The sequence below is a fragment of the Crocodylus siamensis genome, chromosome 3 (genome assembly GCF_052110815.1).
Source record: "Crocodylus siamensis isolate JL-2025a chromosome 3, ASM5211081v1, whole genome shotgun sequence".
NCBI lineage: Eukaryota > Metazoa > Chordata > Crocodylia > Crocodylidae > Crocodylus > Crocodylus siamensis.
Window position 1 is genome coordinate 242,728,781 of NC_143397.1, and position 72,089 is coordinate 242,800,869.

The 72,089-nt window shown below is 45.4% G+C and overlaps 1 protein-coding gene and 2 long non-coding RNA genes across 3 annotated transcripts; 2 read left to right on the forward strand and 1 right to left on the reverse strand.

Moving 5' to 3' along the window:
* Positions 1-21,643: 21,643 nt before the first annotated feature.
* LRATD2 (LRAT domain containing 2) lies at positions 21,644-22,859 on the reverse strand. Its single transcript, XM_090040637.1, has one exon. It carries the CDS (start codon positions 22,799-22,801, stop codon positions 21,788-21,790), a length of 1,014 nt encoding a protein of 337 aa, XP_089896763.1. The 5' UTR covers positions 22,802-22,859; the 3' UTR covers positions 21,644-21,787.
* A 3,386-nt stretch (positions 22,860-26,245) lies between these two features.
* Positions 26,246-29,994, forward strand: LOC149869625 (uncharacterized). The gene is made up of 3 exons (XR_016441498.1): positions 26,246-26,707; positions 28,341-28,378; positions 29,980-29,994. It is a non-coding gene; the product is annotated as an uncharacterized LOC149869625 (long non-coding RNA).
* A 10,352-nt stretch (positions 29,995-40,346) lies between these two features.
* On the forward strand, positions 40,347-54,220 carry LOC149869626 (uncharacterized). Its single transcript, XR_016441497.1, has 3 exons — positions 40,347-42,883; positions 49,697-49,796; positions 49,903-54,220. It is a non-coding gene; the product is annotated as an uncharacterized LOC149869626 (long non-coding RNA).
* The last annotated feature ends 17,869 nt before the right edge of the window (positions 54,221-72,089 follow it).

Sequence of the window (72,089 nt, forward strand, 5' to 3'; positions counted from 1 at the left end):
AAATTTGTACAATCCATAACCCCCCAAATCCTGCTCAAACGCCCCTATTTACCTTCCTGTTTTTAAGTTCTCTGCTGTCACTGTTTGATTTTAAAGCCTCCTGCCTGTTCAGAAGCAGGCAACAGGCCCTTAGCCGCGAGGGGCAAAGCCTCTGTTTCATCCACAAAACAACCCTCCCGCCCAGAGCTCACAAACTACCAATGGCTACGTAAAAGCGGTGAAATAACAAATGAACCAATTCACTGGAGGTCGGAGTCTGTTAAGACTGCAAGGATGGAATGAGTCAGCAGGGTAGTAAATGGATCTGAAAAGAGAGAAGGACTTTTGAAAAACCGAGGTGGGGAAGGCAAGTTCATAAAGTTTGAAACCAAGTATTAGATCAATGGAAACCAATGAAGCACTTCTTTCTGGAGTGAGAGAGTTAAGAGCAAAGTAGCTCAGAGTGACACAGAGATAAGCCACTTAGGCTGTCAGCTCATGATTTATTCGTCAAGTCACCTCAGCTTAGATATGCTCAGTAAACCTCTGCCGCTTGGAGGTTTTACCTTCAATAATTGTCTGATTGGGATGGCTTTTAAAGCCCCCTTTTTAAAGGCTGCAGGAAGAAGGATCTGCTCCAGCCTGTGTATTGTAGGCTTACTTAATAACTAGAGGTCACCTTTTTACCTGAACAGATTTCTTATCAAGTTAGACACTCATCTTTTCGGAGGCTTAAAAGCTCATGCTGGTTAGCGGCTTGAGAAGGCAAGGCAAGTTGAAAGTTCACATACGCTGAAAAGGGAATAACAGCATCTGGGGGGTACAGTTAATAAAACAGGTTAAAAATATTGTCTCCTGAACTGGAACCACATTGTGTTTGTGGACACTGGAAGCAACCAGCACCACTCAGTGGTAATACTAATCATGGCTCTTCAAAGATCTAGATACAGCTCCTGCCGTATAAATGGCTGCATACAGCTTGTGCTTTTCACAGTCATCCATAACAGATACAGGCCGGACTGTAAATAATACAGAGTAAATCTATACTTATTTAATACCTTACAAGTGATACAGCTGCTGCCTTCTATCAGAGGGTATTATGAGCCAAAAACAAAAAGAAGAAATCTTAAGTAGGATTGAGTCTCCTTGAATTTGGCATTTGTTAGAAATGTGTAGATGTATAATCTCATCTCTGGATCTTGCTCCGAGTGGAAGGTGAAGCATAGTTTGAATGATCTCTGAGGCTCAGAACTTGCATTTATATGATAGGACAAGTAATGTTTATATCTCACCAGTGCTTCTGCATGTCTTATTCTCTCTCTCGCTGCTGGCATTTTGTCCAATGCCGGCAATTGTAATCAGAGCTTGTCTAAAAATCTGCACAGTTGTGTGAGAAATACAGTATACAGGGGATGTTCTGGAACTGGAGCTGGCATTTCAGATATGTGCGCCTGTCTGTGAAACTGAAAAGTTCGTGCCTTCTGTTGGTCATTCTCCCTGGAAATTAAAAGCCCCCAAAATAAGAGGGGGTAATGTTTATCAACTTGATATAAACTCATTGTTGAATTATTGAAATAAAACTTGTGTGTCCTGAGTGCCTTCTACTCAAGGCTCTCAAACACTGCGGTGGATATCCTTAAAGTCTGTGGATTGAATTAGGTAACTAGATAAATATTTGCAGTTAGATAACCTTGGCATTCGCAATATGCAAGCTATTTCTTATGCGGGGAAGTGCTGTAAACACTGAAACAACCTATTATCTTGGGTAAAATCAGTAAGCTTTCAGAGCCTGCCAATGTAGAAATCTCCTGAGTGCAATGGGGTAGCCACAACATAACTGCAAGTTTTAAAACTACTTGTTTTGCTGATTGAGAGGCATTAAAATTGAAGTCCACCCTTTCAAAAGTGGCCTCCAGTTTGAGGTGCCTCCCCTCGTGTGAATACAGCTTCAGAGATGCACACCTCCCAGCTCTGGCTTTGCTGATGCTGAATCACTCCGAAATCAGATTTCTGTTATGGGCAGTTAGGGATACAGATTTAAAAGGCATGTCAGAAAAGGTGGCTCCAAATGATTTGCCTAAAATTACACTATGAATCTGTGAGATGGGGGCAGAAAACAGGAACCATAACTCCACGGGGTTTTTTTTCTTGATCCCACCAGTTTAGAAAGGCACACAATATACTTTATTAGCAGGGTATTATTAAATGCTTGCTGGGATACTCCAGGGGACTGAGAATCAGTGACCTCTCACTAAAATCCATGTTTACTTGTTTCCACATTAGTAGCCAGTCTGAGCTGCAAGTGCATCCATCATAAAATAATAATGTCTCTCTTTTTTTTGCAAAGAGCCCTGTATTGTACACTTTAGCATTGTACACTTATAAACAATAGTTTCATATACAAAATGTATGCAGAGCCCCACTGAAATACAACCACTTCTGGTGAGGAGAGTGCCAGCAGGTCGGCATACTGCATCAAGAAGGAAGGCCTTCGACACTCTCTCTCACCCCGTTCTCATTAAAAAACTAGGGAACTATGGCGTCGACACCTACACAGTCAGATGGGTCACTAGTTGGCTGGAGGGCTGCACCCAGAAAGTGGCGATGGATGAGTCATTTTTGACCTGGAGGGATGTGGGCAGTGGGGTCCCCCAGGGCTCAGTCCTCAGGCCTGCACTGTTCAACATCTTCATCAGCGACTTGGATGAGGGGGTGAAAAGCACCCTGTTCAAATTCGCAGACGACACTAAGATGTGGGGGGATGTGGGCACACTAGAAGGGAGGAATAGGCTGCAATCGGACCTAGACAAGTTACAGGGGTGGGCAGATGAGAATAGGATGGGATTTAACACTGACAAGTGCAAGGTGCTGCACCTGGGGACGAAGAACCAGCACCATACCTACAGGTTGGGGAACTCCCTTCTCATCAGTGCAGAGGCAGAAAAGGATCTTGGAGTCATTATTGATACCAGAATGAACATGGGCTGGCAGTGTGGGTACACAGTCAGGAAGGCCAACCATACCTTGTCATTCATCCACAGATGCATCTCGAGCAGGTCCAGGGAGGTGATCCTCCCCATCTATGCGACACTGGTCAGGCCGCAGCTGGAGTACTACGTCCAGTTCTGGGCGCCGCACTTCAGGAGGGATGTGGACAACATGGAGAGGGTCCAGAGGAGGCCACCTGCATGATCCGGTGGCAGCAGGGCGGGTCCTACGAGGAGAGGCTACAGGACCTGAACCTGTTCAGCCTCCACAAGAGAAGGCTGAGGGGGGATCTAGTGGCTATTTACAAACTAGTCAGAGGGGACCAGCAGGCACTGTGGGAGTCCCTGTTCCCCCGAGCATTACCAGGAGTGACCAGGAATAACAGTCACAAGCTGGCAGAGGGTAGATTCAGACTGGACATCAGGAGGCGCTACTTCACTGTCAGGGCGGCTAGGGTCTGGAACCAATTTCCAAGTGAAGTGGTGCTGGCTCCTACCCTGGGGGTCTTTAAGAGGAGGCTGGATGTACACCTGGCCAGAGTCATTTGACCCCAGTACTCTTTCCTGCCATGGCAGAGGGTCAGATTAGATGATCTGCTCATCGCCCTTCTGACCCTACCAACTATGAAACTATGAAGGAAAGAACCACATTAGAGATGAAAAATTGTCTCAGCAAAATTCAAATTATCCACCCTTGCACAGGGATGCACAATTCAAACGCTTATCAATCTAAACTACGGTACTTTGAGAAAACCACCTAACTTAGATTGATTCCTCCTTGGGCTTTTTGAATATCTGTACCCACCCTTAAGGGCCATGTGCATGGTCTTTTTCCAAAGCAGGGCTACTAGTGGGATGGGAAGTTCTCAGTGTGTTTGCAAGCAGGAAACCAGACCCTGCCATGAAAGCCAGTGTGCAGTTTAATGAACCACCATGCAGCAGGGAAGCAGGACTCTCAGTTTGACTTTTTCAATCCTTTTACATTTAGCGAAGTGGTTTAATAAGGACTGATGGGCTAGGGATAGAAGTTGCACATAAACTGGTTTAAGTAATCAGGCTTAAACCTGTAACAAAACAGAAGCTCATTGCACAGAAACCAGTTTCAAAATGGCTGAAACTGGTTTAAAATAAACTTAGTTGAATGCAGTATCAGACTTAACTGATTTGTGTCAAACCGGTTTATGAAGCTTCCACCCCAGACCCTTTCCTGGTTCAAGTTAAATCACAACCCCCCAGCATCCCACCATGCTTTGCAGCCCTGGACTGGATTATTTGCTCCAGCAGAGAAGTTGTGTGTGTGTGTGTGTGGGGGGGGGGGGGGGAGACAGGGACTGCCCCCCTCCTCCCCTGCCCCCTGCAAACCCCAGCTGGAGTCTGGGGCCAGGGAGGGGGTTTAAACACCCCTTCCCTCACTCATACTTTCTGCTGGACTACAAATCCCAGAGACACCTTGAAGCAGGAAGAGGAAGTGATGAACAACCCTGCAAAGTCCTGTTGTTATTCCAGACTGCAAATCCCAGAGACCTCAGGGGCAGCAGGGAGACAGAGTAAACACATGGCCCGTGCTAGCTAGCCACCGTACAGCCATGCTCTAGCTCCCACCAGCTTCTGGCCTGAGCCACTGTGGCTGCATTTCCTGAATTAAAAGTAAATGTGTGTCCAGTTGCTTCTCAGTTGAATCTCTGTATTTTAGACTAACCTGCAAACCCCGAATTGATTCAGCCTTGGGCTTTTCACTGCCTATAACTTAGTTGTGGTGGGCTGCTGGGATTGTTCTGGTAAGTTGTATGTGGCCCTTCAGGCTGTGCCTCCCTGTCTTAGCAGTGTGATGATGCAGGCCAGATCCACAGATGGCATTAATCTGGTTGGCTCCCTTGAAGGTGGAGCTGTGCTGATTTGCGGTAGCAGGACATCTGGCTCTAGATCTTCCAAACATGACACTTAAGACTATCAGACCATGACACAGATTGTTCATTCTTTAATGACAATCTTCCCTTTAAAACCTTTGGGTCAGATTCTGGTGCCAGTAATACCAGTGTGGGTTAGAAGCAATTCTTTGGATAATGTGTTTGCTCTAGGGTGATGTTGCGAGACCTGAGGAAAGGTATGTGGTACCTGCAAGCTGGCTATGTCTCTCCCACTATACATTTGGCCCCAAAAAAGATATCATCCCCAAAAATCCTTGCGTCTGCATTAAACAATGCAGTGTAAAAACAATGTAAGAGCAGAATCAACACACACAGATTCAAGTTCCTAATTGCAGCTTGGTTACCAGATCTTTCAGCCCATTCGTTCATTAATTACAGCTGCTTGTTTTCCTTAATTTTTAAATAGATTTAAGGGGAAGCTGCCAAATCAAAAATACTATTTTTAGAAGTGAGTTTCATTACCCATGCTATTAATAACATTGTGGGTTATTACACTGAAAGGTTACTTTAAATCTAATTAATTTCGCCACTAATGTTGATTGTTTGGTTTTTTTTCCTTTCAGCCACTATGGGTAATACAAATAAGCAGTATACCTTCACCTATATTGCCAGTCAGCATCTAGTCATTTTTACTCTCTCAGATACACGTACAATAAAACTGCAGTCTTTGGATTTCACATTCCTCCTGCAATGTAATCAAAATGCTTAGAACTTAAAAAAATGATCCTGGGGACCTTTACTGTTCTGTAATACAGTGTTTTTATAAAGCTAAGTTGATCTGGCTCTACGAATTTGATATTGTCTCTACTTCGGTGTCATCTTAAAAGCTGTTAGAACTGTTTGCTTTTCCTACCTGTGGATTTGAATTGAACAGCGATTCCAATTTGTGCTCCAAATGGAGCCCAACATAACTTTTATACTTCTAATAGGTATATTCTGTTCTTTCCTACAGCTCCCTGTGTAGCTGATGACTGAAATAAAAATGTCCAGGTCATCCTTTGTCATCTACAACCAGCCCAGGCCTGTTTTGCTTATACTAGTCAGCTCTAAAGGATGATGTTAGCTAAACCACTGCTAGCAGTAATGACTCCAACCCCGTAAACGACACTGTAAAATCTCATCACCATTGCCATCACCAACAGATCCCAGGGACCTGGTCCTAATTGAAAATGTGCCCCTAGAAAGAATGCTGGTTTGCGAATGAAAGGATGTTTTTATTTCACAGAGGAGAATGATGTGGTTTCAAGCTCTTAAAAAGAGCTTTTGTTTAAAACAGACATTCTTCTTATCTTTGAAAAACAAGCGTTTGATAAAACTTTGCCCAGGTTAATGGCAGGTGCCTGTGTCTAACTGTAGATAAAACCATTCCAGCAGCAAATTTTCTTTAATAAAAAATAGAGCAGAGGCACCCCATTAAGTGCATAATTAACTTACAAAAGGGAATTCCTTCTCTGGCCTGAATGTCTTCCTTTGGATGGGATCTGAAGCATAGCACAATACTTGTGCGCTATGTGCCAACAAAATGAGTTCAAGTTATGAGGCCGATGGTTCTCAGGTCTTTACGAAAAAGGCCAAATGTTGTTTTAAAAAGTACACCAATGTAAATTTAAATTCTGTGAATTCTCAACCAAGTAAGTGAGAGTGAATTTTGTAAGACCCTGTCCTTAGTCAAAGCTTCTGCTTCCATGAAGCTTCCATGACTTTTTGGTGAGAATTTGGGTCACAGAATAGAAAAGATCCACAGGATGTCAGGTTCAACTCAATGGCAGGAACAGAGGTAGTCAAGAGCTAGGGCTTGGCACGGGGTGCTATGTGTGGAAGACTATGCAGTCTGCTTTGCTGGGGGGGCTTCAGAACAGGTTAACTTAGTGGTGGTCAACCCCCAGTTCACACCTAGCCCACACAGTCATGTTGTCTGACCTGTCATCCTCAAAGGTCCAGAAATTTGGTGGCAGGGGAGCAGTGGCAGTGTCAATTGCCACCCCTCTGCTGCCAAATTTCTTGACCTGTGGGGAGTACCTTGGGTCAGACACCATGGCCGTGCACATGGAACTGGGCTGGCATACCACCAGATACAAACGCACGGGATTGGAGTGGCATGCGGCCAGACCATGCCAACACGGGATTGGAGTGGTGCATGGCTGGATCAGGCTGGAGCAGTACACAGCCCGATCAGGTTGGCACAAGATTTTGCCCCTGGACTGCCCCCACGTGCCAAGCCTCCGTGGCATCCAACCTGTGAACCAAGCCTGTGCCACTCATCTAGCCCACAGGGCAAGAAGCTTGGGTGCCACTGAGTTAAATGAATGCCTGACTGAAATGGTCTAGTTATATAGATCCTACCTCAGCTCAGGGGGCTGTGCTGGATGATCTCTTGGGTCCCTTTCGGCCTTACATTCATGCGATTCTGTGATATAGATGAGCAAAACCCAAACTTCATAGGATGCAGTTGGCTTTTGATTTAAATTGATCATTGTTAATTAGAAATATAAAAATAAAAAAAAATACTTCCTGGGTCACCTAACATAACACATGCCTGCACCACATGGACTGCTACGGAGTAACTGAAACATCCTGCTCCCTGTCCTGGAGCTCTATGTCACTGAGAGCTATGCCACAGTCACATACCCTCCCACTTCCATTTTGCCGATGCTTATTGCATAAGAAACTGGAATGTCTTAAAATTGGATTGCAGTCAGTTTACTTCACTGCACTCCTTCATGTAATGTAATAAATATAATAGCCAGCTCTATAATACACACACACATTCCCAAGTGCCCCATTTTAGATAGTATGTACTTCTAGTGAAACACACATGGCATGTTAGGTCATGTCATAGTAGTATTTTTTCCCTATAAAAAGTGTAGATGTGCTATAAACCACAAGCATGAGTCCTAGGCAATGTCATTTGAGGAGACCTTTATTTGTGAATGTAATGGCTGCATTAGTTACCTAGGATTTTGAAAGAATATAGGACTTAAGTTAATTATTTGGTGCAGCAACTTCTGCTTTAAACCAGTCTACAGTTTGTAAACTTATTCATTTGCCCTGAATGATAGGCGTCATTCTATGTACGTCCTTGCATGCACCATCCCTGTCCCTGTACTGTCTACAGTAAGACTAGACTTAATAGTAATTAGTAAAAACGTGGGCTCTCAGAGTTAAATGTCCCTTCTCAAACTGTTATACAGCATTTCTGTCAATACTATTCCCCAAAGTTTTCAATACATATATGTCTGCCCTAATGTAGGTGGGTTCCTGAGGGATTCCAGAGTGATGGTTCTGACTATGATGGGAACATTATTGTAAACCATGTGCCTTAAAAAAGGCCCAACAACTTACCATTCCTTGTAAATTACTTTGACTTTAATGAATCCTATTTTTCCATTCAAAAGAGCTATCCCAACATACTATAATACTAATATCATAGAATGACAGGCATCATTGCAAAACAGATGATATTTTTAGTAGCTACATGATCATAATATAGTTAACACAGTTATAAATTCAAACCTCCACATTCTGCATACGTGTACATAATCCTACAAGATTTAGTAGTCGTCATATCTCATCGTTCAAACTGCTCAACTACACTGTCTTCTACTTTACTAGCGTGTTCCCCCCGCCGAGAGAACCCGAGAGAACACTGACCTATACACATCGCCTGTGCCTAGGAGTCCTCAGAAAGCTTCGCTACACCTTTCAGGCTACACGGTCTCTCTTCTTACTGCTGTTGTACTGGAATGCAGAGATTCCCCAGCACGGAGGTGGTGTAGAGATGCCACAAATGATTACCCCATAAATTGCTTCTGAGATTTTGAGGTGGTGCAGTTTATGCTCTGCTCTTTGCCCTGGGTTGTGCCTAAGGGCATAGTCGACCCCTGGGTTGTGTCTAAGGGTACAGTCAATCCATATAATACCAAACATATACAGCAACATTTTCCCATTAGCAAATCAAAAAAGAAGGGCGAAGATAGGTAGGGTGGGCAGATAGTGCAGGACAAAAGGGGTATTCAAAAAATATATAGCAGTAGAGAACAGTCTATTTCCAGGCTTTTTTTATTATTATTTTTTAATATTTGGGTTGTTTCAGGCTTTTTGTTAAAGAAAATGTAACTTTTGAAAGGTGTCAAGTGGAATCCTTTGAGATGCCCTCCCAAACTTTGGCTCTTTGACGAGGTTATTTATGAATTTCGAATGGCTTTTTAGTACTCATCTAATATTTTTTTTCTAGATCAGCAATTTGAATTTCTAAATCAGACACCCATTACTTAGGCACCTAAATAAGACCCATATCCTGCAAAAGCAGAACTTAGTTCACACAACTTCTCACGTGCATAACTTTACTCCTGGCAGACAAGGTTCTTTGGGTAAACGCAATATCTTTTATTAGACAGACTAAATAGTTGGAAAAACTATTTTTTACAAGCTTTAGGGCACAAACATCAACATTCAGGTATAGGGAGAGCCTGCTGGTGTTCGTGTGCTCTCCCGGGTGGAACAGAAGCTTAAGCTTTCCCCAGTTCGGTAGACACTGTATATTCTGTCTACTACGAACTTTTGGAGATGGGTATTGAGTCAAAATTTTGATGTTATGCATTTAAAATAGCACACACCTTAGAATTGGTTGTTATATATTCAGAGAAATAGAGTGCTACAGTGTTGCTAGAGATCACCCAGACTATGTGCAATGTGCTTGGAACAAGAGGCCCAGCAAGGTGACCTACAGGGCTGGAGTTCACTGCTCCCTCTGTTGGGAAGAAGTGGTAAACCCAACTTCAGTGAAGTTAATTTATGTTAATTGTAACAGCAGTTAGCCCTCATTGGCTTTTTGCTTTGGCTGGAATTTGTTTTTGCGTTGTGACAGAGATGTAATAATTACCACAGTCCTGAGAGGCCAGTGGAGCCTTTCAGGATGTGCCCTGGAAGAGGAGTAACCCAGATTAGATTAGCAGTGGACTTTGGCTGGGTTGTAAAAGCATAGGCTTAGCAGTCCAGAGGGAGAAGCACTTTCTTTTTGTTCTAGGTTTAGGGCAGAGACTCTGTTTAAAAGAGAGAAATGCTGGTGATGGAAAAAAGTGTCTGCTACAAGGTGGGTCTGTCTACACATGCATTAATGAGCATTTATAGATGTACTCTGGAAGGCAGGGGGTGCTTTAATTAGCGTGACTGCAAGACCCACACTAATTAAAGTGCCCCAAGCATCACATGCATCAGTGTCCCCGCACTGAAAAATGTCAGTGGAGGAACTTTAACTAAAGCTCATTGAACAAGCTGTAGTTAAGGCACCCTGCCACCATTTTTCAGCGTGGGGATGCTGATACATGGGATGCTGGAATCTGCTGGAGCACAGTAATTACCACGCTCCAGCAAACTCAATTAACGGAGTCTGCTCCAACATGCTGGAATTACAGCGTGTTGGAGCAGCCTCCCTGCACATGTGTAGGAGCCCCATGTGCCTCATCTAATGCACATTAAATTTAGCCCCTCCAATGTGAGGTAATAAATTAATGTGTATTAGGCTGTGCTAATGTACCATAGTGCATTTGCACACTTTTTAAAGTGATGCTTAATGCGCAGTAGACTATTTTACTGTGCATTAATGTAGCGGCACTTTTTTACGTGATGCTTTAATATGCAGTAAAATGGGCTATTGTGCATTAAAGTGCAGGTGTAGGTATGCATGCTGAGTCCTAAGTGTGGGTGCTCTCAAGAAGACTATGAAGAGGTCAGAGGTACACTTACCACAGAAATTGCAACAACCTCTACCTGCGAAGGTGACCCACGAGTTGTACTTAATTTCCAGGAGCCAGAAGCAAAAATATAGATTTGCGTAACAGCTTAAGCAGTAGCTTTATTTATTTTGTAAGAGGACTCCTAGAGAGATCAAACCTGGGTTCCTGCTGGCCTTGGCACTTGTCAGGAGGGTTAGCGCAATATTTACCTCCCTCTGCAGCATGTTGTCATACCATTTCCAGCCCTGTTCATTGTGCACCCTGCTTCTGTATCTCTATGTATTAACCCATATAGTTAATAGTAATTTTTGACAATTATATGTTGAATTGTCCCAAAAGGAATAAAAACATATGCAGAGATATCTAGATGTGAATTATATTTTAAGATAATATCTGGGGAACATTTCAGGACGAGAACTGCTAGACATCCCAAGGTTCCTGCCTAGACTCCATATGTGATGCGACTTTTAAAGTAAGTCATCTTAAGCACTGTAAACAGTGTCACATATGTAATGGAAGATCTTTTCATAGGCAGGGGCCACAGTTAAGGCTATTGCTGCAACTATTAACCCTAAATATGTTACATTAATTGGACAGACTCACAGTCTAGCAGTCTGAATACCTGATAAGAACCTCTGCAGTTTAATGCCTACATGAAGCAGGGGTCTTGTACACTTGTATGACTACCACCTTCTGAGAGATCCCAGGCCCTTCAGTTTCTGAAAGTTAATGAGAAAGCTATCTTGCCTCAGATTCCCTTTCTACTAAATGGGGATACCACTGTTAGATCAGGTGGAAGGATCTGCATATTATATGGCTTTGGACAAGTCACTTTGTCTCTCTGTCTCAGTTTCCACATATGTAAAATGAGGCTAATACTTACCCATGCTAACAGGTGACAACCTTGCTATTTCAGCACCCACTGGTGTCAATGGAACAACTTCCACCAATTTCCCTGGGCTTTGGATCAGGCTCTATGAAACCCAAGCATTAGAACAATGTATTTTTAATCATGAAACACGATTATTAGTGATATCTTTTTTTCTTTTTTTTTTAAAAACAGTGAATTGCGTGACAAAGCCTGTTCTCTTCCATCCCTTTAAGAGAAGCAGGAAAGTGCTCCAGCAGTCTGAGAGCCTGTCTGTAAATCAGAGCTTATGTATTCATAAAAAGGCAAATGCCAGTAAGGAAGTTTCAGAGAAAAATGATCATCTCTCAGTGCAAGGAGGCTGAAGCAAACCCATGACAAAAGCCCTATGCTTTGTTTGCTGTGTACTACATCACACTTGCCTGTTGTGCTATACACAGGGTGCATCTAAACAAGATATTTACTGTGTAGTTGACCAGTTAGATGTGCAATAAATGTCATGTGTCTACACGTACACCCTTATTAGGCTGGAGTAGATTAATCAATTCTTCAGCAGCTTAATTAACTCTGTACTCATATTAATTAAGTCCTGCTGTTTCAGTTTTTCACCCTGCAGCAGGACAGATGTAGATGCTACCCCAGCTGGCTGGCACATAAGGATGCTTCAGTGTGGGGGCTGCCTGCTGTCTAGCTCTGTGCTGAAGGACCCTCGTGCCCCAGCCAGCTCCTCCGCTGAATGTGCTGCACTCCCAGGAGCTATTATTCACGTGCCTGATAGCACACGTAAATGTACCCACAGAGGTGTACTAAGAACTGCATCAGGATCTGCTCAGCAACAAGGGGAGGAGGAGGTCCCATCAAAGGGCCAAATAATTTCCAAGGTCCCACATCAGCAACATATCTAAACTCATGCTCAAGTGCCTCTTCAGCAGGAACTAAGTGTACGTGTAAATATTCTGTTGAATCTGGGCCCAGGTAGCTGTTGACTGTTTCTCTCCATTATGGGTCTCCCTGGGCAGATCTAGAAATAGCTTGTGCAGATCCCCACTTCAAAACACACGTGGTCAGTGCTCAGTCAATATCTAGCCTCATATCTAAAGTTAGGAATGTGCTGTAATTCAAGTCCTCTTGCTCTGGCTTTAAACAACATCCAACAGGCTCCTTTGTTATGTTCCTATCTGCAAGTAAATGAATTGCTTTTCCAAGAGGCATTGTCTCCCCTCCACCCCCCAGGAATTGCATAGACTCAGATAAGGTTGCCCTGTCAGCATTATCTGCCTCAGGTGGCAGGTTTCCAACATGTGACCATGTACTGACTCTCTATTTACCTGGTGCTGGAGTCTCACACAGTACAACCGATTCAAGAAAAAAATATAATGGAATAACTGCTTTTGCTTTAATGCAAATGAAGTATAATGACATCTTGTCTGCAGGGAGCAGCACCCCGACAAGGTACACAGTGAGTGAGGCACACTGAGGTTACCCAGTCCTCAGACACAGTTATGTATTTCTTCCTGCAGTCATTTCCCAGAGTCTGGAGTAATATTTTAAATTGAATAATTTCATGGTTGTTTTTTCCCCCCCTATATTATAATTACTTCATGCAATGTGAACAGATCAGACTGGTGAGCTCAGGCTGCCTGTAAGCACCTGACCAATGTAAACATCTAAGCCTGGATAAATGCTCACATGAAGGCACAAAGGGGAAGCTGGGCACTGTCACTTCAGACACCCACATGCGAGAACAGCATATCTTTAGCTTGGTTTCCAACAGGGATATTCAGCAACTTGTTTCTCTAATATTGAATGCATCATCTAATTTGTCCCATATCTTTAAAAAGAAAAAAAATTGTCTGGTTATATTGGCAGGTCCAAATCCTCACACGTGCTTCAGTACTGCTATAGGTTTTTAGGCACCACGGTCCATCTAGGTTTCACCAACATCCTCAAGCTGCTATTCAGCTACTCTCTAACCTGAAGGTACCTAAATTCCCCCAGCACCTAAGTGTCTGCCCAAAGCATTCACGGTTCCCCCACGGGACAGGCACTGAGCTGAACACCAGTGTTGACCCAGGGCTCAGAGACCCTGCTCAAGCCAAGCTCCCAAGGCCTTGAACCGGGAATCTTAAAATAGACATTCCCCAAAAGCAGGGGTCAAAACCCTCAAAAAGCTCCAGGGCAGAACAACCCAACTCCAGCTTGAGTAGCTAGGAGCTGCCAGCCCAGAAGAGGAAGAACTTGGGGGAGTGGCACTGGCTTGTAGCTGCTTGGCACAGGCACAGGCAAAGCCCTGCTGCTCTATATGCTGGATCCAGCCCACATAGTGTAGGCCAACGCCTCCCCAAAAGGACCCCAATTCCTTAAGCACCCTAAACTGTCTTGCTGTCAGTCTTATTTCTAGTAGTAGGACGCATGCCTGGGAAGCAAGTCTTTGTTCACAGTTATTAGCAGCTGGGATTTGAACTTGAGCCACAGGGCAATGCCCTGTATCTCAGACAGTTGGCACTTCCAAGTTAACTTTGTTTCTGGACTTTGTTTTTAAAGGTGCAAATCTATCCTGCTTCTGCCTAATAGCCTTTGAGCCACAGAGAGAAGGCTGGAGGACTTCAAGTGAGGCGGTAGGTGTTTTTAGCGTATGCCTAACTGATGGAGCGATGTGTAAAATCTTTTAAGACTAGAGCCATGGAGGCAACAAGCTCCCTCTTTCCATACAGTACTATAGGGTGCCCATAGACATGCTGCTCCAACATGCTGCAATTATAGCACAAGGACAGACTCAATTAATTGAGCATAGTAATTACCATACTGTAGCAGCCTCCTGCATCTTATGCATCAGCATCCCCACACTTCTAAATGGAGGAAGGGGCACTTCAACTAAAGCTCGTCAAACAAGCTTTAGTTCAAGCACCCCCACTGCCATTTTGAACCATGGGGAGACCAATACATGAAACACTGCGCGCTTTAATTAGAGTGGCCCTTGGAGCCACTCTAATTAAAGCCCCCCCGCCCCCCACTCCTGCACCAAAGCACATGTACGAGTGCTCATAGTATTTAGAGCATGGACCCAGGATGGAAGAATTGGGTTTGGTTCTCTCATCTGCACAAGAAACATTGTTGACTAGTGATTTGGGTCCATACAGTGTTACCTGGTGGCCTTCAAGTTCTTCACGCTGGTGATGACATTGCTTCAGCCATCTTCAAGACAATATCCTAAAACTGCATATGCTAAATAAAAATAAGTCTGCCTGAGGGCATCCAAGCCCATACTCCAAGGATGGTTTATGCACTGTACATGAAACAGGTACTAAATGAAATACATTTTAAAAGAACACAGTAGCTGTTGCCATTGCATTTATGTCTATATTTAAGTGCGCAACACCTTTTCCTCTTTCAGTTTGGCTCTGTGCCCTCTTTGCAGATCTCGCCCAATCACCCTGAAGACACTGCAAAGCTTGCTACTGCAACACCCAAGTCCCTCAGGTGACTTGCTTAAAAGCATGCAAGAAGCCTGCAACAGTCACAGACCGAAGGCCAGTCAGAATCACAGTCAAGGGCCTTGACCCCAAGACCAGCAACCCACTTTAATCATATTTATGATACTTTATCTAGACTGGGAAGGACAGCTTCAACCCTTGAAAGAATTAAATGTTCTGTTAGTAAGTTGAGCAAAACCAAAGGGATTTTGCAACAGATAAAGTACCTCTGGCTGGTCTTGTGTATGCAGAGGGAATCCATTCGCATGAAGTACAAGCAGCTTTCAAGTCATGCTCGGGAACAAGTATGCCGTGCTCGTTACATATTGTCAGTAGTGTATACGTACAGTACAAGGCATGACAAATTAAGAACACTCACCCTAGGGATAGAGTCTTATTACTATGAATAACCCTCATAACCTTCAATATTAAAACTTAAGTGGCTGATCTGAGCTCTCACCAGAGGGCAGAACGGAGATCTAGTAACAGCCCTAGCTTTTCTGTGACATGAAGCATCACACAAACTGAACAGTTATACAGATTTTATATAGACTCTTAGTGAGTTCTAATGCGCTCCCATTTCTCACTCACAGAAAGTACATCTGTTCCTTTAATAATTGTTGGCAGCCAGGACATGCATGATTGCCAACTAATGCGGTATGATCTTCTGCTGAATGCATTTCCCACCTTCAAAATTAAATTATGGGCCCGATCCTTGGATTCAATGGAGCTAGTGTCAGTGAGACCAAATGATGATCTCAGACAGCAGAGAGATTAGTTTTCCTCTCCCTTGACAGCTAGGATACAACCAAAGATTTTCATGTGAAATGTAGTCACCTGGAAAAAAAAGCACATGTTGTAACTGCTGCATGCAATTTGAGACACAAAACACTACAATTTCTCAAACAAGCCAGAGGAAAAATACATGGTTAATAAAATAAGACATGTTTAAAAGATATTATAAATCTTTTATTTCTTTTTAATTGCTATGCAATGCCCTTCATTTTGAAGGAAATGGTACAATCAATAGTCTGTACTTCTCTCTCAGGAAAAGAAATTTGCGCTAACAATTCAACATTTACTGACAAGAGACAACTTACAGAAAAGGCTCATGAAAAAAAATCATTGGTGTGATTACACTTGTTATCGTGGATGATTTCATGAAGTGTTACAACATTAAAAAACTTCAAGTATGTGTAAAGAAAACTCCCAATTTTATACTAATGGAGAAGAACTGTCTAAGCCACTGGTGTTTGTAGTTACCCTGATTTTTTTTATTCACAAGTAAAAATGTGTTTAAAAGCATATGCCTGTTCAATGATATGTGACCTTATCACTGCACTTAAACTCTTAAGACTGGTTGATTGAATGCACGTACTTGAATGATAGACTCCTTAAGAATAAGAAATTGCATTTAGAAACTACTGATTTCCTACATCTACTTTGTTATTCATATCTGATCTGTCATATAAAATTAAAATTTTGCTCTCAAAAATATTTGTTCCCACATGGCTGTTGTAATTATGGTTGGTGCAGTTAATTGTCAAAAAGCACAGGTGGCAAATCACCTGACAAACAAACCTCACGCACACCAGGGACGAGCCTTCTGGAAGGACTGAAGAAAACACGTCACGTTTAAAGTTTGGAATATATTTCTCCCAGGTTGGGGGAGGAGGAAGGTGGGGGATCTCTTTAAATTTAAATCTGAAAACTATTTAAAAGGGAGGAATGAGTTGTCTCACTGATGTTAAAAAAAAAAAAAAAAAAAGCTGTGCAGAGCTGAAAGGTTAGATCCACAATCTGAAGAAAATATTCTTTTCAATTAAGAAAATATAATTTTGTAATGCATTAGCACTGTTTTTCAAGAACACCCCCATTCTGCCACACTGGACATCCTTAAGAGTAGCTCTAAAATCAACACTTTATCAATGCCCGATTCTCTATGAAGGTAAACTGAAGTTGTTCTAAATTTAATTTCCCCCTTCTTGCCATCAAAAATAAATGCTTCAATCATACTTTCAAAGATCTTTAACCCAAGGGCAGTTGTAGGTTCTCTCATAAGGCCTTTTCCAAGAACAATCATTTTCCTTGAACACAGGGGCAGTCTGGGGAAATAGACTGCTTGTCTGTACCTCCTAACTGGAGCTACATCAATACAGCTGGGGCCAAGTCTTGCCAAGCCTAAGCACATGTATAACGTTACCCACCAGAGTAGTACCCTCAGTGCCCATGGGAATTCCCACCTGAGTGAATTCATATATAATTATGCATTTGCAAAAAAAAAAAAAAAAAAAAAAGATACAGCTCTTCTTTAAGCCTATTAATTTGAAAATGTTTAGAAAAAGGTGGTTACAGGACTAGACAAAAAAAGTGGTGTTGAAATGCTGGCTTTAAAGCCCTGAAGGGAAAATTTCCCTTTACCCTCCCTCAAGTAGATTATTGCAAAAATCATGTCCTCCCTTCTCAGTGCAGGTCTTAGTGCAGACCTCCAGGTCCTTATACAGCAAGGAGTGTAAACATGCACCTAACTTCAAAGGCCTGCACAGCCCTATTGATTTCAAGACGCTGTGCACAGGCTGAAAGGGAAGTGCACACTTAAGACCCTGGCTGAATGGCACTTAGTCATGGAAGAATCAGGCCTGAGTTTCCTGTATTTAAATGTGACCTGCAGGGGAAAACTTAAGAAGTTGGACCCACTCATTGCCACACTCCTTTTGAGGTACAACAAGAGCCTGGAAGGACTGAACAAAAAACCTGTTCTCTCAAGAGATTTTAAACATAAAAATATTACAAATACAAGTATAGCCTGCCCAGGTGGATTCTGCAGGAAGTGACACACAGGGCGGAGGACATTACATCTCACACAAGAGCAAGGTGAGCAACTACAATGCTCTTTATGTATTCCTGCGGACCCACAAAACTCAAAGCTCAGCCGGAGTACAAGAATGATTTTTAATCAGATTGCATAAAGCTGGTTTTATTGGTGCTTGTTAACACCCATTAAACAGCACTGCTTGAATCAATTGGGGGGGGGGGGGAGGGGGGGAATATTCCTGTTAAACATTCAACCACCACATCCCTTTAATTAAAGGTGTGAGATCATAATATGACCCAGCCCACTTCCAAAGCTATTTTATAATACCAGGCAGAGCAGACATGATACTGCAGGTATTTGCTATTTTTGTTGCTTATTTACCTTACTCATACCTTTCAGGCCTTTAAAGAAAAAAAAAAAAAAGACAAAAAACCCAAACAAAGAAAGCAGAGCAATAGGAGACAATAGAAACCCCCACTTCCTAAAACTCCTCTGTAAGTCACATTTATGCAAGCTCTACATTTTAACTGCAAGCACATCTTTATTCCAGGTGCAGAAAAAGAAGAGACAGGATGTTCTAGGTTTTACAGCATAAACAGTTCTGCACTCCAGCAAGAAAGAGCTGGTAAGGGTCTCTCTTGTGGGCTTGGCTATTGGAAGAGCTTCCCCACTGCACTTTAGGAAAGCATCTTGAGCTTTGCTATTCCACTCTGGCCTCATGATCAGATGCAATTTACACTAGACTGCGATGAGCCCAGCGGTACACAAAGCTCTGCATGAAACAAAGCTGCTTCACTTAGACTGGAACAGGCTTTGCTCTCCGTCCTCCAGAAAGGAGCAGGGGTTGTCTTTATTTAAAAATCAGAACAGAATTTGAGATGCATCAAGAGGAGGAGGAAATGCTTAAAAATGTTACGCTCTTCTGATGTTTCAGACACAAAGGCGGGAGGGGCGGGGGAGGGGAGGAGGAATATATTTTCACAACTAACTTACTGTTCAGTACCCTGTAGATACATAATACTTGACATCTATACCTGTTCCTACATTGTATGACCTAGCATATACTTTAGATCACCGATGACAAAAATAAATCCATCCAAAATAATGTGCATAACAGCTTACTTTCAAAAAATGTAAGATTCTTATGATGGAATTATTTTTAAGCTTCCAAAAATAGGTGTAAGAAAATATTATTTTACATCCATATATTACATAGCGAAATAATATTTGTTATGTAAAAGATTTCAGGACTAAAAGGAACAGCAGCTAAACATGTGTTTGTGGTCTCGATTTAATCCTAGATCTGTCTTATTCCTCCTGAAATAAACTTGATAGATCAAAATGCTTCCCTTCAGTCTTGTTTAGGAAAGCATCAGTGACAGGTTCAGCCTTAAACACTTTAACGGTGGCAGAGTTAGTAAAACTGTGCTGACAGCCACATGTTGACCTTATCACAGTTAAGATGTGGCTAATTCTCATACTTTTTGAGCAGTGTAGCATGTGTGCTTAATGATCACAGTAACTGGAGTATGACTCAACTGCATATTCAGGGGGGGAAAAAAAAAAAAACAACCCATCAGTACAGAAGCCTGAGCTACCGCATTATAAAGGGAGCTTTATGTTAAACAAATTCTCCTTAGAAGCATTCCAAAACCAAAAATAAAACATGGAAATTTAAGGGGAAAAAGGTACAGTGTGTTTTGTGTAACCCTAAAGAGCTACCCCCCCCCCATAAATAAGTTTCTTCCTAACACAAAAGTACTTTCTTTTGGAAGGCAGGGCTTAAGAGTCTCAATAATGGAAATCTATCTGGATCCCATTTTCTTTTCATACACATGAAAGCTACTTTATATAGTCTTAATTATTCAAAGTGGGTATTTGCTTATTTGTGATTGACAGACTTCTCTCCCTAATCTTGAGAAACAGAGATTGCTGTGTACAGCTATGCTGCAAGCAGCAGAGTAAACAACTGCAGGGAAAACAATTACTTTTAATACACTGCTTAATTACACTGTAAGTTTCCTTCAAACTATTAATTTCCACTCTATAAATGAACTCCAGCTCATCCTCAAACTGGCTTCTAAAGCCATGGGTTTAAAGGGTGGGGGGGTGGAAGAACATATTAACAGTCCACAGAAGCAGCATATACCAAAAAATATTTAGACTCTTGCAATAAAGATCTGGTATTCCTGTGAACCCAAATGGGAGGGAGGAGTGGAGATAAGAGTTCAAAAGAAACTGCTCTATGTAGAAGTAGGTAGGAAGTGAGAGAGGCAGGTGAAACCTTGCCCTCCACATACATTTATTTAGTTGACAAGGCTACTCAAGCCACTTTAAAGACGGGTCACACAAAAGATGACTACTTCCTCTTTCCTCTGCTCATCTCTGTACCATGAAAACCTAAGGGGAAAGCAGAACTTCGAACTGTTTCCTCATTAGGGATTTACTTGTAGTGAGAGAAAACAGAATTTCCCCAGGTTTGAATGCACTTCCCAGTCTGAGAACTTCCTTCCTTCTCTTGCCCTAAACATGGGGCTTTTCCCCTCCCAAATATTTCCTGATTTAGCTCTGCTTTGAAACCTTTGCAGAAGGCCCCCTTGATCTCACCATTTGAGATTTACCAGTTAACCACTAGCCCATACATCCAAGCCAGTGGGATCTCACACAGGTTGTATTCCTGATGATTAAAAGCTTCTGCAAACTCCCATGCACACTACAGCATCAAAACAGACCAAATGCAACATTCAGACCAGCTGGAGCCTCTGGAGTTTGGCCAGAATGTAAAACCACCCCTCGAACTTCTCTGAATACATTAAGGTAGCCAAAGACCTGCTTCAAGGCCCCAAACCCTGCTCCCACAGAAACCAACTAACTTCACTGGAGCAAGATCAAGGGCTTCATGAGCACTAGCATTTAAAAAACACATCACACTGAACAAGTTAGAGTCCCGATTACATCCAGGCTTGCTGGATTTTCCTCCTCACCCCTTCAGGGCAATTCATCAGTCCTACTGTACTTAAAAGCCAACCATACAGAGTCTCCTTCAAATAGGACATTAATCGGACGCATCAAACCCCATTTCACCTTCATAGTTGTGGCTTCCCATCCTCAAAGGGATGCATAAAAGGTCTCCTGCCAAGTCAGGAGACTCTTGCCATGATATCAGTAGGAACTCAACTACCAAAAGAGGAGGGAGAGGGGGAAAGGGAAGAAAAAAAAAATCAATGCACTGCCAGTGACAACAATGGATCCTGCCTGTGCACACTACCAGGCTGCATCCTGCCAGGTGCTGGCTCCTGTTTAAGTGCTGGTTGGCCTCAGCTCCCACTGAAGCGAGTAGCACCTGAAGACAGTGGGTGCTGGGTAGCGCCAGGCCTTTCTGACACCTGAAAACTGTGGATGCCAGGGAGTGCCAGGCCCAACTGGGTGGTGAAAGCAGTGCCAGGGAGCACTAGGCCTGGCTGGCACCTGAAGCCTGTGGGCACCAGGTTGCAGCAGACCTGGCCGTTACCTTAAAATTGTGGGCACCAGGTCATGCCAGAAGTCACTAGCAGGTGGAAATGATGCCAGGGAGCCCCAGGCCTGGCTGGCACCTGAAGACGGCCGATGCCAGGCAGCACCAGGCCTGTCTGGGAGGTGAAAGCAGTGCCAGGGAGCACTAGGCCTGGCTGGCACCTGAAACCCGTGGGCACCGGGCTGCACCAGACCTGGCCGTCACCTTAAAATCGTGTGCGCCGTGTAGTGCCAGACGTCACTGGCAGGTGGAAACAGCGCCAGGGAGCCCCAGGCCTGGCTGGCACCTGAAGACGGCGGATGCCAGGCAGCACCAGGCCTGTCCGGGAGGTGAAAGCAGTGCCAGGGAGCACTAGGCCTGGCTGGCACCCGAGCCAGACGGGTGGAAATCATGCACCTGCAGAGCCCGGGCCCCGGGTCCGGCGGCCGCCTCGGAGCAAGGGGCCGCGTCCCCCGGGTTCTGCCCTCAGCCGGCGCAGCCCCGGGGGGCTACTGCTTGCCGCCCTCCCCCTCCTCCTCCTCGTCCTCCTCGGCGGCCTGCAGGTGGGCGGCCAGCTCCTGCAGGACGGCGGCGCGGCCGAGCTGGTCGTTGCGGCGCTTCTCCATGATGAGGTCCTCCAGGCTCTGGAACTCGAGCGTGTGCGCGCGGCGCGGGCCCAGGCGCAGGTGCAGGCGGTAGGGCTGCTTGCCGATGCGGAGCTCGCCGCCGATTTTGAACTCGCGCCGGCCGTAGCGGCACCAGGCGGCGAAGCACTCGGAGTTGCGCCAGCTCAGCTCGCGCTCCTTGCAGCCCACCTGCTCCAGCGCGTTGCGCACCACGGCGGCGGGGCTGAGCGCGGGGTAGCGGTACAGCGCGTTGGCGATGCGGCCGCGCCGGCCCTGGCTGGCGTCCGTCAGGAAGCTGCTGAGCACCTCGAGGCGCTGCAGGTGCACCACCTGGAAGTCGCCCACGTACACGGCCCAGTGCGGGTACTGCGCCGGGCACACGAACTCCACCAGGTCGCCCGGCTGGCAGCGGCTGAGCAGGTGCTCGGCGCTGTACGTGCTCAGGTCGGCGGCGTCCGGCGGCGAGAAGCCCTTGTGGTAGATGCACTCGTCGCGGTAGTAGACGGAGCACTCCAGCTCGTGCAGCCGCGGGTCGTAGGGCTGCTGCTCGCCGCCGCCGCCCGCCTCCTGCCCCGGCTCCAGCTCCTCGTCGTCGGTGGAGAAGATGTAGGAGACGCCGATGCGGGGCCCGTCGTCGCGCTCCGCGCCCGCCGGGTCCGCCGTGGGCACCTCCTTGTAGCTCAGGTGGGTCAGCTTCTCCACCTGGTTCCCCATGCCCCTCCCGGCTGCAGGGCGGAGCGGGGCGGGAGCCGGCCCGGGCACCTGTTGGCGGCTCTCGGGCCGGGCTCCGGCGCCTGCCTGCAGCCGGGGCTGAGCAACAAGCGGAGACCGGGGAGGGAGGGCTGCTGGCTCCGGCGGCGTGTGCGGGCGCCCCGGCGGGAGCTCAGCCCCCAGCATTTAAAGCGCCCGCGCGCCTTTTCCTCCGCGCTCGTCCCGGCCCCGTCCCGGGCCGCCACCCGCGCCGGCGTGCGGCTCGCCCCGCCCCGCCCCGCCCCGCCCCGCCATGGCGCCGGCCCCCCGCCCTCCCTCCGGCGGCGAGGAGCTGGGGTACTCCCCACCCAGCACCGCCCTCGCATAGCAGCTGGACACGTCCTCCAGGGACCCCCCCCCCCAGGCAGGAGCTGGGGCCCCCACCTGGCACCCCCCCAGGCAGGAGTTGGGACCCCCACCCAGCTGCATGGTGCCTGGGAGGCGGGGGCTGTTTGGAGGCAGGGCCCGGGCTGCCTGCAGGCTCAGTGAGGGGGGATTTGGGCCCAGCTCCTGTTGTGGCTTCTGGGCCTTGCTGGTTGCTCCCCCCTCACCTTTCTGCTCCGCGTGTCAGTGTGTTTTTTAAGAAGCATTGGGGGCAGCTGGGCTGTGCCAGCGCTCCAGCTGGAGCACAGCCGGGCGGTGCTGGCTGGAGGGGCTTGCCCCTCTGCTGGGCATGAGACCTAGCACCAGGTTTGGGGGCCGGGAGGAACTGCACCCTTGGTCAGGTTGGTAGGGCCTGTGGGGGTTTCCCTCTCTCTGAAGTAGGAGCCGTGTGGAGGGCGTATTGGCCTTCCACAGAAGCAGGACTTCGGCTGCTGTGGTGCCCCTGCTTTACCTGTGGCAGGTTAGGGTGGGAGGGCTGTGTTGCACCAGGGTTGGAGGCAGGCTTGTATTGAGTGTTGATTATGTTTGTATGGGATGGTATGGACAGGCATGATCCGGCCTCAGGCAGGGGGCTGAACTAGGTGATTTTGGAGGGCCCTCCCAGGCCTGCTTCTCTGCGAGTTCTGTGAAGCTTTTTAGACTGAAGCCCCACACCCCCCCACCCTCAGGAAACATCAGCTTGTTGCTTTCACGCAATTCTTTGACTATGGAAAAAATAATAGAGGCATTTTCCTGTTGCTGAGAACTCGGATCACAATAGGTCATCCTGTTTTTAACACTGAGGATTCCCCTTTGAAATCTCTGGGTTTGTCTTGTGAATCCTATTGGCTATGCCTAGCAGTGCTAACACAGTGCGGCACCCCACAACACACTTAAAAGCAACCCACGGTGCTGGATCACCCCGGTTGAGAACCGCCGTGTTAAGGCAAGGCTGGCAGCTCTGATCCCTGTGTAAAAACCTTTCAGAGGAAATGTCTGGGACCAGAGTGCTGTGTCACTTGGAATTGACTGACCCAAACGTGCAGCTCAGGGTTATCCCAACAAGAAAGTGGCCCCATGTCACCCCAGCAGTGGGCACTAAGAAGTGGGATGGAAGAGTTGCCTTCAGGTTCCCCACCTCTGATGTTAACGCTGCAGCTGACGGCAAGAATTACTGCAAAGTGGGCTGGGTATGAGATGGGAGCCGGGCACTGCCTGGAGTCTCCTGGAGCAGTGCGTTGTGGAAACGGGCTGCCTGTGTGGGGGAGAGGACCAGCTGGAGGTTTCGGACACAGGGCCCTTCTTCGTTCTGGTTTTGTGCAGAGCTGCGCACAACAGAATCTTGATCCATAACCAAAGCTCCTGCCTTGAACAATATTACATAATGAAAGGGACCCTGGACCAAGAACATGAGCTCCTTTCTCCTACATCCTAGAATTACAGCCTCCAGCTGTGAACATAACTGGCCAAAGGTGGCTAAAATACCCACCTTTTAGCCCAAGGAATAGGACATTTGATCAAGGAATAAGAAACATATTCTCACAGGGGGGTTGAACCTAAATATCCAAATTCCTAGCAAATGGCTCTAACCAGCATTCTTCTTCCCCCTCCCTGCTGACGCCATGCCATTTCTTGAGCCAGAAAGATTGAGCATGACTACAGTGTGATCTATTGGATGAAATAGGGCACCTCCTTCTATGCTGGCCAGGTTGTGAAACCAAGTCACCCTTGTTTGGCCAGTTTGAGAGAGGCCATAAGCACCTGTACCTTCAGTAGGACATTTAGGGTTAGGAATGTCAGAAGGAGGGTGCGTTTTCGCTTGGCCATGCTGCATAAGGCACGTAAGCCTCAGCCAGGGTTGGGGTTTCAGACTGGCCTGTCCTCAGCGCTTCCTGTTGGCAGCTCTCTGCTCAGTGTCTTGGCTTTTGTGAATTTGGAGGGGTCAACCCTGTCCTTGCTTTATTATGCACCTAGCTGCATAATTTAGGACCCAGCATTACATTCTGGGGGCCAGATACATAGTGGCTAGAGCAGCAGGATCTTCATCTGCTTTTGTGCATCTAACGCTACCTTACATGCATTTCAAACCTGGACATAAATCTGGATCCAGATATGCATTGTTTAAAACTCCTATCAAAGTTTAGGCTCCTTTGAATTTGGGTAGCTGACCTAGGTTTTGGGGTTTTTTTGTTTGTTTGGGTTTTTTTAAGGAAGATTATTAAATGCGAGGAGAATTCTCACTTCCCTTCTTCTCCCTCCAGGGTTTTTGTTACAAGCCCGTAATGTAGAGCAGCAAGGGTTGAGCACCTTGCCACAGAAGCGTGCTAGTTTTGTACATCACACTGGCCAACAGGCTGAATCGCACTGATTAATTATTTAGCAGGTTTAATTTCTCTTTTTCAGTAAAGCTGTGTGAGAACTTAAGTTAATTATGCTCCACTGGGCATGTGAACATCATGGCTGCTCCCTTGCTTCATCCGTCAAGCACACTTTAACAACAGATGCAATTAGAAGCAGCGAGTCTTTGGACATTAGGGGACCAAATGCCTGCCAAAGTTACTAGAAGCTCTTCCCTCAGTTTTGCTGTGAGCCCAGGCTCCCTATTCAATGCATGGGGAAAGGTAGGCACCTAAGACTGGGACCCATACAAGTGAGCAGGTGTCTGTGTTTAGCCTCCCAAGCTCTGTAGGAAATGCTGAGGAGAGGGGCAGGGCTTAGGTAGTTAACACCGAGCTGGAGCAAGGTGCTTCCTACCACTCTGGTTAATGGACATGAACACTCCCCTGTAGTTGAGCATCTGAGACAAGTCAGCCCTTTCTTGAGAGAAGAAGGTGGCATCACCACCTGATGCCCAGCAGCCACGGAGACTTGCAGTTAAACTGGGCATGGTAGTTCAAACTGATGATTTGAAGCCCAGTTCAGTCGGGACTTGCACGTGTCCTGTTACCCAGAAAAGTGTCTTAACCACATGGCCAGAAAGTATTCTGGGTTGAATCAATCTCTGGTTCCACTGTGCACGGAGTAATTAAGAACTTAATAGGCCAAAGTGAGAAGATGGCCCTAGCTGGGGGGCAGAGGGGGAGAGCTGGGTTTCAGTCCCTGCCTTCCATGGCAGTGGAAAAAATATCAGAAGTGTTAGAGACGTAGTCATGAATACCTTATACTATTCTAATGGTGAGGGTGGGCTCAGAGGTTCATCTTCTCTTGGGCGGAAGAGGGAATTGAATGCAAGTCTCCCACCCCCAGGTGACTGCTGTGACCACTAAGCTCTTGGGTAAAGGGAGACTCTTTCTAGGGAGTTACCTGAGCTTTAACCTAATAATCTATTGGATCAGGCTTGACAAGCAAAGGAAAACCTATCTGGGGAATCCCACTGGGTCTTGGGTGTGAGCACTGAGGTGATCTGTGCTGTCAAGATTTACATGACCCCTAGCAAACATGGAGGCACCCAGGGCCTTTACTGGGGTAACTTTGGCCCCCAGGGATTAGGCATCTTCAGGGATTGGTGGGGGTTTTTAGGATCTAAATTTTGCCCACTGGTGCCTAGCAGCCAGGTCTGTCTTGTGAATCTAGCCCTGGGTGCCTATCTGCATTTTTTGTTCAGGTCAGTGCCACTTAGGTACATACATTTCTTCAGAAATCTGACTGTTTCTACCTGATGGAGTCTGACCACATACCATGTTGCTACAGGTAAGATCTGAAAGGGGAAAGAGGTGTAGCTCACATAAGTCAAACAGTGTCAGGAGAGACTCTAATTGCCATGTCTATCACATCAGTGAACATTAGTTTTTCTGAAAATCCTGCTGGAAGCTTAGGACTCAGCTAACTACTTTCAACATTGTGATTTGTAACTAAATGCAATCTGTGGCAAAATAAATTGTTTAGACTGCCAAAGCCACACAGTTTTTGACTGAAGCGTCCAAACCATATTTCTGTCAACCTGTGGTCTGCAGACCCCTGAGGACCTGCAGGCTATGTCCTAGAGGGTCTGCAAAAGATGCCTATGCTCAGTCCAAAGTATGTGAATACCCATATTTACAATCCAATAGGGTCTGCACCTCCATTTGAAATTTTTTAGGGGTTCATAGATGAAAATAGGTTGAAAACTACTGCTCTGTGCCTTCACTTCATGATTGCTGGGTTTTTTGGGCACGTTTCCAGCAAACAAAAACAAAGCAACTACATTATATCCAGTATAGTAGAGGTCTGGGCTATTAGGAATACTAGCTCCAGGTACCAATCCCACCTATGACACTATATACAAGTCTCTTTCTCCAGCCATGAGGAGGTAGGTCTGACTTCAAACAGAAACAGCAATCAAAGCCCAGCCCGGAAAGCTCTAAACAGAAAGCATTCAGCAAAGGGAATGAGCTTTCCCTTGGCTTATTTCCTTATTGCTAGTTAAACATTAAATATTAAAGCACTTATATACAAACAAAACATTTTACTTATTAATTAATCCTCACAGCATACTTGTGAGAGAAGCCAGTGACCCTATGTATTTTAAAAGGGAAACTGAGGTAGGAGGAGAGGGGAAGTGACTCAATTGAAGTCAGAGGGCATCACAGGAATAATGTAATTCATAACTTTGTCTAGCACTCTAGTAACTGTGAAGCCTGCCCCAGCTTGGGCTCACCTGGCATCCCTCATCCAAGACTCTTAAAAGTGCTTTGCTAGGAATAATTAAGCTTCAGAACACTCGTGAGAGGGATGATTATGTATCCTGTACAGATGGATAAAGTGAGATACCAAAACTGTTGATCATCAAAGAGCAGCATCGCTGAGAAAGAAACCCAGTCTCTGTTTTAACCACTAGATCACTCCTCATTTGCATAGCCCAGTTTTCTTCCGTTTTTTTGCCAGAAGACACTGCAGTAGTAACTGCAGCAAAGTTTGTACTGCAACATCGCCACTTTGCAGAGATAAATAACCTTTTCTCCCAAGTCTTTGCTTGGCTGCTTTTTTTGGCTCAGGACTATCTACTGAAGGCAGTTCTCTTACACCCCCCACTTCTCTAACCATTGCCTCAGTTCTGGAGAGTAAGACATGGCAAAGAAGAGGAGAGAGGAATGGGGTAATCACTGCCTTCAGTGACTGCTTCTCCGGCTAAGTACAGATAGTCAAAATGCTCAAGGCTGAATTGATTCTGTCTTTGCAGGTTGGTCTAAGATGCAGAGATTAAATTGAAACACAAGTGAACAGACATTTGTCTTTAATTCAGCTTCCTCTTCCTGCTGCCCCCGAGGTCGCTGGGATTTTCAGTCTAGAGTCACAGCAGCAGGACACTGCAGGGTTGCTCATCACTTCCTCTTCCTGCTTCCAGGTGCCTCTGGGATTTGTAGTCCACAGTCGCAGCCAGCAGTAAGTTTGAGTGGGGAAAGGGGTGTTTAACCTCCCTTCCTGGCGGCAGTCCCCTCTCCCCAGACTGGGCTTGTCCTCCACCCCCATCAGCCAGCCCTCACTGCCCCAGTGAGGGAGCAGAGGGGTGGGGCCAGCCCTGCTATCTGGAGCAGACAGCCCAGTCCAGCCCCGGGCTGGAAAGCATGCTGGGATGCTGGGGGACTCTGATTTAACTTGAACCAAGAAGGGGTCTGGGACAGAAGTCTCATAAATCGGTTTGATCCAAATGAGTTAAGTCTGATACTACATTCAACCAGGTTTATGTTAAACCAATTTCAGCCATTTTGAAATTGGTTTACTTCCACTGAGCTTCTGTTCTGTTACAGGTTTAAACCAGTTTCTGATCACTTAAACTGGTTTATGTGTAATTTCTGTCCCTAGCCAGGGATCACAGGCTGGATCAGATTAAGGGCCTGATTGAAAGACCAGTGATGTCAGTAGAGTCTCCTGTTGACTTTTACATGTTTTCAATTAAGTGTTAAGGGCTTGGGCCACCAAAGGATTTGAGCACTGAGTCCCACCTCTGCCCTTATGGGTGCCTGTATCTAAAATTTAGATCAGAGATAGGCAACCCCCAGCACGGGTGCCAGAGTGTGGCACTCCAAGGCATTTTGCTTGGCATACATGCCTCGGGGCAGATGGTGGCGGGGAAAGGGCCAGGGCTGCACTGTCACAACAAGGACTGGGCACCTTGTGGCTCCCCCACCCCCCATTTCCCGCCGATACACCAACGTCTTACAAGTCGAGGTTCCAGGTGTTTTTGGCACTCTGCCCAAAAACGTTGCTGACCTCTGACTTAGATCTTCAGAAACCTTGCTTAGCTGCCACCTGCCCTGAAGTGCACATCCAGGCTCCTCATAGGATACATGGGGAGAGTTAAGCATCCAAAGAAAAGGTGGTTAGAGAAGGGAGCTCCCCAGCTGAATGGGGAGCAGCTAAAAACAGCCAGGAATGAAATGCAGAGGAAAGGGGTAAGGATTAAAGACTCCTGTTTCTGACCAGGCTGGTGCTCTCTTCTCCTCAGCATCCTCAGCCATGTACCAACTCTTGGACTGAGTGCTTAAGCCCGTTTTTTTCTGTACAAGCATGCATATACAAACACAAACCCAGAAGACCTGATATTAGGCATGAGGCTTTCGAGCATTTATCTGGGGTATGAGGCGAGACTGTGGATCACGTGCTTGGATCCATGTGCCTTAACAATAGAGCCAGCTAGGGAGCCTCTGGTTCAGGAGTGATGTGAGCACATCTACAGAGCAGGCTCTGCTGGAAAAGTAGGTGGGGGAAAACCTAGTCTGAGAGTCTGCTCCGGGGCGTCAGCCTTGCGCTCGGGCTCCAACTAGCTTGTTAGCTGCTGGCTGGTGTCAGCACTTCGGTGGCTTTACAGATGTCTACTAGTAGAAACTCAGGTTTGTGTGGTTTACGAGCAGCCTGAGTGGTGGTTTTGAGAAAATACATGGTGTCAAAATGATGGATTTGAAAGTTTAAAGAAGCAGATACATGTCTTTGAAGATACAGGCGTTTGCATCTACTTGCCTCTCTAATACTTCCCTTCTGCACAGAAACGTGAGGATCTGTAAAGATGGTGCAGTGCTCAAATACCACGGTCCACAGATGGACAGCCTGTTCTAGAGATCTGTCGATTACTTTCCACCGTGTTCAGAGAGGCCTTTGTCTCTTCATTCAGGCACAGCTCTAGAAGTACGTGATCATGGTGAGTGACCTCAATACGTGGGCAAAGACATTCCCCCGAGGCATGTGTCTGGGCTGCAGCTCAACAGCCATACTGCCAAACAGTGGGAAGCTGCAGGTGACTAACAGGGACGAGGCGCTAAAGTCACTTGTGTGGATTTATTTGTTACTGCTACTCATAAAGGTTTTTTACCTCAGCTAAACTGGAGTCTGGAGACAATTAGCTTGTTTTGTGAAACAAGACCCCTTGCGCTACGGTTCCTGTGTAAAACAATTACCATCCCTTTAAACAGGCCATAGGAGGAGGAAGATGGTAGTAGGCTCCCCCTCGCCCCTGCTCAAGCAAGCGACTCTATTATCCCCTCCTTGCAGTGAACTCTTGCAGCTTGCGCTTCAGGAAGCAGCAATGGGAGCAGATGGATATTTTTCCTACCCTTTGCACTTGTTAGATGAAAATCATCCCCCCGGTAGAATCGACTGTAGAGGAAGCCGCTGGCCTGCTGGATGGCTCTGCAGGAACGGGTGTGTAAAATACGCTCCGGATAATGATGTGTGCGCTCATAATAATGATTTTAATACCTGTTAGAACTGACAGCTGTACACGTTCTCTGCTCCGTCGACAGATGTTCTTCTGCCTGGCGAAGTGAGTTGATTCCAACTGGGGAAAGGGGACAGGAGAGTGAGTGAGATGCTATCATTCATTTCTCTTTTATATATATATATATTTCTTTTCTTTTCTTTTATGGGCTGTCTGCCAGACAGAAATCTGACACTACCACATCAGCAGCTGCAGGGAAGCCCCCTAGCCATTCCAGTTCATCCTCCTCCACAGGCTGTCACAGCTTAGTAGAGAGAGGCATGGGGGGCAGGGCTCTGTGCTTGTTTCAACTTGGCTGCACTCGATGAAACTGTTTTAATGGCTCTTCCTCCCAATTTGCAATGCAGCGGATGGGAAAGTGCTGCCCTGCTCTCCAGACTGGGCTTGATGCTCATGCTGACAGACAGCATTTAATTGCGAGCAGTCCCTCTCTATGCTGAAGTTGTCATCTTCCCACCACATCCTGTTCTGTTGCTCGGTCTGCGCAGCAGTGTGCCATTTCATGAAGATTTAAGTGTTTTACTGTTCCACATGAGGGAGAGAACAGCACGAGCAAGGCTGTGGGGTGAAGAGAAATAATCTGCAGGGGAAAAAAAAAAAAGCACTCTTTATATTTGGAAGGCAGCAAGGCCAGGGCATGAGAGGAACAAAATGCTCAGTGTAGTAAGTCCTTGCACCAACCTGCTCATATCACAGCTGCATCTAATTCCTGCAAAAAGATTTGCATACAAAGCCATCTTTATTTCAACAGGACCAATAAGGCACTTATTCCAGGAAGATGCAGACTATCATTTTAACATGGATACACCCTCCAGACAGGGTTAAGGAATGAGATTAGTCCAGTTCCCATAACAGTCGAGGGAAAACTTCCCATGCACCTTAACCAGACATGGAGCAGGCTTTATACACTTCCGTTAATTCATTGACTGCAAGGTCTAATTCTAATGCATATTCTCCTTTTCTAACTTCTAGTAGGGGAAAGGTCAGGGGAGATGAGCTTTTCCCACAGTCTCAGCTCTTTACACTGACTCCCAGTACAAAGGCCTAACAATGAAATCCAACCGAAAGTCCCTTTGTCGAGATAAAATGCCATAGGCTACAATCTGGTTGCAACAGTGTAAATGAGAAAAGAATTTAACCTCCGGTATTCAAAAGCAACACCCATCCCTGTGTCCTGGGAAACACTCTGGATGATTAATGAAACTCAGTGACATTTTTCTGTCTAAACTATTTTAATGGCATTCAGTTTGGTATTTACTTTTTTACATTTCACTTTTACTCCATTTACACAGGACACAGAACAGGTTCACTGCCAGGTTAGGGTTGGTTTCACTTTTATTTTTTTAAAACTAAGACGGTAGAGAAAAGCTGCCATTTGGGGACTTCCAGCACAGTAAGCCAAGTCATGAAAATAGCTTTATATCTCATTGGACATCATAGATCTGCTTGTTAATAACATCTACTAGATCCTGAGGTCTCCGTCAGGCTTTTCCATTAAGAGCCAAGCCAAATCTAGGGCTCCTTTTTGTTTGTTTGTTTGTTTGTAGGGAAGTCACAGGAAAGGTGATATATTCTGAGGTTTCCCATGTTTTCATCAAATTATGGTTGACTCATGGATCTTGAGGTGGGGGGTGGGAAATGATTTCCTGGACAGAAAGCTCCTCAAGCCTGCAGCCTCATGAGGCAGGGAGTCTTTCCAGACCTGCAGAGACCTGGCTCATCTGAATGCAGAGCCCTGAAAATGGGTGAATGTCACCCTCTGTGTACTGCTTTAATAATTTTACATAAAGCCTGAGTGAAAGGGAAGTTCTATAGGAAGTTATATAAATCCACATTTAATAAAAAGCTTACAGGTCAGGCTCTTCGCGCTTTACTTAGTGGTCTTATTAAGCCTCCATGTGGATGAAGGAATTGCTCCAGCGACAGAACCTGGCCTGTAGTAAATATAGTCCCTTTGTCTGCTGTTGTGGTTGGTGCTAGTGAGGAAGAGCAACGCAAAACTCTTCCCTGGGAGACGACCTACCTTCCATCTGAATGGAGCGGCTGAATGCAGAACATGTTTGGGCTCCTCCACCTTTCCTGAAGCAAAGCTCTCATTCCTTCCACAAAAGAGGCTTTGAAAAGTTGGTTGCTGAGGTTTTAACTTTTCCAAAAAAGGTTTTTCTGTTAAAAGCTCCTGGTTGAAAATGCCAAATCCTGTTGTTGCTAAGATTAAGGTTTTTTGTTTCTTAGATTTGGCTTAAAAGCAAAGACCAGTGCATGGATTACTGCTCTTTCTTTGGCCAAATAGAGCAAGGGTGCTTTGAGCACATTGTGCTTAAAGTGGGATCAGAGAGTGGCATGTGATTTTTTTGTTTTTGTTTTTGTTTAACAATGATGGGATTTTATTGGTTTTGGTTTGTGTTTTGTTCTTTTTTTAACTAACTGTGATACAAAAGTCAGATGCAAAATTTAACGCTTGTAACTAAAATGAAAAAATATATAACCCTGAAAATCCTCCCTTCCCTTCCTGCATATAGCAAAAACAGCTACCATGGGGAGATCTATTTAAAATGTGATTTATTTCATTTTTTCCCCTCAATGAATACAAACAAACATGTCCAGATATGCAGGGTGATCGGATTTATAGCTTTAGCTCTCATGTTATGCATTTTTCTGCATGTATAGTTTTTTTTATTCTTTTGTTTTGTGTCTTTCCCCCAAAGCTAATGCCATAAGCAAAAGTAAATCTAACTAATTTACTCGGTGCAGGGAACATTATAAAAATTAGTCAGAAAACAGAAGATTTTTCCCATCACAAGACAGCAGCTTCAACCGTGACTTGGAAAGACCATGCTCTCTCTAGCTCGAGAATAAATGTAGTAACCGTGGTGTGTTAGTTCTGGCTTTCAAATGAAATACAAATCGCAGATTGTGCCTAATTGTACATGGTGATTTTTATGATATCCCTGGCTACTGAGCCAAGACACTGATGTCAGATGCAAGTATACAAGCTATTGTTAAATTCATCTACTGCATGGTATGCTTGGTTTCCTTTTTCTCTTCCCTTGCTTCCAAACTGTTGTGTCTTGGGTCATTACCTAAAGTTCATTTCAGTAAACTGCCGTCCAACATCATTAAACCTCACCATTATAGTGCATGACGTATTAGTGCCATATTGTCCTTGATCACAGGAAGCTTGATCCAACTCCCTGTGAAGTCAATGGGCTCATTTCTATATAATTTCAATGGGAATGGAATGGTTTTGTCAGGGGGCATGAGGAGGGTTCCTCACCTTCAATGAAATGAAAAGAAGTTTCTTCTTCCAGATCCACAATGGTTCTGGGAGCGCATTACCTTTTCAGAGATGTGCTGGTATGCAGCGCCTGTGAAGATACTCCAACGTGGTTCCATGTTGTGGTCACTTGTGGCTACCCCGGGCCATCCTCAGGAGGTTCGTATGAACAGCCAGAGCAAAAGCAACACACATGGATAACCCCTGAAGCATTTGGGGATGAAGGAGTGATGCTGCAGACAGTAGCCACCCCACCTGGATGTTGATCTTCCTTGCTTCTGGACAGCCTTCTCTTAAAGTAAGCAAACAGCAGTGTTTTCCCAAGCTCTGCCACTTGCAACAGAAAACTGAGATGCTGCTCATAGTAGACTGTTGAGGCAAACATCACTGCCTGGTTTACATACAGAAGCATGGGGTCCAGCGTACATGGCAGTGAACAGGGAAACGTGTAACGAGGGCTCACTGGGTTTCAACAGACTTCAAACATGTTGCTCAAGTAATCTGTTTCTGAAAGTTTATACAGATAAACCTGTAATTAAAATTAGAGATGGCCCTACTGTCAACCTAGTATCTTTGCTTTTCAGTTGCATCACTTTCTCCCACCTTTCTGGCTTTGAATATTTATTTTATAAGGTTTTCAGGGCATTCAACACGGGCCAGATTCTATTCTACATATTAGGAGTGTCACTTGACTTAAGCACCTATGTGCCGTTTTATTTCTATCCTGCTCATGTCCTTAAAAAACAATTAATGTAAAAGATGGCTGGGTTCCTTCTTGTGTTTTGTGGCACAATCTTATGGGCCAAATGATGGTGTGTTAACAAAAGTTGATGAATGGATGGATTTAAAGGCATGTGAGCAGGGTGGAGTAGAATCACAAGTAGGTGTGTAAATCCACTGATGCCCAATAGGAAGACTAGAATCTGGCCCTATGTCTTCCTAAAGGGCAGCTTACAATACATTTGTTCATATTAAATATTCCCATAGATGTAACCTTGACAGAGAGGCTCTTATGGAAAAAAGGATATTTCAAAGGCTAGAGTATACTGACTTGTGGCAAATGCTAGGACATAGGATGTTCATAGACTATTGAATCAGTAAGTCTAGGTTGTAGTGTTGTGTTTTTACCCAAGTAGGAAAGTAGGAGCATTCCTCTCGCATCTGGAATCACCAAGGAGAGAATTAATGCCAACATCCAATACTGGTTGTGCAGATGCTTAGCCCTTTGAAGCTTCTCGAGGGATGGGGACAGCATAAATTGGCTTCGCCTTGTTCAGGAAGCCTGGTAAGACTGAGACCCTGTGACTTTATTAGGTGAAAGCACTGATCTGAGGGACACAGGCTTATTCTAGGACAAAGAAGTGACAGAATTGTGTACTTTAGCTCGTGATTTCATGAAGAATAGTGGAGGTGAGTAACAGTGGATAAGATGGGTATGCATATAAACTGTTTACTGTTCATTAAAATGCTTTCCTAAGATAAACTTTTCCTTTTACTTTCCTTTTTGCTCATGTCCTAAGCTAAAGAATACCCTATTTTGTGAAAGCTCTCTGATCATGGATTTACTGCCATTGTTCCAGAGAGACACATGAATGGCAGGTCCTGATAAACACAGATCTGCTGGATAATCACGGTGAACTACAAGGGGACCGTAAGTCAAGGGCAGGGGGGCTGGACTCGATGATCTTCTGAGGTCCCTTCCAGCCCTAATGTGTATGAAATCTATGAAGGTCCCAGTCAGGTGGGGGAGAGTGTGTGTTCCTGCACCAAGAAGAGGCATGGCTAGAGGACTAAACCCTGAGTGAGATGCCCCTGAAGAACCGACAAAAGGGTTAGAAGCATAGTTAACTGAAGAACTGTTATTATTTAATTTCATTTTCTGCAAGGTGATTATATCCAACATGAGTGAAGATATCTCAACCTGTCTCCAGGCATTTGGAAGGAGCTTAACACATTTTAGAGGTGCTGCAATAAAAATAAGACTAAATTCCAAGTGCCCTGAATCCACAGAATAGATGGCAGAACTTCCATTGACTTGGACGGAAACAAGGTTGGGGCTTGAGTTATTTGGCTGTTAACTCTCGAGCATTATTGAAAGAAGGCCTTTTTTATCTAACATTTTATTAATGCATCAACCAGGACTTGGTTTAATCTTTAAAACAAACATCAATGCTGAGAATACATCACTTGTTTGGATATATGCTCTGTGTTACATTTATTCCCGGACAGGCAAATTACAATGAAAATAATCATTGTTGGAATACTGATGCGATGTGAACTAATGTAGGGATATTTATTCACTGGAATGCAATTACCAGCAATACTCCATTTTCTGAACAGTGTGAGTGTAATCCAATTTAGACTTTTTTTAACCCCTGGTGATTTTGTTTCATTTTGCATTGTGATAGGTTGGAAAGTGCCATGATTGCTGGGGGCAGAGGAAGGGAGAATAAGGGGAAATAACACTACATGTAACCTGAGAGCTTAATGACTTTACTCAGTCTACATAACCAGGGGGCTGTTCGTCATGATTGCACTGTTAATTGAATTAAAAAACAGAAGAGATCCTATGCTCATTTTGTATCAATGTCATTCATTTTCTGATGAACGCTTATTCTCCAGCCTAAAAAAAAAATCAGATATGGCCTTAGGCTAAAGGTATCAGTTGGGCCACAGACTGCCTGCAACAGAGACAAAGTTGATTGAGACACAGTATCGAGTGGCAAAGAGAATAAGGGATGCATGATGTGAATTGTGCAACAGGCGTCCGCTGCAGCAGTGTCTTGGCGGAGTGGTGGCAGCAATGTTTTGTGGGAACAGCTTCTCTCCTTCAGAGATGGAGGGATCACGGGAGGAGACAGTTACTTTTAGAGCTAAAAACCAAGGTCAGGTTCTGGTACATTTCATTGATGGTGTATAACTTCTTGCTCCACCAGAACTCCTGTTGAAACAAACATGGCCACTTAATGGAACGAAGCATCACTTGGCATAAGAAAGAGGCTACATAGGTGCAAAAGAGGTATTTTCAATCATTGAGGGACACATCATAAGCATGCAAAGGGGGCAGATTCTAATTGTGCAAAGGCCAAGAAAGTCACAATTGTAGTTCGCCAACCTCCAATGGCAAACTTTGTCATGAGCTGAAGATAAGGATAGCTTCCAAAGTAGTGCACGCTAACAGGTAGCCACAATGGATGGGGTGGGGAATAGCTAAGGAAGGAGGGTGTCCAGATTATTGTATCTCACCTCTCCATGAGATAAGGTAGCGAAGCACAGAGATATGTATATGCCACACCCAAGCTCTTGGAAGCATATTATCAATTCTGAGAAGTGTTTTACCAGGCCTCAAACTAGTAATTAGGTGTGTAAGAAAAAAATATAATACACTATTTTTGTGTGCCCTCTAAACTGACACTTGAGCAGGCGATCGTGGTACCAGACCCTAGTTACGCTATCAGTGTCATAGTTTCATAGTGTCTAGGGTAGGAAGGGACCTGAGTAGATCATCCCCTGAGTAGTCCGACCCCCTGCCATGTCAGGAAAGATTACTGGGGTCAAACGACCCCAGCAAGGTGTTCATCTAACCTCCTCTTAAAGACCCCCAGGGTAGGGGCCAGCACCACTTCTCTTGGAAGCTGGTTCCAGATCCTAGCCACCCTGACTGTGAAGTAGCACCTCCTGGTATCTAGCCTAAATCTACCCTCTGCCAGCTTGTGACCGTTATTCCTGGTCACTCCTGGCAGTGGTCAAGGGAACAGGGACTTGCCCAGTGCCTGCTGGTCTCCTCTGACTAGTTTGTAACAGGCCACTAGATCCCCCCTCAGCCTTCTCTTGTGGAGGCTGAACAGGTTCAGGTCCCGTAGCCTCTCCTCGTAGGGCCTGCCCTGCTGCCCCCTGACCATGCGAGTGGCCTCCTCTGGACCCTCTCCATGCCGTCAACATCCCTCCTGAAGTGCAGTGCCCAGAATTGGACGCAGTACTCCAGCTGTGGCCTGACCAGTGCCGCATAGAGGGGGAGGATCACCTTGGACCTGCTCGAGATGCATCTGTGGATGCATGACAAGGTACAGTTGGCCTTCCTGACTGCCCCCCCACACTGCCGGCCCATGTTCATCTTGGAGTCAATGATGACTCCAAGATCCTTTTCCACCTCTGTACTGACAAGAAGAGAATTCCCCAAGCTGTAGGTATGGTGCCAGTTGTTCCTCCCCAGGTACATCACTTTGCACTTGTCAGTGTTGAATCCCATCCTGTTCTCTTCCGCCCACCCTTGTAACCTGTCTTAGTGTCAAGACCTAAGAAGTTTATAGTCCAAGAGTGTGCACAGAGATAGACACATGGCCCTGCACAGACCTCCACTGACATCCCTAAGTGTCTACCTGCATGGTTGTCTTGAATGGCTACTTAATATGGAGGCGTTAAGCAGCAGTGGGGGAAGATGGAGGCAGAACAGTAGCTATGCTAATATGTCTGGTCAGTGGCCCAGATTTGGAAAATGTAAAACTTCAGGCTCTGAACATAAACAAGCATAGTGCTTTTCTGTTTTGCATGGTTGGTTGTGTGTGAAGCAAAGGATATGTTCCTAAACTTTGCAAGAGAAATGATGTACTTCCCAGATGCTCTGACTAGGACACAGGGTAGCATGAAGCTGTAACTCCAAATTTTTTTGAGCCTGTTAAGCATGTTCTTGAATTAACTGCCCACGAGAACCATTTGAACCCCTTTCTATGAAGCACCTGCAGCCAGTTATGGTCAGAGCAAAGATACAACCCCCGATGGACCAGTTGGTATCATCTTTTGCCACTGGGACATTTTTTGGACCTTATTATTATTATTAATGATTTGCATTGCCATAATTCCTAGAGGTTTCTGCCATGCTAAGCTCACTAGAAGACAAAAGATAAATGGTAGGATTGTGTGAAATGGTACTGTTCTGTTTTGATTTGAGTTTTGACGTTTCAATGGAACAGCATTTTGTTTCGAATTTCATTTTGGTTCGAAACAGCTGTTACTTTTCGCTTCATTGAAACAGTGAGGCTGTTTCAATGTTGTTTTGACATTTTGCCCATTTGCTATAATGGGGAAGCTCGAAACCGCCTCTCTCATCTAGCAGGCAGATTGGGGCCCAAACCCGGGGGGCTCTGCTGGCTGTGCCAGTTGTACCGGGGCTGAGGGCCCTGATATGCCTGCCAGATGAGGGAGGGAAGCCAGTGCTGCTGCCTGGGACTGAGGAAGGCAACTGAGCCCGATTGCTCAGTTCCTCTCTCCAGCGTTAGGTCAAGCACTAGATCAGGATGGGAAAACGAACTCAACCCAACTAGGCTGAGCTCCCTCCCTAGCACAACCATCAGGCTGGGCTTGGGAATTTGGCCCAGCTGGGCTGAGTTACCTTCCCCAGCCCAATCGTAAGGCTGGGGAGAGAAACTGAGTGATCCGGCTCAGTTCCCTTCTCCAGCTCAATTGCAGCACTGTGATTGGCTTCCCGCACCCTAGCCGCGGGAGGTGGGGGAAGCAGGTCTGCATTCCCCACCTGGCTGAGCCTGGAGCTGCTGGGAGCACAGCCCTGGTTCTTCCCTGTCTCCCAGCACCAGGCTGCCAGCTGCTTCGAAACTTGAAATGTTTCAAAGCTTTTGAAACGTTTCAACTAGCCTCGTTTTGAAGCCCTTCGTTTCATTTTGATTTTGCCGTTTCGCATTTGAAATGAGTCAAAACTGTTTTAAAACAAAATGGCCGGTGAAATTTCACACAGCCCTAATAAATGGTGGGAATCAGAAAGTAATAGCACGGCTGTGATCCATGTTAGCAGCAGTCACTTGGTTCCACTGAGAGTTCAGCCTGCAGAGGACTTGCAGAATCAAGCCTTCAATACTGGTAACAGCCAATCAGCAACACGAGTCAGAGGAAAATGCAGACTGCAGCTTTTAGTCTTTTAAGTCCCTGCTGAAGTGTTTGCTTTTTACTTTTTAATATAATTTGTCTTTAATATAATGTGTGAGTTGGCATGTGGATTTGCTTTTTTTGTTGTTGCTGTGTTATTTTGATCCAGCCATTTACTGTAAGTGCTCGTGGGGCCCTTGACAGAAAGCAACTTGGGCTCATGTCATGAGCTAGCAAAGGGAGAAGAGAATGTTATATCAGACCTTACTTAAGTCCAATTGGATTTAAATTACATACCACCAGGGGCTTTGTTCAAGACATCTGGAACAGCAGAAACACCTGTGGAGCAGAATTGCAAGATGACAAATTTTCTCTCTCCCTAGGCAAGCCATTTCTCTTGTCTACAGTTTCACTCCATGGAGTTCAGGGGAGTTGATGCTGATCTACACTGGAGTGACCGAGAAAAGAATCAGACATTTTCTTTCCTTGAGATAAAAACAAATACACAGCACAAGCCTGAAAAGCCAAGCTGAACACGTGCTAATCGAGCACATTTTCTTCAAAGTGTGATCCTATGAACAGCAGTCCCATTAAACAAGCTTTTTGTCTCTGAACACACCAAAGCATCTATACTCCCTGCTGAGAACCGGACCCCTCTCTGTAATGATGCTTCCTGGACTCTTGAGAGGCAGAGTCCAGTGTTAAATAGCAAAAGCCAGTGTTGATTTCATGTCAATTCACGCGAACTTCAAAATGAAGCAGCCTAAAGAAAAATGCCTCTCTTCACTGATGCTAGAGCACTATTGTTCTTGCAAATCAGTGGTATGGATTTTGCATCGTGACAGTTAAATGCAGATATTTTGAGATGAGCCCGTTGACTGCTAACACAAGGTCCAGGATAAAGGCTGTAGTGGAGAGATAACTGCCTTGAGTGCCTGGGTACAAACTGAATGCATTAGGTCAGGATTGTTCTTGTTTTACTTGTTTATACAGTGCCAAGCATAAGAAGGTGTTGTTCTTGATTGCATGGGACTTGGTACGCAACATAGCAACTGATTTGATATCTATCCCCTGTTCAATTGCCGTGAATAGAGACTAGGACAACAGGCTCGTAGCCTGCTAAAATCAGTTTGTGTAATGAATTGGCTTTACAGGATTATCAGTGGAAGATCCCAAACCAGAACAGCACAGTGCTTCCAACTGAAGACTTTATATATTCTGTGGAACTTAAGGATATAAAATGCATGTCATATATAGGAAAGAGCAATTCAGCAGGTTTTTATCTTTCTCTCTTCAGAAAGGCCATGCTGCTCCAACTAGCTGAAGTGCTTGGAAGACGAACTGAAAAGATGCCTCCTCAGAATTACACATCCCTTGCAGGTCTGCCTGTAGGTTTCCAATAATATCAACAGGAGATTCACATGGTCATTCAAAGGCTAAATGCATGTAGCTTAACAAGAGGCTCAGCTGAGTTGGAATCTGAGATATTTCCTTTGTCTCTGGTTTCAGCTGCTGGGCTCACACTTACTCCATGAATTATTTCTTAAATGGGAGTGCGGTTACTCAAATAGTGAACTGGTAGCACTTGTGGCACAACCTGACCTTGATGAAACTCCAGGAGCAGCAAAGGCTAACGGTGGTAACCTGATCTTGCACAGGAGAATGTCTGTCTTTCTTATGACAAAATGGCACTCATTGCTTCTTTCTTGACTTTGTCCATCTCTTCTGCATAAATATCTTTGACAGGCTGTATATGAAAAGAAAGTCATATGTAACTGCATAGCACAGAAGACCAAATGCTGACTTATGTAGGTGTAGGGAGGTGATGCTTCCCCTCTTTGCGTCACTGGTAAGGCCGCAGCTGGAGTACCACGTTCAGTTTTGGGTGCCACACTTCAAGAGGGATATGGAAAACCACGAGGGTCCAGAGGAGGGCTACACGGATGGTTAGGGGCCTGCAGGTAAGGTCCTACAAGGAGAGATTGAGGGACCGCGATTTCTTTAGCCTTCACAAGAGAAGGCTGAGAGGAGATCTAGTGGCCATCTACAAATTTGTCAAGGGGAGACAGCAAGAAATAGGAGATGCTCTGTTTACCAGGGCACTCCTTGGAGTTACTAGAAACAACAACCACAACCTGACAGAGAGCAGATTTAGATTAGACATCGGGAAGAACTTCTGTACAGTGAGAGTTACCATAATCTGGAATGGGTTTCCAAGGGAGGTTTTTCCTGGCACTTTGTTACCCAAACCACCTTGCAATCATGGCTACAACACTCCAACCCAGAGGTGTAAGAAATGACTTTGGCACCCTAGGCAGGGAAGGGGGAGGAGGGGTTGTGTCGTACGAGGGGGCAGAGCATCGGAGAGTCTTGTCTTACCCTTGGGACTGCCACTGCTGCTGGAGCCAGCTCTCCTCCCTGCCTGGCTGCTGAGGCCAGCTCGCTGCACTGTGCCCCTCCTACTCCTACCCCGGTTAAGCTACTGCTCCAACCCTACTAATACTAAAATAAGCAACCTATCTAATAATTAAAATAAAGCTCCTGCACCACCTCTGCCCCCACCCCCCAACCTCCTTAAAGTCATTAGAAAATGAACTCTCTCAACCTCTCTCTTTTTGTCCATTGTTATCCCGGACAGTGGGAAAAACCGGAAATATCAAATACAACATATCTTCAAAGTTTTGAAGACCTGCAGTCACAGTGTAATTTGCTGTGATGTATTCCAGTTCCCAGGACTAAACACAGGAACTAAAATTCTCTTTTGGGATGGGCTCTGGAGCCAAAGATGCACACTTGGCACCCCATCAAAGCTCAAAAGTTTGCAGTCCAAGTAAATTTTGCAGCTAGACAAGCTACGTGCTCTAAGGAGATTTAAATGGGCATATGTGACAAAAAGGAGACTGTAAAGAAAGAGGTGACCAGGTAGAAGGAAAATGGAAGACAAATACATTAGCAGCACTTCAGAATGTCCATGGAGGGGACAAGGAAGCTGGAAGAAGTTTTGCACATTATTTACAGTTGGATGGTAAGTGCTCTCATGGACCCGCTGCATGGTCAGGTAAATCAAAACTGCATAATGAAATGGAACACAGAAGGAAAGCAATTTCATGACAGTGCTGTGTCCTCTACTATCTTCAGAGGGAAAATACACTACTTAGTTATTATCCTTTACATATGTGTATATTGACAACATTTTATAGAAGCAGGACATTGGCTGCTGTGGTTCCTCTGCTTTAACTGAGGCAGGCTAGGGTATTAGGTCTGTGTGTTGTGTCAGGGTTGAGGGCAGTCTTACATAGAGTTTTTAGGTTATGGTTGTATAGGGTGGTTTGGATAGGGATGATCCTGCTTCAGGCAGCGAGTTGGACTACATCCGTCTTTCTCAACGCATAGGTCATGACCCAAAAGTGGGTCACAAAGGATTGTGAACAGGCTTTCAAAACGGATCAACAACATTAAAAATGGACTCTCCTTTAAAGGACAAAAATGTACAAACCACGGGTTTTCCTTTGCAGGCTGACAGAGTTCCAGCCTACAAGAGTCTGCTTGGGGCCCCTCATGCCCCACACACAGCCTCTTGCTCCACACATCTACCCCTTGCCTAACACATCCACTCCCTGCCCCACACTCTGGGGGGGCCTGGGGCCTGGGGGTGGGGGATAGCAGGTCAGGAGTGAGGGGCACCAGCAGGGCCAGGGGGCTATTTTCTTCTTAAACTATTTACTGGGTCGAGGCTGGCCATTGTTGTTTACAAATGGGTCCTGCTACAAAAAAGGTTGAGAACCACTAGACTAGATGACCTCTGGAGGTCCCTTCCAGCTCTACTTCTCTATGACTTAGATCAAATATGAGGCACAGCAGCTGGTGTCACGGGGGGCATTTTCTACACATGTAAGCGCTGCAGCGCCGGGTGCTTTGAAAAGTGCTTGGTGCTGCATCGCTTGTAGTTGTATAAGTGGCAAAATGCACATCAGTGCTGAGAAAATGGCAGCAGCATGCTTTTTTTGAACGAAAACACGTAGTAGGTGCTTTAGTTCAAAAGTGCATCCACATCATTTTCTGCATGCTGGTGCACATTTCTCTGCTTATACAACTGCACGCGGCACAGCACAGTGTGTGTCAGCTGACATGAAGAGCACACCTGCTTAATTGAGTCTGCTCTGAAGTGGGGTGCCCTGGTTCTCCCAGTTCCTGATGCAGACCCTTATCTACATATAGGCTGCCACCAAGTCACTCCTGAGCCTTTGCTTCTCCAGGCTGAAGAGTTCCCATGCCTCTCAGCCTCTCCTCATAAGGCCTACTCTCTTGACCTCTAATCATGCACATGGCTCTCCTCTGAACTCTTTCATGCTTCTCCATGTCCTTTCTAAACTCTGGAGCTCAGAACTGAATGCCATACTCCAGCTGTGGCCTCACCAAGGCCAGGTAAAGTAGGAGAATGACTTCTTGGGTCTTGCTTGAAATGCATTGATAGATGCAAGCCAGTTTTTTATTTCCTTTGCCAGCTGCGGCATCACATTGGTGGTTCATGTTCATCTTGTGGTCGATCGTGACCCCCAAGTCTCTTTCAGTCATGGTGCTAGTGAGTGTAGCGCTGCCAGGCCTATAAGTATGATGTGGGTTTTTTCCCCTCAAGGTGGAGCACCTTGCATTTCTCCATGTTAAATGTCATCAGGTTTTGATTCGTCCACTTTGCGAGCCTCTCCAGGTTGGCCTGAATTGCCAGCCTGTCCTCTAGCATGACCGTACTTCCCCTTAATTTGGTGTCATCTGTGAACTTAGCCAATCTGCTTCTGATGCCCGAATCCAGATCATTAATGAATATATTAAAAAGTAGTGGTCCAAGTACTGAGCCCTGGGGGATGCCACTGGTTACAATGCACCATGTTGACTCAGTTCCATCAATTCTCTTGGTCCAACCACAGAGCCAGTTCCCCAGCCATCAGACCATAAGGTTGTCAAGGTCGCGGTTCCCCAATTTTACCATGAGGACATCATGAGAGACCAAATCAAAGGCTTTTTTGAAATCTAAATGTATGACATCTACCTCTTATCCTTTGTCCAGGTGATACATCACCTGCCCATAGAAGAAAATGAGGTTGGTCAGGCAAGACCTACCCACAATGAAGCCATGTTGGCCATCTCTCAGAATGTCACCTTCTGTTAGCCTGTTGATGGGTTTTCTTTGATGATTTTTTCCAAGAGCTTTCCAGAGATTGAAGTCAAATTGACTGGCCTGTAGTTTTCCTGGATCTTCCTTCCTTCCTTTCTCCGAGGACAAAGAGACTTGTCCGATCTCGTTTTTGGGTTGGTAGTAAGTTGTTTGTGCTTTCGCTTTGCAAGCGGCCACCTTTGTTGTATCCCTGAACCCCTGAATAAAGTAATTAAAAGTCCTTCCTGCCTTTCTTGAAAGTAAGCACCACATTGGTCTTCTTCCAAACTTCAGGAACCTCTCCCAAGCACCACAAGTTCTCAAATATCCTTGCCATTGGTCGTGCTATGATGTCAGCCTACTCTTTTAGCACTCTTGGGTGCATTCCATCTGGGCCAGCTGACTTGTGAATGTCCAGCCTCCCAAACTTTTCCCTCAAAAGATCTCTGCCAGTTATAGGCATATGTTTGCTCTTACCCTAGTAGTCCTGCATCCTGTCAGGCAGCGTGATCCCCTTGGGCTGGTGAAAAATGGATGCAAACTAATTGTTGAGATTAGCTTTTTCCTGGGTGTCAGTTGTCAGCTGTCCCATTTGGTTCAGAAAGGGTCCGATGTTGCCCTGGTTTTTTTTCCAACATCCTACGTATTTGAAGAAGGACTTTTTCTTGTCCTTGATTCCTGTAGCCAGTTTGAGTTTGTTTTCAGCCTTGGCTTTTCTGGTCTGCTCCCTGTAGGTGTGGGCCAGTGCTGCATAATCCTCCTGCATAAAACTTATATCTGCATGTTTTAAAACATAAAGCAGCTGTATAAAACATCTGTTTAACCATTGATTCACCCTTTATCAGTGGAAATATAATACAAATTGTGACTAGTACACCCAGTTCCAAAGAAGAGCAGCTCTATCAGGCCCAAATGTTTTCCTCTACCATAAACAACATGCAAAGAAACACCCTAGTACAACCACACAGCAGTTCTTTATCACCACATTCCTCAGCTTCCCCACGCATTGATATCAGAGCAGCATTTTTTCTGAGTCCTTCCCTACATCATTAGGCATTGTCTTTGCTGCGAGGGAGGGAAGAATATACTTTGGCCCTCATCCTGCAATGTGATCCTTACTGATAGAGCCCTAGGCACAGCAACAGCAGGGGTACTCCATGGCTTCTGGGATTCAGACTAGGTACAAGGGGTTCTTGCTTAATGTGATCTAAGGGGGGAGGAAGGGTCTATCATCACCCTTTCATATGCCCTGCCCACTACCCAGCAATTCTGTCCCCCAACTCAATCTGCCCTGTCCCCACCAGCCCCATATCAATTCTAGGCTTGTAGTTCTGCTGCTCCAGCTCCACAGGAATACTATATCCCAACAGCCCCTCAATTCTGCGTGCATCCCAGAGCTTCACTTCTGCCCCTCAGATTCATCACCCCCTTGCTTGACTTCTGCATCTAAAAAAGAACGTGCTTCCTAGGTACCAAGTTCTCTTCTTGAAAAGGACCCTTTTTATTAGATCGTTTTCCAGACAGTACATGTCTTCCTTAACAGCCCATTACTGGTGATACAGAAATCTGCTGCATACTGGAAACATGGGGACCATGTAAAGCAAAATGAAGCTACTATCAAAATAAATGACACAGAGACTGCTGTACTGATTACAGCAAGTAACATAGAACTGAGTTCATTTAAAAGCTTTTAAAACATTTTTGCAAAGGGCTGCCTGCTACTGCAAGGGCCAGTTTCAAAGATCTGGGTGTTCGCCTTCAAATTAACACATGCATGGGCTTAAGATCTTATCCTGATGCCTGGTAAATCTAAAAACCTTTCATGGGCATCCTTACCAGGCAAAAAGAAACTCTTTTCTTACAAGCACAAAGCCTGGCCATAAAGCAAAGAAACTAGCTCTTGGGGAAAGAGGAACTAATTTGGGAACCCCCACAAATACCAACCATCTGTATACTTGCTACTCTTTCATACATAGAGGGTGCATCTACACAAGACGCTATGTCGCCATAGCTCATTGCTATGGCAATGCAGCATCAGCGGGCATAATCTGTGACACTGATGCTACTGTGCAGTAGCAATGAGTTACTACACAATAGCTCATTGCTACTGTGCAGCAGGGTTGGAAACGATCCATGCGATGCCAGGACTGCATAGTAGCAGCAGTTACTGCTCAGTCATTTAGTAATCCCTAAAGCAAGTACTAAATGACTGCGCAGTCAGGTACATGTATAAATGCACCCACAGTCTTCAATATCCCCACAGCATCCCTGTGACACCAGAAAGTTCTTTTACACCCCTCCCCCACATTTTACAGATGGGGGATTGTGGCTACCGTCACAACCAGTTGCCTTTGACTCCCTCTCTGGAACAAGCAGGGCCCCATTTACAGCTGGGGACAGCTTGGGGCACAAACCCAGAGCAAGACTTGAACTCTTGGCTGTGGAGCCATAGCAAGCTGCCACACTTGCTCTACCAGTGCACTTATTCTGGGGGAGGGCTACCAAAATGTCACCTGAAAGCTGGGGACCGCTTTGACCAGAAGCAACCGTTTCCTGCTTCAGTGGCTGCAGATCCAAGGCCCATGCTGGAGATTTTTTGGTCCAATGTCATTGACACTGGGCAGCTTTATACTAATTGGGGCACTGGCCATCTGTGCATCTAATTTTCCTTCTGCACCATAGCACTGAATGAAAATGATGAAAAAACATGAGTATTAATAATTGGGAGTGAAAGGTTTGATACTCTGGTGAGGAAGCCAGCACATCCCAATAATTATTTAAAATTCCATTTCTCAAAACAAGGTAGGGAGGGTTAATTAAGCTCATACGCTTGGGGACTAGGAAGACCATTGGGGAAAATCCTGTAGACAAGCAGCAATACACGTGACCTCATTTGAATTTTCCTATTAGGTTTCCCGCAGAGATCCCGGACGCAGCCGGGAACTTTGTTTTGGTTTCATATTTGCAAACACAAGGCAGCTCTGTTACATTAGCATGTGATGCTGCTGCATGTGTCTTAAACTATCCAGCTGGTGATTATTTGTGACAGACAAGCAAATAATTTTTTTCTTCTTGGTAAGAAGAACCAAGATTTCCTCGCTGAGCTTTTATACCCAATCAACTTCTGTTTTCAGCAGTAACCTAGAGCATATCATGGCTTTTAGCCAAAGTGTTTGGGATCATCATCCTAGGACTAAGCAGTGTGCTTTTATAATTTTCCTTGCCTCCAAACGGCTGTGATTAGGTCCCTATCCAAACTCATGAAACTCAACAGAAGGACTCCTGTTAATGTCCAAGGGTTTTGATTCAGGCCTATGATATTTCCCTCATACTGGCTGCATCTACACGTGCAATTAATGCACAGTAAGTTTACTGCACAGTAAAATAAGGCACAGTAAGATGTGGCTGGGATCACGTCTACATATGTGCCCTGTCAGGCAGAGATTTGCACCCAATGGGAGCAGCCTGGCCCAGGATTGCTCCTGCCTTGCTCTGCCCTCCTGCAGCAGCCAGGAGGAGCTCCAGGCCCCCCTTGGTGCCAGCCCAGGGCCTGGCAGGGTGTACAGAGGCTGGTCCCAATGTTCATGGGGTCGGCAGAGCTGTGCTGGCTACAGGGGCAGCTCTCTCCCAGCCTCATGAATGTTGGGATGGGTCCTGATATACACAGGCCTGGGAAAAAGCTACCCCTGCAGCCAGCACAGCTCTCCTGGCCCTGTGCAGGCACTTAGTGTGGAAATGAGTGTCTGTCTGCTGTGAAATTGCCCTTGGAATAGCTTATTCACAAGCCCAAACCTGGTAATGCAGTGGATTCCTTTATAGCCAATGCTCCTTCACAGCAATACCTGGTAAGAGCATCAAACCCTGAGCGGCTGTGTTTCTCCTGGAAATGTTTTCTGTACCATGTATTACAATGGCACTTCCTATAACAGCAAGAGTCACTTAGGAGCCACAGAATTGCAGGACATCAATATGTTACTAATATGTCAGTTATCTTACTTTGATACACTCTTCCTAAGACATCAGTACACAAGTGATCTCAGATGCTGGCGTGTTCATAATAAAAAATGATCACAGCAACCCAGATCCTGAAGCAACAAGTGTGTGTGTATGCAACTCGGACTTGGAAGGTTTGTCTGTGGTGTTAGGCATACAACCGCATCACAACATACCAATGTGAAATCACAGCCCAAGCAAACCACTAGAGTTTAGGCAGATGCACAAACACAGCAACAAGCAGACAAACCTTTGACAGGCTAGACATCTAATTAGTGTAATTCCATAAACAATGGTTATAGCTGCTGCTGGTCTGTCTCACTTGATTGTGTGCACGTGGGTGTGTATTTGTACTGGAGAAACACAAAGAGTGTGCTTATATGGGCTGGCACTTTTGCTTCCCAGCTAGCAGCCCAGTGGGAGAGCAGTGGGGGAAGGGGCGGCGGCGGGGGGGGGGGGGAGGGATGAAAAGCCTATTTTCTTTCCTTTTCTTGGGGAGTGCAGAATAATTTTTTAAAAAATCCTATGCTTGGCATCATTAGCCTCCTGCATATTTCTTCCTACTAGAAAAAAAAATGTTAGTACACTGGAAAAAATAGTGCTCAACTGTTCTGACAGTACAATAATACTTAATGCCTCTGCTGTTTGGTCCAATATTGTATCACAGGCATCACCCTCTGTTATGTTTCCCAGCATGCCCTAGCATTCCTTCAAACAAGTATACACTTTAGCAGAAAGTCCAAGAAAAGGCTTGCTCCCTTGAGGATCAAGAAGAAAGAAACTGCTAAGAAAGGTACAGTAGCTATTAATATTAATGTTATAGGAAGGAAGGGGGGGGAGAGGACACAGGAGCAGTGAAAGAACGACTGCTTATGGCTTTGATGTGTTCATTTCCACAGGACCGACAGCAGCATGAAGAATACAGAATCCAGATAAAGAGGGAAATGAGGAGGTGGAGGTGAGCAGGAGACAGCTAAGAAAACACAGGCGGTGAGGAATTTTTTTTTTTCTGCCTAGACACACATGGACAAAGAGGCAGCAACTGGGCCATCTGCATCTTATCTGAAACATGAATAAAGGACAGAGCTGAGAAAAAAAGGAAATCCACTCAGGGGCTGCTTGTTTTGGCTCTCACATCAGTGATGGGCAGGTTGAATGCCTGCTGTGCGAGGGTAAGAGAGCTGCTGAAGGTATTGTTGCATTTTAGGAGAGGCAACAGCTAGGGAGCATGCGAATCATTATGCCGGGGTTTTTCTGTCCTACTGACACAGAGAAAAGGCAACAAATTGCACCTTAATGAGGCTGCTAACAAGGAAAAATGGAAATACCTAAAGGCCTATTCTAGTTCTGCCTTTGTCTCGGGTGCTTTGTAGTTACCCCATCACAATCCCATTATATTGCACCGTAGAGCTGGCTGGGAATTTTATAACTCAACTTTTTGGGGGAGGAAGGTGAGACAATTAAAGCAGAAACTTTTTCCATGAGTCTACCAGTTCGTATGAAACTTTCCTTGGGAAAGGTGATTGGGTCTAGGATAGAAGGTCTGCCCAGAAATGAGGAGAGGAAAACCTCCAGTAATTACAGGCAGTTGATCATCCTAGCCACCAAGGAATTGCATAATGAGCTTTCTCACAAGCTTTAAAAGGCCTTGTTGTGGTCTCTGTATAGAATGGGAAGAGTTTTACAGGACAGGAAAACCGTATGCAGCCCAGCTCCACTGGCTGGCACAGAGAGGATATTGTGGTTTTAAAATACGTATATGTATGGATACAACCAACAGTGAAACGTGCACTGGTGTAACCGAAGACAGGAACTGTCAGCCTTTATGCCACATTTCTCTCTGATGCAGCTCTACTGGCCAGAGCATAAATTTTAATCTTTCTGCTCTCAGCATCACCAGTGCCGCTGCTCTCCATTTACCCGGGCGTAACTAAAAGTCTGAGCCAAAGTCTATGGGAATGTTTCCATTTCCCTTGATTGGCTTCAGTGCAGTGCAGAAATTAGCCGTGTATCTGCTCTCTTGTATGACTTCCAGTCAGAGCAAGCTGGCTGAGCTAACTCTAACAAAGCGAGCAAGCTGCCCTCTGTTTTGCTTCATGCATCATCGACAATATAATCTCTTCCATTCGAATAGCAGGACTTATATTAGACTCGCGTAGAAAAGTCAGAACAAACCACAAAGGATTTGCTTCCTTTTAAAAAGGCCTGGCTGATTGAAGGCATCCATATTTAGTGATATTAAATAGTGGCATTACCTTACAATGACTTTTTTTTTTAGACTCACCGTCTCAGAGACTTGTAGACAGAGGGACAAAAATCGTTATGCCTATGTAACAAAGATTCTTAAGCCAAAGTCCATTTATCCCAAAATGGCTACAGATGATTTATTTGGCAAGAAACTAAAGACAAAAAGCAGTGTAAGCAAGCCAGTTACCCCCACTGCAAACAGGAAAAATGTTAGATCCTAAACAGAAATCGGCTAGCAGCCTGCTGAGGTAATCTCTGTATCATCTGCTTCAAACTAATCCATTGTAATCCCCAGTATTACAAGAGGAAGATAAGACTTAAAAAAAAAAAAAAAAAGACGACAGAGAGGACACTGGATCTCGGTTTCTTATGGTATTCACAATGCTACAGTCTGTGTGCGTGTTTTGATAGGAATAATGCATACTAGTCTGGCCACAAGAAAAAAAAAATCTAGAGCAGTGAAGAAGGATCCAGGTAGCAGCGCGACCCGGTCAGCTGGAGACAGGACTATGTTCCAGGACAGGGTGTGGGAGTGTGACTGGAAAGCCATAGAGGGTCACTGGTAGTAGATAATGACAGATGCCCAATAAGAAGCTGGAGAATCTCCAAATAAGTCAAGGAGTTCAGGTCAAGTGCCTTGACCGCCATCCTAAACTTCCATGTGCCCCTGGAGGCTGGGGGGGAATGGCGAGCTACTGCAGGCAACGGTGGTGCTATTGGTGGGGGGGGGGGGGTGGTGTTGGCAAGCGCCGACCAGCGGTCAGTGACCACCTGCAGATGCTACCGGCAGTGTTGGTAGCAGCCAGCGGCAATTGCGGACTGCCCACAGACACCACCACTGGTGTCGGCATCAAGGGGTGAGGGAGTTGGCAAGCAGTGACCACCTGCAGGCGCCACTGGCAGTGCTGGCAGCGCCATTTTGCTGGGGGTGCACCACCATGCTCGGGGTGCTCATGCACCCCCTATGCATTGCCACTGATCCTAAATGTCACCATTTGTAGGTGCTACTAACTGGTTGTCTTAGTTTGTGATGGTCATGTTTATTGGCTGTTATATTTTTGGAGATTTGGGGCATTTCATGCAAAGAAAGGAGAGGAAGAAAGGTAAAGTAAAGGACCATAAGGACAATAAAATAACTGTCATGTGACATGGATGTAAGGCTTTTGCAATCCTGAACCATGTCTAGCGGCCATGTCTCACACAGTCCCCTTACCAGCACTTCTGTGTGTCACACTTATTGGCTTGTTTGGAATCAAAGACCTTGTTCTTGTCCCCCAGCTGTACATCTGTAAGTCTCATGAAGCCACCTAACATCTTTATACATCTTCTGATGTAACAAAACCCTTAAGGCTGGTCAAGAGCTTTGTCTCTTTCACAAAGAAGGGATGCCAAACAGGATAAGCCTTACGTGAGTGCTGGCTTTGAAGGAGCTCCCTTCAGGACTGCAATGCCACAGAGCAATTGAGAGGATTGATGGGTTTTCCCCAACAGGTATCCCACTTGTGAGGCTTAAATCAAATTATGCCCCCCACACCTTGGCATATAGGGCTACTCATTCCCCCCCATCCCCAAGAGTATGCATTGAAAAGGTACCACATAAAGTATAATTTAGAGCAGCAGTAGTTTGTCCAGCCTTCTGCATGTCAGCACAAGGAACAGGTGTGGGAACAAACTACACCGCAGCCATTTTACTTGCCACCAGCCATTCCTGTCAATTAGTCACCGATGGGAGCCATCTACACGTTGTTATCGACTGTAAGCACATCACTTGCTACGATTTGCCCTATTCATTTATATAGGCCTGGATTTAGCAAGCCACTTCGCTTGTACCAGGTGAATATTCTTTGGAGCTACTTATGTGCTCAGAACTAGGCACATGCTTAAGTACCTCCCTGCATTGGAGCCCAAGGTTAATAAAATTCCTAACCTTGCATTTGAAATCCTCATTCAAACACACTTGTAGCTAAACACTGCCTGGAGGATGAGAAGAGGCTCTTTGCTTTTTAGTTCGATGCACTGAAGCCAATGTTCCTGTTCTGTCAGAGGAAAAGTAAGATACAGTAGAATACGGGCACGTCTCTTTTTTGTAAGAAGTCATTTGAGATCCCTGAATGTAAAACGACCGCAACTCTTTGCCATCAAAAAGCAATTAATGTAACTGATAAGTGACAGGAAATCAAAATACAGTCCGATCTAACAGCCCCCCAGTCAGTAGTGTGAATTATATGCTCGCACACTTTCTGCAAGATGACTTGGTTTGTTCTCTTCCCACTATAATGAAACATGAATTATGGTCTTGAAAGGTTCTCCCTCTCCTAGATAAGTGAAAAAGCTAATTAAAAACAAAAGCCACAGATGTAATCATTGCTTAATGCTCTAAGCATAACATGACCTAATGCTATTTTGAGTTCTGAACAAATTTCAATTAGAACTCCAGTTGGTAAATATGTGTGTGATGATAACAGCGCTTTTGTATTGCATAAGCGCTTGTTAGCGAATAGTTTTTATTGAGTCCATTCATAATTATCAAAAAGTTATGTTGGGACCTGAAGGACAAATAAAATTATTTTCATCATGTTAAATTTCAGAAAAAAAACTGTAGTAACTTCATTTCTTTAACACCTGATGTCAGCTAATTAAATGTTTTGAGCAAGAATCACCATCGTACTGTAGCAAGTTTAAGGGCAGGGTAGGAATCAAATGGGATGGTAGCTTTCCACACACACTTATGATTTACCTTGCACTGGTCTGAATGACTCCACAAGGGGCAACCCCCTGATGCTGTGGGCTTTCTGTTCTTAGCCCTGAAACTCGAATATATAAAATAACAAATGAACAGAGGACCAGAGAATCTTGTAACACAGTGAGAAAACTTGAAGTGATTAGTTGGTCTAATTCTAACAGATTGACTTTTATTAGTAGATGTTTTGGATGGGGAATCCAGGAAAAAGATGACAAAGTTGAGATGGAAATACAAAGCGCCCGAGCGAGGGACTAACAATCGAGAGGTGGGGGAGAGGAGGGGAACGCGACTAGGTTACATACCATACAATGTTAGCCAACTAAGCCCGGGGGTGGGGGGATGTGGAAGTGGGAGGGGGGGTTGCGACGCTGAGAGGGAAAGGAGATAGATACACACATACCCATTACAGTGGTCCGTGATGTTGAAGGAAGTGGCTCCGAGTGAGCATCTCAGTCCATAGAGTCCGATCGCAGGGGTCCTCTTCGGGTGGGGCGGGGTCGTCCGTGGCGGCGAAGTCGTCTCGACACGAAGCGAAGCGGTGGGGGGGGGCGGTTCAGGCGGCGGTGTCCTCCGGGTCCGGTCCGGCGGCGGCTGGTCTGGAGGGGTCAGTGTACTGGCGGTGGCCCGTGATGTGCTCCACGTAGATGTCGCGGGACCAGCGGATGGTGTCGGACACCATGAGGCAGCGCATCAGCTTGGCGTAGCGGCAGGAAACGCGGCAGGCGCGGAGGACGCTCTCGTTGCTGGGGTCCCAGGCTCCGAGCGTCCCCACGATGAGCGCGTCCACCGTCACGTCGTACTACAAGCTGTAGCACTTCTGGCTGCTTTTTGTCTGTCTGTCCGTAACTGTCTGGGCCAGCTGCATGTGCACCACCCGAAGCCTCGCTGACAGGCAGAGGTGGTTGGGGCCAGGCTGTGCTCCCCACTGCAGGGCGCGGTGGGGTGGCTGTCCGTGTGGGGCATGGGTTGCCGCCGCATGGGGGGCTGTGGCCTACGACCATGCAGGGGGGCATGGCACGTGGCCGTGTGTGTGTGGGGGGGGGGGGGCTGGAGTGCTGTGCAGGGAGTGGGCAGGGGGGATGCAGGCAGCGCCCACCGGCTACAGCACACGGCCAAAGGGGGGGTGCGCCCCCCATGTGGCCAATCCCTACGTGGCACCCTGTGGCTGTGCACCAGGCCCTGTCCCACACAGCCGTGTGCCACCCATCCCCCCGCATGCCACATCCCCTGCGCAGCTACAAGCCATGCCCTGCGGGGCATGTGAGGAGCAGGTCATGCGGAAGCAGGGTGCCATGCGGGGAGCGGGTGGGGGGGTTGCAAGCAGTGCCCACTGGCTGCAACACATGGCCTTGGGGTGGGGCGCACCCCCCACACCCACTCCCCACGCAGCACCCTGTGGCTGCATGCCACCCCCTCTTCCACACATACGCTATCCCCCCACGTGGCTGCGGGGTGGGTGAGGGCATGTTGCATGGGGATGTGGCATGCAGGTGTGCTGGGTGTGCCCTGCATTGGTGGGGGCCATGATGTGCCTCCACAAGGTGCCACAAGGGGAGCAGGCAGGGGGGCATGGGCAGCGCCTGCCACCTATAGCACGCAGCCATGGGGTGGGGCATGCTCCCCATGCCCGCTCCCCAAGTGGCACCCTATGGCTGCATGCAATGCCCCCCTGCATGTCCTCCACTACAGCCTGGGGCCGCACCCCATGCCATGTGGCCACAGCCAATGGGTACTTCCTGCACCACGGCCACTCCCCTTGTCACATCCCATGGCCATGTGCCACCCCTGCATGTGCCCTGCACCACAGCCCCCACACATGCCCTGCTCCACACACCCCCTGCATGCACCCAGCGCCACACCCAGGAGCCGCTCTCTTTGCTACGCATCTGTCAAGCTCTCCCCATGCTGTGGCCACTCTCTATGGTACACCCTGCAAGTGCAATCTACCCCGCTCCTGCGCGGCCATGCACCACCTTCCCTTGCACATGGAGCAGCAGGTAAGGGGTGTAGGGCAGGGCTGGACACAGAGTGGCAGGGGGAGTGGGGCACAACCCAGAGAGGTGGCAGGAGGGCAGGAGAAGCAGGGCAAGACCCAGAGTGGCAACCGGGGGTGTGGAGAATGGGGCAGGAGCCAGAGTGGCAGGAGGGAGATGGGGGAGCAGAGCTGGACCCAGAGCAGCAGGAGGAGGGTGCAGGGCGAGATGCTGGTCTCCACCCCTGCCCCCCCCCCCTTCCTCCCCCCATCATTTATGATGGGCATTTTGCTAGTGGAAAATATCACCTGTACCCCTAGAGTTTTGTCTGCCAATGCTTTTAGACCAACACAGCTACAACCAATATCCCTGAAACATAGACGTTATTGTAATTAGCTGTTTTGAAATGAAAATTTCACACCTGAACAAGAAAGAAGCAAAATTCAACACCCTGCCTGCCATCTGACACCTCCAGGTAATCAGCCTGCTTCAGCCTTCGTGTGCACTCAATTTGCATACTCACAGAGCAGCTTTTTTTACAAATTGACTTTTCCACCTCAGGGAGCCCTACCATCTCTGACTTCCCCTGTGCAACGTGAAGTTTCTACCTGGGACAAATTTTACAATCTCTGAATTCTCCTCTGCCTCAAGAAGCGCATGTGGGCCTGAAAGCTTGCAAAGAAAAACATTTTTTGCAACTATTTAGTTGGTCTAATGAAAGATATCTACCCCTAGAATTTTGTCTGCCTACGCCTTGAGACCAACACCACTACAGCCAATATCCCTGACTTCCTGGAGCCAGTTGATGTGTGTGTACACAGCTCTTGGAAGAACACAGCCTTTATCCTGCTTCAGGCAGGTTGGAGGGGAAGAATACCCCAGCATCTAGTGTCAAACTTGTGAGACTTGGCTTCTGTTTCCTGACCTACTACAGGTTTCCTGAGTGATCTAGGACAAGTCATGCAATAGTTTGGTGCTTTAGTTCCCTGTGCCTGTAAAATGGGGAGTTGCTCTATTTCACAAGAGCAGCCAGTAGCTTGAAGAGGATATCCCAGGAGCAACCAGTGCACAGGGACATGACAACCCCTTTGTTGATGGCCATACTCTTCCACTGTAGGGAAGGGCTATGGTACAAAACAGAGGGAAGAGATCCACTTATTGTTTCATTAGGCAGCTTATGTCAGTGTGGCATGAGAATGCTCTACTAGAGCAGAAAAGGAGGCCCACTGCTTTCAAGACAGGTGTGAAAGAACTGACTGTTGGCTAGTGGGTTGGTGACAGCTTCTTCAGGTGAGGAGCTGAACAACTATTTTTCCCTCTTGTGTTTTAAAACACTTGTAAAATGAATTCCAGTGCTGGTGAAAGTACTGGCTTGACAACTCTGGCGAACGATATCCAGTTGAAGAGATAGAGCAAGGGCAGGCGCAACGTAAGCTCTCCACCCTCTCCTCCATTTCCCATTAATGTGTCTTAACCCTGACTTAGAGACCACCTCTAATGGGGGAGAAAACCATTTAGCATACATGGCCCGAGTGCTCCTTGGCCTCTGTTCTGAGGGTACCAATCTGTGCCTGCTGTGAAGCTAACGTGTGAGACGTGGACACCTATATTTAACTTGAACTCATTTGCATGCTGCAGTCCTCCTGAATTAAAGTTATTTGATGGCAGAAACAACAGAAGCTGTCATAGCCTTTAAATAATTCTGGCTGCCATCAGTGAAATTTTCCCCCAATTATCCATTATAAATATGTATTTACACCACAGTACATGTGCTTTGGCTCTGAAAAGGAGGGATAATTAAATGGTTTTGAAACAAATAAGTCATGTTGAAATAAATCATTTCTTTAAAAAAATATTTATATTCAACCTCTGCCTGGTGCTGTTGGTTGAAAAGGTAATCATTTTTGTGACTGAAAGCTTTTTTGAATAGCAGGAATTGCTTCCCTATTATTTATTTATATGAAGGTAGCAACTATAGGTCTCAAATAAAGCCTGGTACATATACTTCAGTAAGACAAACTTACTGCTTCAAAGAACTTTTATAGCTGTTGCTGCTTTGCCTCCCCTGTGCTGGAAGATGACAAAAGTCATTGGCTGTGGGAGCCTTGCTTCTGCTTCCCTAACATGCTGGACAGCTGTTATAAACCACTGGAGACCACTACCCCTCAGAGCACAGCTGGAATGCTGCCTCTGCCTCCCATAGGACCTTATTTGGCCCCATCACCATAGCTCCTTAGTGTCTCACATAGTCAATGTATTTGCTGTAGCGATGCAGCCACAAGGTGGGGAAGTGCTGTTATCCCCATGTTACACAGGGGAAACTGAGACCCTCAGAGATATTTAGCTACCGGAAAACTGCCCCAAGTTAAATGGGGGGAACGAGGTGGGTCTCTGACGGAGCAGGGAACCAAACATAGGTTTCCTCAGGCCTACACTAGGGACACTTTTACACGTGTTGTGGGGGTGGCACTTTAATTAGAGCGGCTCTCAAAGCCGTCTATCCGCAAGCTGTCCCTGCCCTTCAAAACTGCAGTGGGAGTGCTTCAATGAAAGCTTGTTGAATGAGCTTTCGTTCAAGCACAGGAACGCTGATACACGCGACACGGGGGGCTGCTGGAGTGCGGTCCCTGCCATGCTCCAGCAGACTCAATTAATCAAGCCTGCTCTGACACGCTGTAATTACAACACGTTGGACCAGCATCTGTGCTCGCATACGTGCGCCCATGAAGCCTAACCATGGGACCTTCCCACTGCTGCTTCTAAGAGTGACTCTCCAAATAATACTCCTATATAGCTCTCTGGCAAAGATATAACACTGCCCAAACTGTGTACCTTGAGCTGCATGTGCACAAGCCAGGATCCTAATGAGTTAGTGGGCGACCTTTTGCAGTGTTTTTACCAGGTTCTTTCCTTGGTTCCCTGATCTTTTTAATCTACACCTTATAATCTCATTAACACAAATGTAACTACTATCTCTAGATCGTTTTCCTTTGATCCAAACTACAGTCTTGACCTGCTTTTTCCTGCTCACAGATGTCTCCCAATTAGCTCAAGCTCAACATAGTTAAAACAGAGCTCTTTATTTCTCCTTCTGAGACTTTTTTCTTAATCTCCAGTCTTGCTAGCACTGCTGTCTTAGGCTACAAGCTGGATGTCTTTTCACTTTGGACACTACATCCTCACAACCATGCTATCCATTTTTTCAGATTCTTCTTGCCTAGTAGACCCAAGATATGACCTTTTCTATTGATCTACACAGAAAAGCCCCTCATCCAGGCATAACTCCTCATGTCTCTGGCTGTGACAAATGCAACCTATTCTCCCACTTAGTCCCTCTGGAGAATTCACTCCTCTCTGTTAATCCTTCTACTAGCTCCTCTGTCGCATCAAACTGAAGGGCCGCATCTCTATAAACGCATTCAGTACTGAGGGGTTGACTCACATCTCTGCATGGCCTATGATACCAGTCTGTATTGTCCAGTAATTCAGTTTTTGAATAGGCAGCTTCATACTTTTTCCTCGCACTCAGAAGCAGCTCCCTGTAAACATCTGCCAGATTCATTCCGTTTCTCCCATGTCTCCTCAAAATCCTTTTTTTTCTGCTGATAAAGACACTGGCAAGGCTGCTGATGTGTCAAGAACACTGCTTATCATGCTGACAAATATTGTCTCGCTGTTCCTATATGCGCCCCCATCCATCTGTAGTTATCCGCTGTTTATCTTGCAAGGTCTTTGGGGCAGGCTCTGTTTTTTTTGTTCGGTACTTTCAAAGCAGCTACCATAATGGGGACATGGGTCATAATCACGTCTCTTTGGTGGCACGTTGTCATTGTTGTTTGTCGTGGTGGTGGTTGTTAAATGTTTCCTAGTAAGCAAATTTTTGTCACTGAGCAAACAACTTTATACCCAGCCCAGTTTGTGGAAAATGCTCGTATGCTTTTCCTGAAGAACAAACGGGGCCTAATTCTCTCCTAACACTAATTTTACAACAGTGCGTCAACCCTACTCCCAATTTGCAGTAGTGTGAAGGGAGAATCAGGTCCACTACTGATTGCTTATTGCGATTATCATGTCAGCGTTCACAGTTTAAAAGCATAAGGATTTTGAACTGCTGATGTTTGCCGCAAGCTCTTACAAATGTTTTTGGTCACGTGGGATCAGCATCACCTTTGACAATGGCTGGTTTATTGGTAGCCAGATGTGAGGCGAGCCCAGCTTTCCCTTGAATTTTGTGTTGGGATGTGAACAAGGGGCTTCAAGGATTTGTTTCTTCACATCATTGCTCTGGGTTTGCAATAGTAGAGTGTTTCTTACCTTTCTTAGATAGGTGTCCCCTTTATTCAAAGTAACTCCCTAACAGTAGAGAAGTGATTGTGGGCAAACAGGACACCACTCAGAGGAAGCAGCCACTGCCACTGTGAGACCAGCCCCTGCCACTGTCCCTGCCACCACTGGCACTCAGGGCACAGGCCTTGGATGTTATACCTCTTCTCATAACCCCCTTGTATGAATAACAGTAAAGGTAAGTACTGATAGTAACAAGGATAAACCCATATAATGCAACCACAGTATTAATCTCACACTCTTTGAGGGTCTCTGCTATCCTGAAGTCATTCTGAAAATGTTTCTTTGCTTTAGAATCGTAATAACATTTCCGATACCTCCCTAAGTGCCAGTGCGATTCCTTTGGTGATCAAAATTTACCAGCGGAGAAATACTTCTCTGGACTTTTCTGCATCCTTTATTCACTGCAGCCTTTTCAGGGCAGATTAGCTTCTTTTGTATGATCGTTTATTATCCTTTTGCATACCTTGAGAGCTGAAAAAGTGATGGAGAACTGTGTCCAGTTTCACTGAAGCTCCCTTTAAGTGCCATCTGTTCACCTGGACGTTTGCATCCCCCTCATAACCACAGCATCTAAATGCCTTTGCTGAAAAGACTGCCTGCTTAACATCTAGCAACACTACATCTACTTTACCTTTCGAATTGTTCACCACAACTGTTTCCCTTTTTCCAGTGACATAAGCACACCAGTATATCTAATAATAATATTAGTGTTTAGGTTGTTAATGTGCTCTGACATTAACTGATTCATACAGCTGCATGAAGTAGGCAAATAGCTTTCCTCTCCTTAAGAATGAGGATAATAATGTGTCAGAGATGTCCCACTCCATAGGAAGATGCCTTAATTATAAGGGATTAATGTACCATACTAAATAAATTTAGTAATAATGAAAAAAACCCACAAAATAACAACCTAACACAAATCCCTTATCTCTTCCTGGATTTGGAAATCCTCTGACTGGTTCAGAGAGCACTTGGCTACTTCTACCATAAAATCAACGGTGAATTTGATTTCAATTTGCATTGTACTGGATGTGTTTACACATGCATTAAATCTAGTTATCACCAGGAGTTTTTTCACATATGCTCCAGGGGTGGGATGAGGAGGGGGTCACAGGGAGGAGGGGGTAGGGGTGCTTTAGTTAGAGCAGCTCTGAGAGCTGTTTTAATTAAAGCACCTGCAGAATATTGTGCATCAGCATCCCTGTGCTTCAAAATGATGGCAGGGGTGCTTTAATTAAAGTTCATCAAACAAGCTTTAATTCAAGTGCCCCCACTGCCATTTTGAAGTACAGGGATGCTGATACACAAGATGCAGAGGCTACCTGAAGCATGATAATTGGTATGCTCCAGCAGAGTCAATTAATCAAGTCTGCTCTGACACACTGTAAAAATTACAGTGCATCGGGGAAGCTTCCCTCCACGATGACAGGCCCTCTCCATTGTGAGATACTAGGAAAATGTTCATTAGCCTGTCTTAATGAGCATTAACTAAACAGCATGGAGCATTTATAGATGTGCTCCAGAAGGCACTATAATTAGTGCGCCTCCAAGACCTGCGCTAATTAAAAGCACCTGGAGTGTTAATTGTAGCAGTGTCTCCGCCCTGAAAAATGGTGGCAGCATGCTTTGAACTAAAGCTCATTGAACAAGCTTTAGTTCAAAGCACCCCACCACCATTTTTCAGGGTGGGGATGCTAATACACATGATGCTGGAGTCTGCTAGAACATGGTACATCAAACATGTTTTAGTTCAAAGTGCATTGCTGCCATTTTCTCAACGTGGAAATGCACTGCACCGCTTATACATGTGATGTGCAAGGCTGCCAGAGTGCATCAATTTACATGCTCCAGCAGACTTGATTAATTGAGTCTGCTCTGATGCGCTGGATTTCCAGAACCCCAGATGTATGCCCAAGTATCTGATTTTAATGCACATTAACTAAAGAGCATGGGGGTTTTTTTAGTGATGCTTTAGTGCACATTAAAATAGGTGAATGCACATTAAAGCGCACATGTAGACATGCCCACTTATTTGCTTATTTAACAACGTATCAAGCCTAGTCTTGCATCCAAGAGCTGTAACATCCCTCCATTGAAGTCGGTAGGAATTTTGCCACTGACTTCAGCAGGGACAGTAACTGACTGAAAAATTGGTTGAAAGTTAAAGATTGATTTCCAGGAGCTCAAAAATGGCTTTATTACATTAATGACATAAAAACATTTCCTATAATAGTTTTGTAACTTATAACTATATACTTCATACCATGGTCACTTAGATATGAACATTTGGGGACAAAGAGGCACAATACTGCTAAGCTGGACTATATCTTCTAGCTGAATACCTTCCAACAAACAACGGCTTGTGCAATCTCTGTTTCAGAGACACTTGCAAAAAAACTAGATGCAAAAGCCCAGCAGTTGGTGGTTACCGAACAATTTGCTTCAGTTCAAATTTCCTCCCAACTTCCTATAATGAGAGGTAAGAACATGAATACCATATTTGGTCACACCACAGATCCCTGTAGCCCAATATCTAGTTTCTCACAGAGGCAGAGTGGCTTAGGCCCTAAATCCTGAGGGTTTATCATCCTTCCAAACTCTTACAGCTGGATCCACAATTGCTATGAACTGGCGTGGCCCCATGAAAGGCAGTAACACTTAACACATTCACACCAGCTGAATATCTGGCCACTGGCTTTGTTTTCATTCCTCCCTATTATAACTCTCATTCCCCATAAAAAATATTCATTCCTGATCTTTAATCCTCCTATACTCTGAGCATCAGTAACTCCTGGCTAGGATTCAATTTAAACTCTTTTTTTTTTTTTTTTTTTAAACCCAACTGAGCGGCTTGCTCCATCTTGCTTCCTCCTAAATATGTTTATTTAGCTCTGCATATTGTAAATACTCTGATCAATGTGTTAATTCAAATGACTGTCAGATGTATGGAAAATGAGTCATTTTGTGAGCCGTCCATTGCAGGAGTATCCACAGTGGAGTGCAAAGTGTGAAGAGCTGCAAGTCAGTCTCTTTATTATACTATAAAAAAGCCTGCAACAAATAACTTATAACAACACAAGCATGGATACACACACTCACAAAGAAATATTTCTGTGTAGATTCATCACAACTATGAATGTATTTGGTAGTGTTGTCAGCTAACTGAACACTAATCAATCTTTCTAATGTCTTTTATAGTATGGTTTCATTAGAAGCCCAGCATAATCATTCACTCATCTGCTGTTCAGTCACTATTTTGATTTGTGTTCTTTTATTGTGGGAACTAATGTGTATCCCATAAGATCTTGAATTTTCTCTGGAAGACAGTCTTTTTGAATGCTTCCTATTTATTGCTTATGTGCTAAGAATATATATTACCGTTATTATATAGACATTAGAGGGTAAAATTCAATGGGGGATTTTGACTGAGTACAGTACCTCAAATAGTAAATTCTTGGAGGGGTGAAATGCATCCCTGACAGCATATTCACTGAGTTATCAAACATCTTTCCCCTCATGAAACAGATTAATTCACATCCCACAGAAGCCCATTAGATACTTTTTATTACAACACTTCAGGCTGTATTCTGCCTTTATTTACGCCTCCAATCTGGCTAAGTTTAAAGGTAATTTGAATGAAAAAGTGGCTATACACAAAAATATGCAGCCTGCTTTCAATTATCTGCTGCACATCTTGGGAGAACAGTTCAGTCTGGGGTGGGGGTGTGAAGAGCATGTTGAATGCTTGTCCTAACTGCTATAAGGAAATGATTAAAAGGAAGAACCAGACAATCCACTACAAAAATACCAGTTGGGAATGCAGGATTGGAAGGGACTTCCCAGATCATCGACTCCTTTCCCTTGCTCTTGTAGGCAGTTGCATCATATAATTTTGTTCATAAACTGAGCAAACTCCTTCCTCCAACTAGCTAGGATTTTTAGCCTCCACTCCTCATAGCAGAAGGCTGGCCACAAAGCAAGCTGTTTTGCTTAGAAATCTCTTCATTCCCATCCTAAATGTATTCATCGCTGGTTTATACCCATTTGTTCTTGTGCCAACATAGCCCTTCAGTTTCAATGGCTCTTTTCTCTACTTTGCATTTACATCTAGGATCTCTATAGAGACAACAACCGTATTTCCTCTCAGTCTTCATTTTGCTAGACAAGCCAAGCCCTTTTAATTTCCTCTCAGGTGAGAAAGCCTCCATGTCCTGACCATACTGGACATCTGTGTCCCTGCACCTCTTCCAGTTTGAGTCTTGTTTCTTGAACATGGGTGATCAAAGTAGCTGCCTTAGGGGAGGGCAAACCGGGCGACTGCCCCACACTTTAGGGGACCCAATTTTTTTTGGGGGGGGGGTGAAGTTTTGGGGGGGGGGCTCTATTTGCATTTTAACACTCAGCTATTTATCTAATTCCGCCAAAGAATATTAAAAAGATCCATGATACAACTGTGGTGGATTAATATTTACCTGAGTATATTCCTCTAAGGGCCCCTAAATGACTCTCTTGCCCAGGTCCCCAACAACACTAAGGCCATCAGAACTGTATCCAGTAGTTCAGATGAAGTCTCACCTGGGCTTTGTATAATAGCATTACTACTTCCTTCTCTCCATAGCAAATACTTTATCTGTCTGTACAAGAGCTCATATACCAGAGCCCCTCTGATTTCAAACTTGAAAAAAAAAAAATTGCTCACATGAGATGTTCACCCAAGCTGCATAAGACTATACAACTAGCATTTGCTCAACAGATCAAAACGGGTCTCAATAACCTTGGCAGAAATACAGGAGCCCCATTTTCACAGTTGAGTTCTTCTTGACTAATTTCTCTGAAGCATTAGGCACAAAAGCACTTTAACCTGGGTCGTGTGCTTTCACTATTTACTGCACCTGCGTTTCCTGCTCCAGACTCTCTCACTTGGCTGCCTCATCAGAGAAAATTCTCTCTCTATTCCAGGATTTCTGCAATGCCGGTGGATTCGTCTTTCTGTACAGACAAGTTTGTTTCTGAGCTTTCCCCCCTCCGTATCATGCAGCAGCCGGTTACCATTGCACAATCCCAATCATTACCTGGTTTAGTAGAACACTGACTACAATGGGCCAAAATCATTTGCTGGCTCCAAGCACACACAACTCCTTTCAGCTTGTGCCAGCTGATACCAAGGCTAAAGTTCAGCTTGTGAATTTTAAGAGGGCTGGATGTTGAGCAAGTGATCCTGGAACCTGACCAATGAGTGTATTCAGTACCCAGTGAAACTGAGCGACATCTGAAATACTTCCCAAATACTATACTTCACTCATATGACAGTAATAACAATGACCTTACCTTGTGTAATTTCCTGGGGATTAATGATTTCTATCCCTTGAGTTATCCAACTCTTCCCACTTTGTTGCTGAGTCTTTGAACCTGTGTCTTCTAGTCTGGATCTTTCCTGGCTGTGTGTAGACCTCTAGGCTATCCCCTCTGGCTTAGAGGGAATAAGAAAAATCCAAGAAATAGTACTAAACCCTTTACCTCCTGATTTAAAAAAAGGACATTCATTGCCTGGAGCCATACCACCATGCACTGTCTTCTCAACTCTTAAAGCAGAGCACAGGCAGGAGCCCTGCGGAGAAACCTCAGTACTACAGGAAGCAGTATTTGTTTCAACAAGAAGCTGGCTTTGCTCTGAATCAATACTGAGTCAATGCTCCAGCTTCGTTTAAGAGGTCATTTTGCTGCTGAAGATACCATTCTTCTGATGGTCATGAGTACTTGCAAGGTAGGAAATATTACTCCTGCCTAGAAGACTTGACTCCTCAACCTTTCCTTATGGGATTGTATCATTTGTTTTAGAGAGACTCATCCTACATGAGGCAAGTCAGAGAAGCAGCCCCACGAGCAGTGAATTTGCTTCTAAAATGTTCTGGTTTGGTGATTCTATAGCTATACAAACAAGCCCATTATTAGCATCTAGTGAAAACTAGAGCTGAGTTAATTATTTCAGGCAAATAGTTTAATTATTCACTGAAAAGCAAATCATGGCATCCATGGAATTTATTTACACATTTATGCCAAACTTAACAAATTGTTTCAGCTAGAGACACCAGAAAAATTAAGAAGAGTCAAACCATATAAATGTTAATATTTTAAATGAAACATATAACTTTTTTCATTTTGAAATAACTTTTCAAGACTAAATTTACTCAAATTCCAATCCTTTTCAACAAAACTAAAAACCATTTTTATTTGCCATAACCTAATTCTTTTTTGAAGTTTTGGCTTGGCCAGAGAACCAAAAATACCAATGACTTGCACAGCTTTGGTGAAAAATTTAGAGGACTATGATATTTTATAACAATTTACTATTAGTAATAGTATAATACTATTAGAATAATATGCCATGATAATTTAAAAACCAATGATCCATCTACATATCATCATTATTATTAGCCAAATTTTCACATTCTCACTCATATTGACTCAATGAATAGTACCTTCTCTAATAAATAGTCCTAAGGAAGCCAAGGTAGAGCAAGCTACCACACAGCATGAGTAGGCATACCAAAATATGCCCCGTTGAATCACAAAGTACACCACACTACCTTTCCAAATGCCATCATTATGGCATATCTAAGTATATGAGTTGTAAACTGAGTGTCACAAATAAATGCATCTCCACTTGGAGTTGCAATCGAATCTTAAAACTATAACCCCTCTCCAAGTATGACTAGGTGAAATGTGCTAAACAAATGTTTTCCAGAAGGATTAGTACAGAAATTATTACAAAAATACAGTTTTTGTTCAAAAATGTATTAGACTAGTAAGTTCTCTTGTTAATAGGACAGGACAATGTATGTAAGGCTGTTTGAAATCTGGATGCTAAAGGAAGGCATACAGCATACAGGGACTGACAGTGGAGAGATGGTCATGTCAAAAGTTCACTTGCAGTATGTGGTATCAATAATTCACAATCCACTTCCCTTCCATTTTCTTCATCAGTGGCACCTCTAGAAGTTATTTGGAGGAGTTACATAGGTCACTGGCTTTGCATTCCCACTCGAGGATGTTCTGTACTGTGTGAGATATCATGTATATACACCTATACATTCCTCAGTGACAAGTGAGTTGGATTTCTTACCAGAGTACTGCTGTAGTGTGCATTACCTGCCTGTTTTATTATTTCCACCATCTTATTATCCCCATCTCGTATCATTTTGTTTTTGCTCATCATTCATCCATTCATAGAGATTACCCAAAGGGAGGCAAAATCACTTTTAAAAGCATGTTTTCACCAGGCTTTTTGTACCTGTGTCAGAGAGTTGCTGAGGAGGATTTTATAGCAGTGCAAAGAAAGTGCATTTATATTGGTGTAAAAGCACCAAACAGGCAGTCCACTACCTGAAGTGACCAAGAGGACGTCTACACTCAAGGCAAGTAGCCCTCAGGTTTGTTACGAAGGTGATGCTCATATCCTCCATGGTAATGGGATGTGATAAAGGAAAGTAGCTGAGACTTTTCACTTTACCTTTCTAGGAACAATATTCTTCTCCTGTAAGATGGGGATTAAGAAGACTTCTTGAAAACACTGTCTGCTCTCTTTCTGGTCAAGTAGTGAGAAGAAGGAAATTAGCCTCTAGGTGCACTATTAAATTGGTACTTGGGGGAATCAAATGATAACTTTTCAACAGGCCAGCCCATCCAGTAAGGAGGCAGGTAATCCTTTCCTGAGCACAGGAGGGATCCCATCACTGGAGGGCTTCTTGCTCACTGCTCCAAACGTCTTTCAGTGAACATCCCTGACTCTGCCTACCCCATTCCTTTCCAAGCTGGAGGTGTGTGACTTCTGGCAGCAAGCAGAGATCTTCACCTCCCCCTGTAGTGGTTTGTCTGGAGAACAGATATGCAGCCCTAGCAGCAGAGAGGGAGGAGCATATTCCATTGGTGGAGGAAAACAGGCCAGGTCTCACCAAGTGGGAAGGATCGAGATGACCGCCACCAAGAAGAAGCAACGGGTGGTGGTGGTTGGAGACTGCTTTCTGTGGGGGATGGAGCGATCCATCTGCCAACTTAACCTGTTGTCTCGGGAAATTTGCTGCTTGCCCAGATCTTATCCCAGATCCGAGATAACATGGAGGGACTATCAAGGCTCATCCAGCCTTCTGACTATGACCCCATGCTACTCATCCATGTGGGCACCAATGATACTGCCAGGAGAGACCCTGAGCAGATCAAAAGTGACTACAGGGCTCTGGGTGCAAGGGTGAGGGCATCTGGGGCTCAAGTTGTGTTCTCATCTGTTAGACCCCAACTCCGTGCAGCACCCAATGATGACGGAGACGATAGTCCAATTACCCATGGATCCTGTTACTCATTACCCAGAGCAGAGCAGGGAGCAAACACCAGCACACATTTGCTCGCAACAACTTTATTCAGAATGGAGACAGCTTCTGCAAGCTCTCTCGCCATAGGAGATGAGAAACAGGCACAAACAATAGTTTTTTCCACATTTATATACTTTGGTTCATGTTTATTAACATTTATTCTACCCTTACCGCACCTATGTTCCACCCATTTCTTCTCCCATCTCAAGCTTTGCCTCTGTTTACTGTTTGCTTCATTAACATGGTATTGCCTATGTATTTCATTCACTTACATGTCTTCTTGCTTTTGAGTGCATGTCTAAGACCTTGACTGCTTTTCTTCGGTCAATGGGCGGACTTTGACTAAAACTTGGAAGCTTCTGGAGGCTTCTTCACCAATCACCATTCACCTTGTTGCATACGTTCATCTCGGATTCTGTTACCAGTTACGTGTTGTTTTCCACATTCCAATCTGTTTTTCTGTCTTTGGTTGTACCGTCCCCACCCTTTCTTGGGCCCCTTTATCTTATCTTGTTCCTCGCTGCAGCTGGTTCACAGCACACAGACTTACACAGATTCATTTGCTACTTTTCCCTCAGAAAATGGTTTTCACAGTTAAAATGGTTACTTAACATAAGCAAATGGCTGCCTTAACCATTCTGCCTTGTGGTCAGCAGCTTTGCTAGGCCACAGGTAAAGGCTTTGTATTCAGCTGCAAATCCAGTGCTCTCTAAGATCCAAATATTGTCACCCTAACATCATCAATCCTTCCAGTCAAGAGAAAGGGCCTGGGTAGGAGTAGGTGCATCCTGCAGATCTACACCTGACTGTGCAGGTGGTGTCACCAGCATGAATTTAGCTTCTTTGACAATGGGATGTTCTTACAATAAGAAGGATTTCTGGGAAGAGATGGGATTCACCTGATGAAGAGGGAGGAGAGTGTCTTTACAAACAGGCTTGCTAACCTAATGAGGAGGTCTTTAAACTAGGTTTACCAGGGAAAGGAGACCAAAGCCCAGAGGTAAGTGGGGAAGTGGGAGACCTTCAGAAAGAGCAAGCAGGAGGGCGAACAGGAGAGGTGTTCTCATACTTCTTGAGAAATCAGGGCAATTGAATAGTTACTTCAGGTGCCTGTACAAAAATGAACAGAGTCTGAGATACAAGCAGGAAGAACTGGAAGTCCTTGCACAGCCACAGAACTATGATGTTATTGGAATAATAGAGACTTGGTGGGAGCTCGCATGACTGGAGCACTGTCATGGATGGGTACAAACTCTTCAGGAAGGGCAGGCAGGGGAGAAGAGAAGGAGTTGCACTTTATGTAAAAAAGCCATATAATTGCTCGGAGCTCCAGTATGAAGCTGGAGATAGGCCTGTTGAGAGTCTCTGGGTCAACATCACAAGGGTGATGTTGTGGTGGGTGTCTGCTATAGACCACCAGACCAGAAGGAAGTGGTGGATGAGGCTTTCTTCAAACAGCTAGTGGAAGTTTCCTAATCAAGCCTCCTCCCGTGCGTGGATAACCTCTACATGACTCAAGAAGTCTACGGGCCAATGAGAGGTAAAGTGCTGCTCGACCTGATACTGGCTACTGTGGATGCCCTAATCGGCGACTTAGTGATTGATGGGAAGCTGGATGACAGCGACCATGAGCTGATCACCTTCACCATCTGCTGTAAAGCTGGCAAGTCAGTCAGCAACACAGAAGTCCTTGACTTCAGGAAAGCCGACTTTGACAAGTTCAGGAGGCTTGTCAGTCAGGCCCTAAGGGACCACAACCCCAGGGGGATGGGAGTCCAGGAAGAGTGGTTGATCCTAAAGGGAGTGATCCTCAAAGCACAAGCTAATTCAATTCCATCTCGGAGGAAAGGCAGCAGGAGGGCACAGCAGCCCCCTTGGCTCTCCAGGGACCTAGCAGACCTCCTGAGGCTAAAAAGAAAGGCCTACAAAGGATGGAGGACGGGATTCACCTCCAAGGAGAATTATTCTGCACTGGTCTGGTCCTGCAGGGAGCAAACCAGGAAAGCCAAGGCTGCGACTGAACTCCAACTAGCTTCAAGCATCAAGGACAATAAAAAGTCCTTTTTCAGATATGTGGGAAGCTGGGGAAAAGCAAGGGCAACATTGGACCCCTGCTGAACCAGATGGGACAACTGACGCCTAGGAAAAAGCCAACTTATTAAATGGGTACTTTCCGTCGGTCTTTCATCAGTCCCATGGGACACCCATGCCCATTACGGGCAAGGCAGGTCCGGGTGAGGGAGATCTCCTGTCCTCCATCAATGCTGACCTCGTAAAGGAACACCTTGAGAAGCTGGATACCTTCAAGTCAGCTGGCCCTGACAATCTACACCCCAGGGTACTCAAGGAACTGGCGAGCGTCATAGCCCAGCCTCTGGCATGGATCTTTGAGACCTGCTGGCGCTCTGGTGTAGTGCCCGAAGACTGGAAGAAGGCCAATGTGGTGCCTATTTTTAAGAAAGGGAGGAAAGTGGATCCGGCAAACTATAGGCCCATGAGCCTGACTTCTATCCGAGAGAAAAGTTTATTAAAGAGGCCATCCTTAATGGACTGGCCAAAGCCAACATCCTGAGTGATAGCCAGCATGGGTTTGTTTTGGGTAGGTCTTGCTTGGCCAATTTCATCTCCTTTTATGACCAAGTGACCTATCACCTGGACAAGGCAGAAGAGATTGATGTCATATATCTTGACTTCAAAAAAGCCTTCGATCTGGTATCCCATGATCGACTCTTGGCAAAACTGGCCAATTGTGGCCTTGGGTCCACCACAATCCACTGGCTGGAAACTGGCTCTGGTCAGACCCAGAGGATGGTAATTGACAGAAGTGAATTGTCATGGTGCCCTGTGAGCAGGGTCCCCTAAGGCTCTGTCTTTGGACCCATATTGTTCAACATCTTCATTAATGATGTGGACTTTGGAGTCAGAAGCGGACTGGCCAAGTTCGCCGATGACACCAAACTCTGGGGCAAAGCATCCACACCAGAAGACAAGAGGGTGATCCAGGCTGACCTGGACAGGTTCAACACATGGGCAGATGAGAACCTGATGGTGTTTAACACTGAAAAATCCAAGGTTCTCCACCTTGGGAGGAAAAAAAAATCTGCAGCATCCTTATAGGCTTGGCAGTGCTACGCTGGCTAGCACTACAGAAGAAAGAGACTTGGGGGTCATCATTGACCATAAGATGAACATGAGCCTGCAATGTGATGCTGCGGCTAGTAAAGTGACCAAAACTCTGGCTTGCATCCATAGATGCTTCTCAAGCACCACAATTCAAAAAGGATGTGGAGAAGCCTGACAGAGTCCAGAGAAGAGCCACCCATGTGATCACAGGTTAGCAAAACAGACCTTACGACAACAGGTGGCGAGCCATGGGGCTCTTTAGCCGGGAAAAGCACAGGCTCAGGGGT

Coding starts and splice junctions, on each gene's coding strand:
- LRATD2 (XM_090040637.1), bottom strand. CDS start 22,801: ATGCTGGGGGCTGAGCTCCCGCCGGGGCGCCCGCACACGCCGCCGGAG.